Here is a 72,089-nt window from a genome sequence, read left to right as displayed (position 1 = left end):
TATAACTGTCCCAAAGTGTTACATCCGCCACCACAATGTCCGGACTTAAATTCAATTGAAAATTTATGGGAAGAACTCGATCGTAACATCCGTAGAACACCAATTTTAAATAAAAAAGAATTAAAAGAGCGATTAATAGAAAAATGGCGTACAATTAGCGTTAATTATTTACAAATAATAATTAAAAATATGCCCAAACGATTAAGAGAAGTGTTAAAACAAAAAGGCTATGCCACCAAATATTAATGTTAACTTTAGTTTATAAAAAAAAAATATTTTTTAAACTGTCCGAATACTTTTGTAAGGTACCAAATAAACTTATTTTCATTTATATTATTATTAAACATTAAATACAAAAATTTATTAGACTAGAAATGTAAAACATTGAAGAGAAATATATAATGTTTTGTAAAAAAAATGATTCAGTCAATTTCTTTTGTACGTTATCCGGATACATCACTATATAGCAAAATTTTATTAGTGTCCGAATACTTTTGGGAGTAACTGTATCTACTGGAGGATTATCGCGGTGAGGCGATATCCGGAGCGTTCTACGAGTACGAGTTGCACCGCGCGACGCATCCGGACGTGTATCTGGTGGAGAAGGTTCTGCGCAAAAAGGGTGACAAGGTTTACGTAAAATGGTTGGGATTCGACGGATCGCACAATTCGTGGATCGACAAAAACAGCATCGTTTAATAAATTTTTTTATTTCACACATGTGTATGTGTGATTCGATACAAAAAATGTATAAAAATGAGAAAAATATATAACGTACGCATTGTACAATGTTTTACTTCATTTGTATAATTACATTTATAATACATACTACATACTGCTTACTGCTTTACTGCGTACATGTGTACTGCATACTGCGTACATGTATACTGCGTACATGTATACTGCGTACATGTATACTGCGTACATGTGTACTGCATACTGCGTACATGTGTACTACGTACATGTGTACTACGTACATGTGTACTACGTACATGTGTACTACGTAAGGGCATGCTAGCGACTACTAACTTAAACCTGTACATCATCGCATAAAAATATAAAACATGACCGTTTTGTCGGTCGTTTCGAGTTTTCCGCAAAAATACTGCTTAAATTTGAAAAAAACAGGCAACCATGAACGCCTCAATCAACGCATCAAACACCCCACAAAATAAATTCAAACTAAGTTTAAAACGACATAAGCAACCAAGAACATCACATACACCGTGTTACGTCAGAGGTAGGAATTTTTAAATGGGTTCATTCACCGTTACTCAGATGCTTAGGAAAAAGGCACAAGAGTAGGTAAAGAGGAGGAAATGGCTTGGAGAGCGACGTAACAGCCGATCCTTGCGTGGCGCGTATTTAAAGGGCCACGCGTAAACGCACTAGGAATGGGTTCGAGTCGGTTGAGTGCGTAATATTTGTTCTTTTTAGGGAAAGAAATTTAATTCTTATTCCCTGGGATAGAACCAGAGGTGGTTTTCGCAACACGGGTACCAGGGTAAAAAAAATAAATAACTGATTCAGAAATTCAAATGATGAAATGCGTAATTTTAATCTTAATTAAAATACAAATTTTGAATAGAAAAATAGATTTAATGAATTTAAAGTGATTATGAGGTAAAAAGAAAGAGGAAGAGGGTTTAATAAAAGATATAATTTGAACATTTTAAAGATATATATATAAAAAATAAAGAATGAAAGAAAATGAATTATGAATTAAATAATTAAAAAAAAAACTAACAATAATAATAGCGATTGATGATCATTATTCTAAATTAATTTCTATAATTTCGGTTATCCGGGCCGTCGACCTCGGGAACACCCTGTCGATCAACCTGATCGGAGCCAGGAAGGGATATTCTACTCCGGGATAATAAATGAGGATATTATGGTCAGGAGTCGCCCTCCTGGCTTCCCTCCTGATCTCCTCGGGATCGAAGGAATCAGGGCCTATTGTATAGGCCCTCTCGGGGACGGGATCCGTCCACGGAGTGCAGGTGCTCCGGAGGAGTTCGAGGAGAGGATCTACGACCTCACTCTGTTCCTCTTGCTCCTCCACGAACTCTACGCTCGGGACGGGGGAAGGGGAACGTTCCGGGCTGTCAGGCTCATGCCAAGAGACGGTCTCATCTTCAGCAAAAGAGTCGACCTCCTCGGGTTCCCCAGGGTAAGGAGTCGGTGAGCGGACGGGAGAAGAGCATGCCTGAGGAGCAACTCCAGGAGAAGGTGCGGACGAGTTCAAAGAAACGTCCGGAGTATAGGAGGGAGTAGTGGGGCGGAACAGCTCCGGCTCAGGTTGAGGGGGCGAGGTCGATCTCGGACGCGACGGGGATGGTGTTCGCCCCGGAGTATTCTCTTCCGTTTCTAAGTCTTCATGGTTAATCGGCGAATTGGGAGGTACAGAAGGCAGAGGAGACCATGAACGCTCTGTTCTGACTCTCGGAGGTTCAGGTGTGAGCTCCCTTGGTGCTGCCGCGAATAAGAATTGGATGAAGAAGCTTCTGACCAATTCTCTTAATTCGCGGACCTTGCGATTTCTCCGGGCGCGGCTTTTCTTTATTGACCGAAGGTTCCTTGATTCCACTAAAAGGTGTCGATTTGATTTTTAATTTAACAAAATGATTTCTGTGGGAGAAATGTCAGGGCAACACGCCGCATCACTCCTTCCGGATCCCCCTTTACGTCACCTCAAAGATTCTTTCGGTTCCTCTGACAGGATGGACCCTTACTCGAGCTAAGGTTTCGATAGTCACCATTTACTGGCGGCATATCGCAACCCCTGACACGAGGAGGCCCATTAACCGAGTCGAGTTACCGGAGAATCTGAGGGACTTTTGAGAGATGCCTATTTCGGAGAACGCAAACGGCACCCTGGCAAAACCCGCGTCGTTCATTTTCAAATATATGAATTTTAAAATCTTAGTGGAACCATTTCAAACGGCCGGAAGTGAGAAGGTAGAATAAATGATGAAACTTACTTCTTGCTGTCTTCGGTTGCTTCTTGGACGAGTCCCTTGCAACTTCTTTATTAAGCTTGGTTCGGCACAAGTCACACACAGTATCAATGATATAAACGAGGTGAAATTCAGAGACTGAATGAGAGCGAGTCCCGCAGGAACACGCGGTTTAATAACCTCGGAAAAGGGGTGGGCTAGCGCCGGATTTCCATTTTTGGAAAAGTCAGTGCTCTGATTTGGCGGCCATGTCCCTCCACTTTTCCTTTTTCTTAATTATTGGTCCTTCGATCTTATCCCTTCTCTGATTTGCTTAAGCTCTAGTTTTCGTCCTTAGTTTTTTTAATTAGTGGTGTGGAGTTCCCGATATCTATTGGCTTGAGAGAAAAACTTGGTTGTACGAAACTCCGCCCGCATGGCTTCCCCTTCCAACCTTCCAGAATATTGTCATTAATAGTCGGGGAAAAATTCTTAAGGACCCCTTTTCGTTATCACCGGGTCGCGTTTGTTTATGGGATCCGGTCGCGTGTCATATTCTTATGACTGTGGAGCTTTCACCCTCTTTATTTACGTTTCGTAGTCGCGGTCTCAAGTGCTTCACTTATCGCCAGATATTTGATATCGATTCCAAATTGTTTTAGGTTCCTTCTAATATTCTTTAAAGAGTCTTCTGTTTATATTTCCTGTTGGTATCTATGCTGTGATTGTTCTAAGTTTCATTTAAGCATCCGGCGATAAGAGTTTCAGAGTGTAAATTATTTCTTCTGAAAGCTTGGAAGTTCTCTCTCGTCACCAAATAGTCACGGTTTACTCCTTTTATCTAATTTATTGAACGCGTGTCGGAAAAAAGGAGATGTGGAGTCCGAGGACGTAACACCCCCCGACTTAGACAAATGTTGGGGAGTAATTCACAACATTTGCATAAACAAGAATATCTCCGTTTTTCCGACACCTCTTAATTTTAGCATTTTGCACATTTTTTTTTTTTTTTTTTTTTTATTTCCACTAGGGATTATTTTTGTACATATATGCATGAGTGCAATATTTTTCTAATTTTAATCTTTGAATATATATATATATATATATATATATATGTGTATATATTTTTTAAAAATTATTTCCACATTCATAAATTGACTGCGGGTCACATTTAGTTTATTTTTATTTCTTGCACATGTTTAAGGAGTTGTCTATGGCTCGAAAGGTGAAACGTTTTTCCTAGCGAGCGGGCCTGCTAAACAGTCCGTTCGAAATTAAGTGGGGCCATGCGGCAATTTTATTGCCTACACAATTGAGTCCCGTTTTTTTTTTGACCTGCTCCTAATAGGCAGATATTTCGGGTTTGTTTTGCTGAGCATTTAGTGAGCATAGTTCATTCGCATCCTTCTTGTAGTACCATTCTACCACGTGCTTATTTCCACCATTCTCCTTGAATGGTGATACTGTTTATTTTTCCTGCAGTCACCTATTATGTGGTAATTCTAAGTTCTATCTATCCATTTATTTGCACTCGTGTATATATGTGCATTTTTAGTGTGTTTTTTTTTTGTTTTTTTTTTTATTTTTTTTTATTCTAATTCAACTATTTTATGCCTTATTTAGATTACTCGGTTTCGAGGTTATTTTATTCTAAAGGATGATTATTACAAAATTTTGTATGGTGTATTAAGGTATATATTTGATAATAATATATTTATAAATGGCATATGTATATATATACTTAAGATCAAGTGGTTAAATGTGTAAGTATGTTTATGATATAATGCTAATATAAAACGAAATAATTGAGAAAAGAAACATATCTCGATATATATAAAAAAAAAAAATAATTACATGTATATAATGATATGCATACATGTTTATATAATAGGAGGCTTATTTTCTAAGGATTATAATTATTTTCGCCCTGGTTGGCGCAGCTGGTCTAGGCTGACCCACTGTTCCACATTGTTGGGCCCTGCCTTATAGTTTACTACCACCCCAGTGCTCTTAAGTGCTGCTCCCGTCGATTCCAGGGCGTTCGCCAAGCTCCGCTCCTGGTCGCCTTTCCTCCGGATGGAAAAATCCACCTCGGCGAATTCCCCACAGGAGGGTCGGCGAATTGATATTTGCCCCCATTGTTTTTCAATGAGGGCTTTCGCGAGGGCAATGTCCCTTTCTTGCCATTCTGATGGCTCGATGGGCTTGATATTATAAGTCCCACACGGGATTGCCTGCCATCTTTCTTCCATGAATCGTTCCTCCAGGCGGTAACAATCAAATTTGCGGCGGTGAATTTTTCGCCCCCAGTCGCGTAGGTGAATCGTAACGTCGGTGTTCGATGTCACCTCTTCCACGATCCCCCTTTGCCACCGCCTCTTCTCCTTGACCGCCACCAATGTCCCGACTTCTACCTGGTCCGGCGCCAGGCTCAAGTTTTTCCCGATCCTGTTCATCCGGATCGTCAGAAATTGGAGCAGTTCATTAATTTCTCCCTCTCCGTTCTTAAGCTTGACCCAGAAGAGGGTCGGCGACTCTACCTCCAGAACCTGGGCCTCCAGCGGTGACCGGGTCAGCTGGTGGGTGTTGATACTTTCAATGGTGGCCATCTTCTTTTTTTTCTTCCTCTTTTTTTTTTATAAAAATTAAAAACCAAACTTCTCTTCTTAACTTCTTTCTTCTTTTCTAAAATCAAATGGTTTTTCTTATAAGAATGAAAAGGGATTTTAATTATAGTTAATAAACTTTTTAAGACACATATATGTGCATATATGCCTATATATATTCTTATAAAAATTAATGTTGCGTGTACGGAAATACACGAGGTAAATGTAGTTATAATGAAGGGAAACTGTTGCGTGTATGGAAATACACGAGGTAAATGTAGTTATAATGAAGGGAAACTGTTGCGTGTATGGAAATACACGTGGTGATATAGTTGAATTATGATTAATTTAATTATTTATTATTTCCTTTTTCCTAATGCCGCAATTGAAGAGAGTAGGATGCATTTTCCCGGTCGGGTAAAAGTGGATAGTGTCGTTCTGGTTCTGCATTGAGTTTCGTTTCGGATCCCTCGTCGGTAGGTGGTTCATTTTGCATCTGTTTTTCGTTTTCTGGTTCGGGCATTTTGGGTGCGCTGAGTTTTTCGTACCTGCGCCTCTTTTCTCCCAAATGTAATAAGAGTTGTGTTAAAGAATCCCAGATGGCTCCGATTAGGTACAATGACCATCCATATACAGTATGTAAAGCATATCCATGAACTAAAGTGTCGAGGATTAATTTGACTCCGCGAATGCATAAGAATATTCCTAACATTCCGGCGCTAATATTTCCAAAAATCAAAAATTTACTCCACATTTTATTCCATGCAGAGGTTGCTACCTTTTCTATTGATGCTTCATCCATTAAATTTGAAATCAGGCCCCCGTGGACAGTTGTAGGCTCCCCCATTACTCCCCTCGCTACCGTATTTAGTAACGCAGGTCGTTCCGCGGGGAACATTATGTGATCTCTTAGATGTTCGAGATCTTTTTCGCTGTAAATTCCGCTTGCTGCAAGCGATCCTGGATTCGTATAATGCCACGTTGGTTTAGTCATTGGTTTGATGGTGGTGGGGGGCAAAGTTCGTTCAGGTGTAGGTATCATTCGATACCATTCATCGTTTAAATAATACATAGTTGGAATTACTCGATTGCATGAAATTTGTGTTCCGGTTTTTGTTAATATGTGTGTTCGTGGAGATAAGAAATATGTTTCGTTATTTTTCAGTACCGGTAATTCAGAATAACATTCTTTAACGTGTTGAATTTTTACATCTACCGGTGTACATTTTATTATATGTACAACCTCTCCAGAGATTACAGCCATATAACCGGGCCCCTTCATAATTTGGTATGCGAATTCGTCAGGTGAATTAACTGCGATACTTAAGGCGTTTTTTAATACTTGTTGTTCCAAATTACAGCGTTGCTTTAATACGTCTCGATATAGTGAGTTCATCTGTGACCGAATATGTTTTTCAACATATACAAATTTCGAATTTACATAGGTGAATATATCTAAATTTTCGACCGATAATGGTCTTTTCTGTGCAAATGAATCGCCCTTTGTTGTTTCCAGAATAAGTAATTTTGGATGTTCGGTTTTCGTTAGAGTATATCCGCATAACGGCTCCTCCCCTGTTTTTGTCAATGCAAACGTTATATCTTTGGTGGATAGGGAGTATACTATTTGTGGCTTTTCGTACATCGTGTCAAGCATTCGGTTCGCATATCCGTCATACAGGATGTCATAATTGTTAAATTTACAATAATCGGTCGGTAGTGTCTGCCAAAAGGTATATCCTCCGTCGATATCGATACAAGTATTATCGGTATAAGTACATACAGTTCCCGATCGTAGACGGATTTGATTAGCTTCTAAATTAACGGTGGCTTGATGTGTAATTAGTGTGATTGTTATTACGGCTTGTACAACAACATTATCCCAGCTGCCGTAAGGATCCGAATAATAACTGCCGGTGCAATGTCCGTCAGTACTGGCAGATCCTGCGAGCGTAACCGGTCGCATTATGGTTTGATTTATTTTCAGTCCATAAATATGGTTGTAAGTTGAGAACGAAAATGACCCGGTTGCGTGCATCTTTTTGCATTGGTCTGCAGTGGTTTCAAAAACATATTCTGCTTGTCCGTTAGCTACGGTTGAAATATGTGAATGCATGCCGCAATGATATACGTGTCGGTTTATAGATATTTTACACTGCGTTACTTGTAATGCTTCGAATTTAGACAATTGTAACAATTGTATATAAGTTCGGTCTATTTGGGGTTGTGTTAAAGGTATATTGCAATTTTCGACGTCTAATAACGATAAAGTTGTGACATTTAAATTAGCAGATCCGCAATCGTAGCCAATTATTCCGTTCACGGTGGTTATATTCGCGAGGACGAGGACGCCCATAATCCATTTTAATCTTGAATCCATCTGAAATTATAATTTTATTTTCATTCGTTCATTTTAATATATGATACACGTAGCCTATTCGGGTGTACTACTTTTGTGTTTTTCTTAATTCTTATCCTCACATTGTTTCTATTTAAAATTTCTAAAACTTCGTGTGGTCCAGTGTATTGATTACCAAATTTTCCTGGTTTCGGCCCCTTTAGTAAGAATACATAATCTCCAGGCTTGAAGATTTTCGGGTTAATCTTTTTATCATAATGTTTTTTAGATTTTTCTTTTGCTTCGGTTACGTTTTTGAAAGCGTTTGTCTGCAGACTATGTAATTGTGTGGCGAGCCCTATTAAATAATCGTCGTAACTTGCTAGCTTTTCTTCCGGACCGAGAGGTTCGTCCGTCGGTACCCTAGCTATTTTTCCGAATACCAGCTCATACGGCGTATGTTTTGTCGCTTCGTGTACACATGTATTGTAATTAAACATGGCAAGTCCGACCCATTTATCCCATTCCTTCTGTTCGTTGGCGTATTGTTTTAAATATTCGCCAAGAGCGTGGTGAGACCTTTCTAAAGATCCGTTTGATTGCGGGTGGAATGCTGTAGTTCTGAATTTTCGAATCCTGAATATTTTTGCAACTTTTTTGATTAGTTCACTTATAAAATTCCTTCCTTGATCGGTTAAGATTGCTTTTGGAGCCCCCAATACGCAGATGAATCTGTCTACGAATGCTTCAGCTATTGTTTCGGATGTTTGGTTTGGTAACGGTATACCCATGCAGAATTTTGTTAACTGATCTTGCATGGTCAAGATATATTCATTTCCTCTGTCAGTTTTTGGCAGAGGTCCCACAATATCCATGGCAATTTTATCGAAGGACGTTCCCGGTGTGTCTGTTATTAACATAGGTTGCTTTGTTTTTACTCTTACTAATTTTTTCAGCTGACATTGTAAGCATTGTTGAATATATAATTGTACTTCCTGTTTTAGATTTTCCCAATAATATTTATGTTTAATCCTGTTATATGTTTTATTCACACCACGATGTCCTCCTGTTGGAGAACAATGCATTTCTCCGATTATTGACGATCGGAGATCTCTAGGAGGATATTTTATTGACCCATTACAGATTATTAATTTTATCGGTGATTTTAGAAAGATTATATGTAGTAGGTTTTTAATTTCATGCCATGGTACATTATTTATTAAGTCGGTTTTTGCAATACTAATAGTTTGTAAATTTAGTTCGTCGGTGATTGCTCGTAAGTTTTTTATTGCTGTGGTTATGTATTGTAAGGTTAAAGTTGGTCCTTCTCGGACTCCTTCGCTGATTGGTAAAATTACATGATAATGCTTTTTGTATTTTATCGGTTGCGCTTCTCCTAAAGTGAGTGCTTTAATTTGTGGAAGTTCATTTCTCTCAAATAATTTTTGTGAACCAGAATCTAAAGGGTTTCCTTTAGTGTCAGTGAAGTATGTGATGTTATCTTTTCGTAAGAAGAGTAAGTCACGGGTTTCAATTATGTTGTTAGGTATGTCCTGAATATCTGTAACAACAGGTAAATTTCTATTTTCCTCTGTCTCACTTTCGCTATCACTTCCCTCGTCGCTCTCTTTTTCCTTGTCGAGGTCCTCCTTTTGAATCTCAAGTTCTTCTATTTGTTCGTTTTCCTTTTTAATTATATTTTCTTTTAACTGTTCCATTCTTTCTTTCTTTGCTATTTGGCTTCGTGTTTGGCTTTGTGTTTGTATTCGATGCTCTTCTGGTGGTTCATGAATTAACGCTTTTTCCACAATTTCCTGTGACGATTCATTTAATTCTTGTTCTGTAAATGGTATTGAATCATTTTTGCTTATTCCATTTTTATTTATTTCCTTTCCTATTTCTTCCTCATCAGATAAGTATAATTTATAATCGTCGTCTTCTTCACTGTCATTATCAGATTCCTCCAGCATTTGCGCGATTAATTCTGCATCCTTAGGATCATTCGGATTTAATTTTTTCATTGGTTTAATTATGTTGCATTGCTTTTCTTCCACCGGATTTCTTGATAATGCATCTGCGTTTACATTCGTTTTTCCGGCTTTATATACTACATCGTAGTCATACTCGGCTAATTTTAATCGCCATCGTAATATGCGCATATTTGCATCTTGCGCATTTTTAAACCAAAGCAATGGTTTATGGTCCGTGACTAAAGTGAACTTTCGACCGTATAAATATGGTCGGAAATGTTTCACACAATAGACTATTGCTAATGCCTCTTTCTCGTATGTGTCATATTTTACTTCATTCTCTGTCAATGTTCGTGATGCGTATGCCACAGGTTGATCTTTGTTTACTATTCCTTGTGACAAAATTCCTCCTACGGCTATTCCTGAGGCGTCCGTGGTTAGTATAAATGGTTGTGAGAAATCTGGATATTGCAATACAGGCTCTTCACATAATTTTTGTTTTAGTGATTCAAATGCTTCTTCCTGACTTGGAGTCCATTCGAATGCTGTGTCATTTTTTAGTAATGCGGTTAGTGGTTTAGCTAATTTTGAGAAGCTTGGAATAAACCTTCGGTAGTATCCAGCCAGGCCTAAAAATTGTTTAATATTTTTAGGCGTTTTTGGTCGTGGAAATAATTTGACAGCCTCCAGTTTTTTCGGGTCCGGAGTTACGCCGTCTTTACTGATTACATGGCCGAGATAAGTTACCTTTGATTTTAAAAATTCACACTTATCTGGCTGTAATTTCAGGTTCGCTTCTCGTAACCGCTGTATTAATAAATTGAATTTCCTTTCATGTTCTTCTAATGTTTTTGTATATATGACTATGTCATCCATATACACAAATAATTCGCGCCCCTGCAATCTTGTTAGTACAAGATCCATTAACCTTTGGAAGGTTGCAGGCGCGTTTTTTAATCCGAAGGGCATTCTTTCGAATTCATAGTGCCCAAACGGAGTTGTGAAAGCCGTTTTATGGCTATCCTTCGGATCCATTTTTATCTGATGAAATCCGGAAGCTAGATCACAGACGGAGAAATATTTTGCACCGCCTAGCTGATCCAGTATATCAACGATGTTAGGTAATGGATAAGCGTCTCCAATTGTTTTTTCATTGAGGCTTCTGAAATCCAACACCATTCTCCATCGTTTATTTCCCTGTGAATCGTCTTTCTTTGGCACGATCCATATGGGTGTATTATACGGTGACTGTGAAGGTTTTACTATCCCTCCTTTCAACAGTTCGTCAACTTGTTTATTTATTTCTTCTTTATGTTTTTGTGGAAACCGATACTGCCGGGTGTTAATCGGTTGGTCATCCGTTGTGGGTATCTGATGTTGCAGTACCTGAGTGCAGGTCAGTTTTTCTCCGGGTATGTGAAATCTGTCTTGGCTCTTTTTAATGAGATCTGTTACATTTTCCTTTTCGTCAGCGCTTATATGCTCTAAACGCAATAATTCTATTATTTCAGAGAGGCGCTTATTTTCCTGCTCGTTTATTATGGCCAAGCATTGCGCACTAATTTTATCCTTTCTTTTTCTTTGGTTTGGACGATAAGTCATAGATTCTTCTATTATTTGTCGTGATTGTTTTTCCATGGAGGTTGAGATTCTTGAAGACGGTTTGTTAATTGTAGTTTTATTTTTATTATTATTAATTTTACATTTATCGTATAAATGTAACTTCTCCGTTAATTCTTCGAAGGTAATGTGAGAGGGAATAATTTCATTATTTCCGGGTTCTCTGACTCGCGGAAATTTTAATTCCTTTATCATTTTCAATGGATCCATTCTGGAATTACTGGAGGGGGTCATATCACGTAGTGAGGTTTGGAAATTTCCCTCCTCGTGATTGACAGGAATTGAATCTTTGGAAATTTTAGATTCTACTCGTGAGGCTTGGAGATTTACCTCTTTATTTATTATATTTCCCGGCGATGTCCTGGCATCCTTCTCCTGGGCAATTAAATTTATATATTTTTCTTCTTGGGACGGGGTTTGGAAATTTCCCCCATTATTGATTTCGTTAAGGTTGTTACCAGGCGATGTCTCCGCATCCTTCTCCTGTGTAATCTTTATTTTATTTTCCTCTCTCCTTTTAATTTTCTTCTGGATTTTGTCTTCAAGAAATTTTTCATCGTTGAAGTCTTGATGGCAGAGATCGTTGCTATCATGATTTCCTCCGTCATAGATTTCTTTGACCTCGGAGTCTCGCGACTTTTCAACGGTCTGCCATTCTTTATTACTCTTCTCGATGTTTCCTTCCTGCATCTCGCTTAACGGTAGCAGTTGTATTGTAGGTACCTGAACTTCGATAGGTTCGTTCAGTGTACTGATTATGTTTAGGTAAGCTTTTCCGTCTTCGTTGGTAGCGACGGTATCTCCCAGATAAATACCGTGAACGACTTTCATTCGCGGTACATATCCGACTTCAATTTCCGGATTTGAGATTCGTACAAAGAATAGAGATTCGGCCTGTGGTGGAACGGTAATTGTCTCGGGAGTGGAGAATGAAATTTTTTCCCCCGATATTTCTAAATGTCCTTCGGCATAGTCAATTCGCGAATTTGTTTGTTTGAAAAAATCATTACCTAATATTCCGGCTTGAGAAATTGGAAAATCTTTTGATACAATGTGAAAAATTACCTGTTTTTTGAATAACGGTATTATTACTCTTCCAAGAGTATACACCGGATAATCATTTATTCCGTTCAATCTCAAAATATTTCCGTAATCGATTTTTAATTTATCTGAAATTAAATTTTCTTTAATTATATTCGGGCCTGAACCTGTATCTAACATAAAAGTCGCGTTTTGATTCCGATTATTTAAATTCACCTGTATCGTGGGTACATGGCTATGCCTATCTAAATTTACGGTGACCGGCCGAATTTCTGGCTCCATTCTTTGTCTCATTTCCGGGGAGTTACCACTGGGTGTGAGATCCGTCCGGACCCCTGCTGCACACCCATCTTGGAGGGGCCACTGGCGTTTCCCGCACTCATCGCTTCACGCCTCTTATTGTTAGCAATTCTCAGCTCGCAATTGTCTAACACATGGCCATCTTTCTTGCAGTAGCGGCAGTTCTCTACTCCTTTGGAGTTACTCTGCCTCACATTACTACGGCATTCCTTTGCCGTATGACCGAACCCTTCGCATATTTGACACGCTACTCGTGTTCTAGGCTCGGCCATTCTTGATTCTTGCTGTTTTTTCCAGCAAGTGTTTGCGGTGTGTCCCGACTTTTCACACCACTGACAGATTAGTGTTGTCCTAACTTGGTTATTATTATTACCGTTACTGTTATTAAATCTGCAATTTCTTGCATTGTGACCGGGTTTATTACAGATTTGACAATTAAATTTATTTTCTTGAATTAAATTTATAAACCGACGGTTATTAGTTTCACGTAACCGACATTTTTCGGCACTATGTCCGCGTTTCTTACAAATCTGACAAATTAAAATTTCGTTTGGAGCATTAAAATGGTTCCCGGTTTGTATCGTTAACTTCCTACAGTTCGAGGCAACGTGCCCTTCTTTGAGGCATAACTGGCAAGTTTCCCGAGAACGATCCGTATTTGATGATTTAGGGACGGCTGAGATTTTACCGTGTCGTATTTCAGTAATTTCACGTAGCTCTCTCTCTATATTCAAGGCATCGTTAACAGTTTCGTGCACATCTAAATCCTTTTTTACCCTTTGCTCTATTTCCGCTTTTAATCCTCGTATAAAACATTTGCATACGTCCTTTTCTAAGGTATTTCTGATTTCAACTAATTGCTCGTAATCGTCAATCATTCTTTTGTGCACGTCCATTATTCTGTTTCCCAGAAGTCTCACTCTGTTAGCGTACGTGATTACATCTTCTTCGTTTTTTTGATATACTCTACCCAATTCCCCCTGTAGTTGATAAACATTTTTATTTTGTCCAAAAATGTTCTCTAAAAATTTGGTTAATTGGGCCACGGTATCAAATTCTCTCCCCTGGATTGTACGTCGAGCCTCGCCTGTTATCCGCGTTCGAATTACTTTCGCGAATTGTTCCTCGGCTTCGGGGGGCAACATATTCTTTGCCTCCTCACATCCTTCCACAAAATAATTTATGGAGATGTTTTTGCCATCGAAGAAGGGAACCGCCTCCACTGCGTATTTTAATGTGGCGAACGGATTTATATTCGCCATTTTCTTAGATTCTCCTACAGGTTCGGTTTTACTATAATACGCTTGTAATCGCTTTGGCACCAAGGGAACTCGTGTATCGTCTAATTTAATTGTAGATCCCTCCGTTACCTCGGATATATCAGGCAAAGGAGTAGATACGCATTCAGTGATGGTTTGTAAAGGAGTAGGTTGTTTAAGTTGTGGATTTTTGGCCACGGTAGGTGTCGAGGTGTGTATGTGAGGTTGTGTTTGTTTTGGTTTAGACGATTGTTCTACCGCAGCTTTATAGTTTTTATCTACTTCCTCCTTATCGGATTTTGCTCTGGTCTCCATTTGCGAAAAACACGCTCAGCATCCCGGACGAGCCCCCAAAAATCAGCTGTATGTTACGTCAGAGGTAGGAATTTTTAAATGGGTTCATTCACCGTTACTCAGATGCTTAGGAAAAAGGCACAAGAGTAGGTAAAGAGGAGGAAATGGCTTGGAGAGCGACGTAACAGCCGATCCTTGCGTGGCGCGTATTTAAAGGGCCACGCGTAAACGCTCTAGGAATGGGTTCGAGTCGGTTGAGTGCGTAATATTTGTTCTTTTTAGGGAAAGAAATTTAATTCTTATTCCCTGGGATAGAACCAGAGGTGGTTTTCGCAACACGGGTACCAGGGTAAAAAATAAATAACTGATTCAGAAATTTAAATGATGAAATGCGTAATTTTAATCTTAATTAAAATACAAATTTTGAATAGAAAAATAGATTTAATGAATTTAAAGTGATTATGAGGTAAAAAGAAAGAGGAAGAGGGCTTAATAAAAGATATAATTTGAACATTTTAAAGATATATACAGTGACTGAACTATTTGATCAAATGTTTGATTATTGATCAAAATCGCATCAAATTTTTTAAAATAAACAGTGAAGAAAGAAAACTGTTAATTTTTTATTAAAATTAGTTAGTTTTATACAAAATTAAACGGATGAAATTAAAAAATAATGGTTCCATTTGTACTGCATCCTAAAAGAATGAAAAATGGCATTTGATCAAATAGTTCACTTTAAATAGTTTACTTAAACTAAAGCCATTTTTCTTACATTTTAATATTTGGTGTAGCTTCCTTTTGCATTAACTGCTTTAATTCTAGGCATTGATTGTATCAAATTAATACAAGTGGACGCTGGAATTGAATTCCACGCAGCAACTACACAACGACGTTATCTTTCAACACGATAACGATCCGAAACACACTGCTCGGATCACCACCCAATGACTCCAAAGTCAACGATTCCTAGTGTTGGGTTGGCCTCCACAGTCTCCAGATCTGAACCCGATTGAACATCTCTGGGGTGAGCTCAAGAAATCTTTGACTTTGGAGCCTCGTTGTACGACGTTGGACGAACTATGGAATCGCACAAAAGCTGCGTGGAATTCAATTCCAGCGTCCACTTGTATCAATTTGATACAATCAATGCCTCGTAAATTAAAGCAGTTATTAATGCAAAAGCTACAAAATATTAAAATGTAAAAAACTTTAGTTTAAGGATTTAAAGTGAACTATTTGATCAAATGCCATTTTCATTCTTTAGGATGCAGTACAAATGGAACCATTATTTAATTTCATCCCTTTAATTTTGTATAAAACTAACTAATTTTAATAAAAAATTAACAGTTTTCTTTCTTCACTGTTTATTTTAAAAAATTTGATGCAATTTTGATCAATAATCAAACATTTGATCAAATAGTTCAGTCACTGTATATAAAAAATAAAGAATGAAAGAAAATGAATTATGAATTAAATAATTAAAAAAAAAACTAACAATAATAATAGCGATTGATGATCATTATTCTAAATTAATTTCTATAATTTCGGTTATCCGGGCCGTCGACCTCGGGAACACCCTGTCGATCAACCTGATCGGAGCCAGGAAGGGATATTCTACTCCGGGATAATAAATGAGGATATTATGGTCAGGAGTCGCCCTCCTGGCTTCCCTCCTGATCTCCTCGGGATCGAAGGAATCAGGGCCTATTGTATAGGCCCTCTCGGGGACGGGATCCGTCCACGGAGTGCAGGTGCTCCGGAGGAGTTCGAGGAGAGAATCTACGACCTCACTCTGTTCCTCTTGCTCCTCCACGAACTCTACGCTCGGGACGGGGGAAGGGGAACGTTCCGGGCTGTCAGGCTCATGCCAAGAGACGGTCTCATCTTCAGCAAAAGAGTCGACCTCCTCGGGTTCCCCAGGGTAAGGAGTCGGTGAGCGGACGGGAGAAGAGCATGCCTGAGGAGCAACTCCAGGAGAAGGTGCGGACGAGTTCAAAGAAACGTCCGGAGTATAGGAGGGAGTAGTGGGGCGGAACAGCTCCGGCTCAGGTTGAGGGGGCGAGGTCGATCTCGGACGCGACGGGGATGGTGTTCGCCCCGGAGTATTCTCTTCCGTTTCTAAGTCTTCATGGTTAATCGGCGAATTGGGAGGTACAGAAGGCAGAGGAGACCATGAACGCTCTGTTCTGACTCTCGGAGGTTCAGGTGTGAGCTCCCTTGGTGCTGCCGCGAATAAGAATTGGATGAAGAAGCTTCTGACCAATTCTCTTAATTCGCGGACCTTGCGATTTCTCCGGGCGCGGCTTTTCTTTATTGACCGAAGGTTCCTTGATTCCACTAAAAGGTGTCGATTTGATTTTTAATTTAACAAAATGATTTCTGTGGGAGAAATGTCAGGGCAACACGCCGCATCACTCCTTCCGGATCCCCCTTTACGTCACCTCAAAGATTCTTTCGGTTCCTCCGACAGGATGGACCCTTACTCGAGCTAAGGTTTCGATAGTCACCATTTACTGGCGGCATATCGCAACCCCTGACACGAGGAGGCCCATTAACCGAGTCGAGTTACCGGAGAATCTGAGGGACTTTTGAGAGATGCCTATTTCGGAGAACGCAAACGGCACCCTGGCAAAACCCGCGTCGTTCATTTTCAAATATATGAATTTTAAAATCTTAGTGGAACCATTTCAAACGGGCGGAAGTGCGAAGGTAGAATAAATGATGAAACTTACTTCTTGCTGTCTTCGGTTGCTTCTTGGACGAGTCCCTTGCAACTTCTTTATTAAGCTTGGTTCGGCACAAGTCACACACAGTATCAATGATATAAACGAGGTGAAATTCAGAGACTGAATGAGAGCGAGTCCCGCAGGGACACGCGGTTTAATAACCTCGGAAAAGGGGTGGGCTAGCGCCGGATTTCCATTTTTGGAAAAGTCAGTGCTCTGATTTGGCGGCCATGTCCCTCCACTTTTCCTTTTTCTTAATTATTGGTCCTTCGATCTTATCCCTTCTCTGATTTGCTTAAGCTCTAGTTTTCGTCCTTAGCTTTTTTAATTAGTGGTGTGGAGTTCCCGATATCTATTGGCTTGAGAGAAAAACTTGGTTGTACGAAACTCCGCCCGCATGGCTTCCCCTTCCAACCTTCCAGAATATTGTCATTAATAGTCGGGGAAAAATTCTTAAGGACCCCCTTTTCGTTATCACCGGGTCGCGTTTGTTTATGGGATCCGGTCGCGTGTCATATTCTTATGACTGTGGAGCTTTCACCCTCTTTATTTACGTTTCGTAGTCGCGGTCTCAAGTGCTTCACTTATCGCCAGATATTTGATATCGATTCCAAATTGCTTTAGGTTCCTTCTAATATTCTTTAAAGAGTCTTCTGTTTATATTTCCTGTTGGTATCTATGCTGTGATTGTTCTAAGTTTCATTTAAGCATCCGGCGATAAGAGTTTCAGAGTGTAAATTATTTCTTCTGAAAGCTTGGAAGTTCTCTCTCGTCACCAAATAGTCACGGTTTACTCCTTTTATCTAATTTATTGAACGCGTGTCGGAAAAAAGGAGATGTGGAGTCCGAGGACGTAACAACCGCATACACCGCAAAATAAAATATGCGAATGTTAACCCATACATTATATCGCAATTAACCGGTAAAAACCAAAAAGAGAAAAGAAATACCAACTATTGTACCGTCAGTAAAAAATAAAGGGGTAAAGGGGTAAAGGGTAAACAACAAAACCAGTAACAACAAAAAAAAAGAAAAAAGAAAAGAAATACCAACTATTGTACCGTCAGTAATAAAATAAAGGGGTAAAGATACGAGTATAGTTGGAGAATATGACAGCGCTAGGAATAAATTTTGAAAAAGATGCAATCAACGCATCAAACGGCACAAAGTGAAAATCAAATTAAATTTTGAAAAAAACATTAGCAAACAAGAACACCTCATACACCGCAAAATAAAAATTATTTTGTGCAATTTAGCCCATTTGCTAGCTGCAAAAATCTGACATTAGCAGAACTCTATTACAAGTAATACAATAAAATATGCGAATGTTAACCCATACATTATATCGCAATTAACCGGTAAAAACCAAAAGAAAAAAAAAAGAAATACCAACTATTGTACCATCAGTAAAAAATAAAGGAGTAAAGGGGTAAAGATATTTAAACCGGTAAAAAGAAAAAAGAAAAAAAAGAAAAGAAAGAAATACCAACTATTGTACCGTCAGTAATAAAATAAAGGGGTAAAGATACGAGTATAGTTGGAGAATATGACAGTGCTAGGAATAATACATATAATGTATGTTATTCCACGCATGCTTCATATAACGAGCTCGAGACTTTTATAAAATATTTTAAAACCAGATAAAATTGAAAAAAGAGGCAATCATGAACGCCTCAATCAACGCATCAAATACTACAAAGTGAAAATCAGACTAAATTTGATAAAAAACCAAAGCAACCAAGAACATCTCATACTCCACATGCACCACAAAATAAAAATTATTTTGTGCAATCCAAAATAAAACAATGCAATCATGAACGCCTCAATCATCACATCACTCTCCACAAAATGCTAAATATGCGAATGTTAACAATCACTCGAGAGACCTTGCGTCAATCGGAAGTATAATACATCTATAATACATACTGCATACATGTATACCGCGTACATGTGTACTGCGTTTTTATCGAGGTATGCGATAATGACCCCACGGCAAGGTCTCGGTCGAGTTCGGCACGAGATATCGCTTGTCGTCGTACGGACTCAAAGCGATCTTTGTCTCGGACACGGTGTACACCTCATGCAATTTCGACCTGATGCACGATTGGTCGCGAGTCATAGCGATCTCGTCCTCGAGACACCTCACGTAATCGTCGAACGTTATAGTTCGCGCCACGACTCCGCTCTTTACACCCTTTGCTTTTTTGGTGTCTTTTCTACCGTCTACCCTGATCGCATACATCTTAGCTCTGAGTCCGACGAACTCTGTGACGATCGCACTGTTACACTCATCCTTCATTAAGCCGGGTATTTTTTTGTTCGCGAGAGGTATACCATACGCGTTATCGGGCGGATAGTCGCTCGTGTTGAACCTCGCGATATCGCGTTTCATCATCTCGTATACGTCGTCGCACTCGACGCTGTACACAAAACTGTCCGTGTCGGTATACATGACGCTACATTTGTCTCCGAAAGTCGGTATCATATACTCGTGATGAAATTCGTACAAGCATACTTTAGATATGTCGAGTATAGGCATACCGACGTATATCGGCTTGGCGAATTTCACCTCGAGTTTACGTAATTCCACAGCTACTAAATTTTCCGCAAATACGCTTCTGCTGTGAAAATTCGGTTTGGCGATCATCGCCTCCACACCGCACCGTCCGTCCCACTGCGAGAGCAAGCGAACGTCGACGCGATTTCGTACGTTCTCCATCGTTTTACCGAACACCGCGTTGTTCATCAGTTTAAACAAATTTTTCTCAAAATTGTTGGTCGCGCGAGTTCGATGTCGCGTGTTGAGCTCGATGTAATCGCGCAACCATGCCGATTGAGTGAATCGCAGCACGCGGTAAACCTTGGTGACGCGAAGACCGTGACGCGTGCACAGCTGCAGATTGCGATAGTGGATGACGTATCGCTTCTTATCACACAGCGTAGCCAAAAGTTTTACATCGTGTTTCGCCCCCGGTGGTTTCTCTCGCGTGGGACAGAACGGCAGATCGGAGTGCGCGTCGTGCACGCTCGCGGGATACTCGAGATCCACCTCGAGAATATAACCCGTGGGCGAGTCCGCGGCGATCGCGTCTACGTCGAGGTTCGCGAGGTCGTTGTCGTCGACCCATTCGAAGTCCGCGTACGGTAACGGCTGACACATGGCCCATCCGTACAAGTTATTTACATCGTAATACACAATGTACGACGAAGGTTTCGACGAGTCGTAACCCGATCGCATGTATCTGTTATTGGCTCGCGCGTATCTGTTGGAGCATTGACTTAGACCGCCGCGTATACCGCGTTCGACGAACATCACCATGTCGATGTCGGTCAACAATTCGAAATTTATGCGCGTATGCTTGAGCATCGCATCCCACGTGAAACCGGGTAAGGTGTAGTAATGCGCGGGATCGAGTCCGTAACTCTCGACGCATCTGTCGCGAAAATTTTCAAATACGTCAGCCAATAACAGTACATCGGTCTTGAGGTACAGATCGCTGTACTCGCCCAGAGTTCGAACGGAGAACCGCTGCCATACGGTCTCGGCGTGCGCGTAATCTGTCTCGGTCACCGTGTCACCGGTCAGCGAACTGAAGAATGAGTCGCGCGACGGTAAGCTTGACTCATTCAATTTTTCGACGCTGTTGACGTACTCGTACGGAAATACACCTTTTCGCGTCAGAAGATTGAAATTTTCTTCTGAAAGTGTCGCAAATTCAGCGCGCAAGATTCGCAATTTGTCTTTGGCGAGTAGAGACGATAATTTGTCGAGGCTAGCGTTCAAAAATTTGTACGAGTCTATAAAGCGCAACTTTATCGCAGTTCGCGAGTCCTGTCCCTCAGCCGTATCGTTAACGTGTTTCGTAAAGGAGATATATTTCTCCTTCGTTATCGGTAATAGATTAATTTTACCCTCGTACGCTGTGGCGATCTCCTTTATAACAAAGTGTGCATCGTAACCCGACAGATTGTGAAATACGACGGGGATGTAACGCGTGTCGCGGTATTGCAGGTTACATTTTGAGTGCGCGGGACCTCTATACCGACCGGTCAAATGACAATGATCGCGCACACGCTTCTCGTCCGCCGCAAACGGATTTTCGCATACGTGGCACAGCTTCGCGTTCTCGTGCACCTCGAGCTGCGCATTCGACAACGTCTTCATCGGGACAACGTTTGAGATTATGGTTTTTACGCGATGAGCTAATCTCACTAGCCGCTCGACAAACCACTGGACGCAATCAGGTTTGCGACGATATTCGTATCTCGAGAGCGACTCGTCGTACGAGCATCGGACGTAGTATCCCACGCTGAATACTTCGTGATGTTGATAATTAAACGTCGTTTGTTTGGGCGATGATGGTGGATTGATATTTCGCAGCACGCACTCCAAATCGGCGTAAACGATGAATGGCACGCGCTCCTTGTTGTCGTGATTGGAAAAGCTGAGCCATTTGTCGTCCTCGCTGGGTAGTCGTATAGCGCAGTCGTTTAATATTCCGCAATCCACGACGTGAGCCTCGAGCTTCTCGCTCGAACTAAAGTAATGAAGACACCTAAAAATAAAATATTTAAAAAAATAATAATTTAAAAATAATATTTTAAAAATCAATTATATATTTAAAACCATACGTACCGATCACAAATGTGTTTCCGATGCTCGCGTCCGCTTAGTTGTGAACTGACGAGGCGTGATAGATTACTGATACACGCAAAGTGTCCCACTTTCTGGTTATCGTTGTCATCGTTGTTATCGCGTTGCACGTACAATAAATTTACGTGTCTCTTTTTCTTCTCATTGCTGAGGCGTATAGGTAGAACGTTTATTTGTTTTCCACGTGTCTTTGTGACGTACACGTTGATCGAGATATCATTCAATCGTTCGAGTTTCGCAACGTCTTTAAGAGTCGCGGGAAACTCCACACCCTCGACGTTCAGCACCGTTGCGTAATGCGGGTACGACGATTCCCGATCCACGTGCTGCTTTACAGGATACAGAGCTGCCACCACCGACCACGCGAGACACTTGTCATCCATCGATTTTACGCATATCACTGCTTTTTTAGCGACTATTTTCCGCGACAATGTAACGTGACATCCCGCACGCATCGGATTGTACTTGTTTACGTTGATCAACAAGTTCAAAATTCGCGACAACGCCCATCCGCTGTCGCGCTCCTGAAACTCCTCGAGAGAAGCCAGCGTGGGTTCGATAACATGTAATCGGTACCACTCGCGTACATCAGTATCTTGAAAGATCTCACAGTTTTTCGTGGTTATACTTTTGTTGGCGCGTTTGTCCCCGGCCGTGAATTCACCGTTGAACGCGGTGTTCACTTTCACGCAATTAGTTTTACGCACGATGTTCTGTACGCGCTCGCACACCGCGTTACCGGCGTCCTCCAGGAATCGCAGCGGCTCGATGTAGTTTGTGTTTATTACCACACCCGTTGCGATACGACTTTTGAACGCGGTCTCGATCTCGCGCCACTCGAGTTCACCAGCTGCGTTGTCACCATCACCGTCGGCAGCACTGGTGCTCGCATACTCGCCACCCTGGTGCACGTAACGTCCGTACAAATGTTTCCTGACACCCAAAAGTCGCGCGATACTCGCCACCGTGGATTGCACGCATCCGACGGATACGCGCGTTCGCTTGGCGCGACTGCGTTCCTCGAGTCGATTCACTAGGTCGTCACATCTCTCAAGCCACACGAAAAATTCTCCCAGGGTGGTCACGGCGTCAGCTTGCACCAGGAGTTCACGCTCTTCCTCGAGAAAACTTTGATCCATTTTTTAATGATTCTCACACCGATGCTTGCACGTTAATGTTTAAAAAAAAACGACATTAGCAATAAATACAACAAAACAACGACATTGGCAATAAATACAACATTAGCGATAAATACAACAAAACAACAACATTAGCGATAAAAACGACATTAGCAACGTGAGTATGGAAATCGAAGTACATTGCTCACGCATTTGTGCATACCGGGCACATATCGCACGAAATTACAACGAATGTTGCGGCTCTACAGTTCAAACACCACGTACCGCTCAGACTATCGTACGATCCTACGACGTGTTTACGAATCTTGAAGACGGAATCGTTGAAATCGTTTCGCATCAATACCAAACAAGAAGCGCACACGTTGTATCCTCGCCCGTCACAATAATAAAAATATATGGCACAAAATTTCGTACGCAGATTAATCGCGTTTAAATTCCGTAAATTGATCGTTTTGCGCGTAGTACTTTCAACCGTTTCATCGTTGTCATCGTCGGTTTCGCAAGCACTATCCTCCGACAGGGGATGAACCTCTTCGATTTCCTCACCGATTTCTATTTCTATTTCTTCACCGATTTCTTCACCGATTTCTATTCTCACGTCAACGTTCATTATCGTCGATCGCTCGTCCACTAATGAGATTCGCGCGTGGTTACAAAAGAGGCCTAAGGAATGCTTTATATTCTACCCCTACTCCTGATTAATCATGTGACACATTTTTTACCCTCTCTCAAATTATAATGAGTCATTTCATAAGTTTCACTTTGCAGTATTTAAAAATTGCTATCTTATCTCTGCCCGATAAAAGAAATGTACACCCGCTAAATAGCAACTACCCCGTTTGCAGAGTCTTTGAGTTTAGCCGCATAGTTTTTGTTATCTGAGCAGTCTATTTTTCAAAGATGTGGGGGAATTAAAATCGTTACCTTATCTCTTTCCGAGAAAAGAAATGCACACCTGCTAAATAACAACTACCTCCGTTTGCAGCCTTTGAATTTAGCCGCATAGTCTTTTGTTCTCTTAGCAGTCTATTTTTCAATGATGTGGGGGAATTAAAATCTTTACCTTATCTCTTTCCGAGAAAAGAAATGCATACCTGCTAAATAGCAACTACCTCCGTTTGCAGTCTTTGAATTTAGCCGCATAGTCTTTTGTTCTCTTAGCAGTCTATTTTTCATTGATGCGGGGTAATGTGAGTGGCAACGTGAGTGGCAACGTGAGTGACAACGCGAGTGAGAACGATAATTTTTTTATCAGTATAAAACAATTTGGATTGAGATGAGTTCTTCAACCGTCGAGCGATCAGTTCCTTGCAACCAAGCATCGGTAACTGATCGTCGCCAATTAACAAGTAACAAAAAAAATGTAAGTATCTTTTCTGATATTATTTTTAATATCTTTTTTTAAAAATTTCCGCTTAATATAAAATATTTTTTCAGATGATTTCCGACATCAATATAAGACAACTTACCCGCTGGCCGTACGAAGTACGCGTGATACGCGTACAATCACCCACGCTATTTTGGGTAAAGTTAATAAATGCTGAGAAGGCTCATTTGGAGATGCTTGAACAATTGACTTCATTTATGAGGATTGCAGCAGCCAACCTCATGCTGTTACCACATGAAGTTACAGTGGGAACCCTTGTTGCTATCCGAGAAGGTTTAAAGTGGCAAAGAGGAATCGTCGATGATGTTAGTGCTACATTGATTACGGTACATCTTCGCGACTGGGCTCGCGAAACCTGTAGACTACCTTATGAGTGTTTCCGACTGGACGAACGATTCTGTGAATTAAAGTGGCAAGCGATACCGTGTCTTCTAGACGGAATCTTGCCTCGGCGAGGCCAGATGTGGACGGAGCAAGACATAACGCTTGCTAGAATTATCATGGAAAAAGCGCGGGGGTGGATTACCATAAATGATATTCTCTCTGGCGATGCGGCTCTTGTTTCGTTAATCAGAGTCGGGCAAACAGAAAATGTGCACCCGGTAGATATGTCAACCTTATTTATACACATCGGTATTGCAAAAAGTTTCATCATGTGGATCGATACACCGGCTTAATGAATTACACCGAAAGGGCCTTAAGTCCGTTCGTATATCCGCTTCTTTAAGCATCATTCATTGTGCATTTACGAACACACATATGGAAGCGGATAAAAACGCAGCACGCGATTTTCAGTCAGTCGCTCGCCAGTCGAGGAGTGCACATGTCAAAATTGCTTCTATTGTTTTTTATTGCTTCTGTTGTTTTTATTGCTTGTGTTGTTTTTTTATTATTGCTGTTGTCGTTTTTTGCTGTTGTCGTTTTTTGGCTATTGTTGTTTTTTTGGCAAGATTGGATCAAAATTAAAACAGAAAAAATTTTCGGCAAAATCTCATTTTAAATTAATCAGAAAAAAATCACCATGAGTTGCAGAGACTATCTAATGAAAGTGTGTGCCAGATCCGATTGTAAGATGTTCCACGAGGTCCGGCGGTGTACGAAGTCGGTGTGCCTTTCAGGAACTACATGCAAATTCGTCCACCTCAACCAGGATGAGGTGGATGAAATTAACCATCATGTGCGGCCGATATCAGAAACGGCGTTTGGCGAATTAAAACGCCTAGCGTACCTGCTACGCGAAACGTACCCGCCGGATCAGAGGCCTCACACATGCACGAAAAATTTACTGGGAGAGTGCATGTGGGAGTGCCTCTCTTGCGAGAATGGGACATTTCCCAGTAAGTTTTTTTTTTTTTTTTTATTTATTTAATTTAATTTAATTTAATTTTTTTTTTTTTATATTTAATTAATTAATATTAATTTTTAAATTACAGAAGATAACACACCGAGATGCAATTTTTGTCGGGTGCACCATTTTAAGGGGGTTCAGGCCTTAATTTGCGGTCACTCCTATTGCACACCGTGCATGAAAGTGATACCTTTCGCAATGCACGGTCAAGTACCGAAATATCTCTGCACGGTGTGCAAACAGTGGAAGGTGCAAATAAATCTATGTAAGTATATTTTAAATAAATTTCATTTATTATTTTTAATACATTTTATTTTATACCCTGTTAATAATTTCTTTTTTCGTTTCAGACAATGACTAAGGACTCCAGAAAAAGAAAAAATACACGGAGGACAAAAAAAAATTTAGTTTATAAGTTTAAGTTAAGTTAAGTTTAAATTTTATTTTTATTATTTTTATTTTTATTATTTTTGTATTATTTTCTTTAGATATTCATTTTTATATTATAGTCACTTTTATATATTCATTTTTGTATTATATTTTCATTTTTGTATTATATTTTCATTTTTTTAGTATTATATTTTCATTTTTATTATTTTCATTTTTATTATTTTCATTTTTTATTATTTTCATTTTTATTACTACACTTTTTTAGTTTATAAGTTTAGGTTAAGTTTTATTTTAATTTAATATTTTATTTTTATTTTCTTCATATATTTATTTTATATTATATAGTCACTTTTATGTATTCATTTTTTTTTTATTATATTTTAAAGTAATTGTACAGTCACCGGCAATAATGGCCTGTCGCGCTGCGGCGACGGCGGTTCTCGTGCGTGAGGTGGGGTAGTGTGCGTGAGGCCTCACCGCGGATCGCGTACGTGAGGCATGGAACGCCGAAAGGAGCGAGAGGACAGGGGAAAATTTGGTGGGGGGCGTTCTCATGCTCTCTCTCGCTCGCGACCCGTGAGTGTGAGAGAGATAGAATGAGTGAACGCTAAGGAATTATTATAGGCGCACCTTCGCTCTCTCTCTTGCACGCGTTCGTGTTTATACGGTTAGACAAGGATAGAAGTATATCGCTAGAGTACGCTATTAATTCTAGCGTATACTTTCAGACATTTCGCGACTTTTAACAATCAAAATTAAATTCTCATGCTACTTAGATTTTAAATATATATTTTTACATTACGTATAAATTAATTTTGAGATAATTTTCGTTTTCTGTCTACATATAAAATTGTCTTTCTCAAGACAGAAAACGGCATTTAAAATTGTCTTTCTCAAGACAGAAAACGAAAATTATCTCAAAATTAATTTATACGTAATGTAAAAATATATATTTAAAATCTAAGTATTTAGAATTAAATTTGATGTTAAAAGTCGCGAAATGTCGAGTATACGCTTCAAATTAATAGCGTTTTTCTCTATCCTTGGCTCTAACCGATAAACACGAACGCGTGCAAGAAGGCAGGTGCGCCTATATCTTTAGCGTTGCTCATTCTCTCACACTCACGGGTCGCAACGAAAGAAAGCATAATTTCGCCTCCGCCAAATTTTCCCAATCTCTCGCTGCTCGGCGTTCCACCACACGTCCGCGGTGGCACCACCTCACACACAGCTTTAGAGTCGTCTGCAGCAAATATTGCCATTGACTATACACAAGTTGTTAGTTTGTAAGTTTTTTAATAATTAAAATATATTTTATACATAAGAAATAAAATATGTTTTTAATATAATATTTTTAAATCTTATTTAATACCATATACCAAAAACTTATCATACTACATAAAATTCAATTAAATGCATTAAAAATTAAATTAAAAATAATACAAGTATAAAAAAAAAAAAACATAAATGAAATACATAAAATTCCATTACAAAATGACATTAAAAAAATGACATTAAAAATACCTTTAAAATTATATTAAATACAATAAACGCAAAACAACATTAGCAAAAAAAAAAAAAACGACACAAGCAAATACAATAAACGCAAAACAACATAAGCAAATACAATAAACGCAAAACGACATAAGCAAAAATACAACAAGCTACAGCAATTGCTCATAGCTGGCGACAGATCGGCATACCGGGCACACAACCGTAAGCATTGTGTACGGACGCGGGGGCCCTTGGCACTTCAGGGCACACGTGTAGCAATACAATATTTTTTTTCGTTTTTTTGTTATATCTCGGCTTCTGATGAAAATAAAAGGCTCCGAATAAGCCCAAATGCATCTATTTTGAATGCCGCACAATGCTATGTTGTTAAATTTCAAAAACATTCTTTTTGTTTTTTGGCCATATCTCGGCTGCTGGTGACAATAGAAGGCTCGGAATAGGCCCGTATGCATCTTTTTTAATTGCTGCACAATGCTATGTTTAAAATTTAAAAATATTTTTTTCGTTTTTGGCCATATTTCGGTTGTTGGTTAAAATAGAAGGCTCGGAATAGGCCCGTATGCATCTTTTTTAATTGCCGCACAATGCTACGTTGTAAAATTTCAAAAATATTTTTTTTTTGTTTTTTGGCCATATCTCGGCTTCTGATGAAAATAAAAGGCTCCGAATAGGCCCGAATGCATCTATTTTGAATGTTGCACAATGCTATGTTGTAAAATTTTAAAAATATTTTTTTTTGTTTTTTGGCCATATTTCGGCTGCTGGTAAAAATAGAAGGCTCGGAATAGGTCCAAATGCATTTATTTTGAATGCCGCACAATGCTATGTTGTTAAATTTAAAATATTTTTTTCGTTTTTGTATCTCGGCTGATGAAAATAAAAGGCTCGAATAGGCCCGAATGCATCTATTTTGAATGCCGCACAATGCTATGTTGTTAAATTTCAAAAATATTTTTTTTGGTTTTTGGCCATATCTCGGCTGCTGGTGAAAATAGAAGGCTCGGAATAGGCCCGTATGCATTTTTTAATTGCCGCACAATGCTACGTTGTAAATTTCAAAAATATTTTTTTCGTTTTTTGGCCATATCTCGGCTTCTGATGAAAATAAAAACTCGGAATAGGCCCGAATGCATCTATTTTGAATGCCGCACAATGCTACGTTGTAAAATTTCAAAAATATTTTTTTTCGTTTTTTGGCCATATCTCGGCTTCTGATGAAAATAAAAGGCTTCGAATAGGCCCGAATGCATCTATTTTGAATGCCGCACAATGCTATGTTGTTAAATTTCAAAATATTTTTTTTTGTTTTTTGGCCATATCTCGGCTGCTGGTGAAAATAGAAGGCTCGGAATAGGCCCGTATGCATTTTTAATTGCCGCACAATGCTACGTTGTAAAATTTCAAAAATATTTTTTTCGTTTTTGGCCACATCTCGGCTTCTGATGAAAATAAAAGGCTCCGAATAGGCCCGAATGCATCTATTTTGAATGCCGCACAATGCTATGTTGTTAAATTTCAAAAATTTTTTTTTTCGTTTTTTGGCCACATCTCGGCTTCTGATGAAAATAAAAGGCTTCGAATAGGCCCGAATGCATCTATTTTGAAAGCCGCACAATGCTACGATGTAAAATTTCAAAATTATTTTTTTTTTTTTGGCCATATCTCGGCTGCTGGTGAAAATAGAAGGCTCGGAATAGGCCCGTATGCAATTTTTTTAAATGCCGCACAATGCTACGTTGTAAAATTTCAAAAATATTTTCTTTCGTTTTTTGGCCATATCTCGGCTTCTGATAAAAATAAAAGGCTCCGAATAGGCTCGAATGCATTTATTTTAAATGCCGCACAATGCTATTTTGTTAAATTTCAAAAATATTTTTTTTTGTTTTTTGGCCATATCTCGGTTGCTGGTGAAAATAGAAGGCTCGGATCAGACCCGTATGCATCTATTTTTAGTTGCGCACAATGCTACGTTGTAAAATTTCAAAAATATTTTTTTTTTTTGGCCATATCTCGGCTTCTGATGAAAATAAGAGGTTTGAATAGGCCAATTCATCTATTTTGAATGCCGCACAATGCTACGTTGTAAAATTTCAAAAATATTTTTTTTTGTTTTTTGGCCATATCTCGGCTGCTGGTGAAAATAGAAGGCTCGGAATAGGCCCGTATGCATTTTTTTAATTGCCGCACAATGCTACGTTGTAAAATTTCAAAAATATTTTTTTTTGTTTTTTGGCCATATCTCGGCTGCTGGTGAAAATAGAAGGCTCGGAATAGGCCCGTATGCATCTTTTTTAATTGCCGCACAATGCTACGTTGTAAAATTTCAAAATATTTTTTTCGTTTTTGGCCATATCGGCTTCTGATGAAAATAAAGGCTCCGAATAGGCCCGAATGCATCTATTTTGAATGCCGCACAATGCTATGTTGTTAAATTTCAAAATATTTTTTCGTTTTTTGGCCATATCTCGGCTTCTGATGAAAATAAAGGCTCAATAGGCCCGAATGCATCTATTTTGAATGCCGCACAATGCTATGTTGTTAAATTTCAAAAATATTTTTTTTTGTTTTTTTGTTATATCTCGGCTTCTGATGAAAATAAAAGGCTCCGAATAGGCCCAAATGCATTTATTTTGAATGCCGCACAATGCTATGTTGTTAAATTTCAAAAATATTTTTTTTGTTTTTTGGCCATATCTTGGCTGCTGATGACAATAGAAGGCTCGGAATAGGCCCGTATGCAATTTTTTTAATTGCCGCACAATGCTACGTTGTAAAATTTCAAAAATATTTTTTTCGTTTTTTGGCCATATCTCGGCTTCTGATGAAAATAAAAGACTCCGAATAGGCCCGAATGCATCTATTTTGAATGCCGCACAATGCTATGTTGTTAAATTTCAAAAATATTTTTTCGTTTTTTGGCCATATCTCGGCTTCTGATGAAAATAAAAGGCTCGAATAGCCCGAATGCATCTATTTTGAATGCCGCACAATGCTATGTTGTTAAATTTCAAAAATATTTTTTTTTGTTTTTTGGCCATATCTCGGCTTCTGATGAAAATAAAAGGCTCGAATAGGCCAAATGCATTTATTTTGAATGCCGCACAATGCTATGTTGTTAAATTTCAAAAATATTTTTTCGTTTTTGGCCATATCTCGGCTGCTGATGAAAATAGAAGGCTCGGAATAGGCCCGTATGCAATTTTTAATTGCCGCACAATGCTACGTTGTAAAATTTCAAAAATATTTTCTTTCGTTTTTGGCCATATCTCGGCTTCTGATGAAAATAAAAGGCTCGAATAGGCCCAAATGCATCTATTTTGAATGCCGCACAATGCTATGTTGTTAAATTTCAAAAATATTTTTTTGTTTTTTGGCCATATCTCGGCTGCTGGTGAAAATAGAAAGCTCGGAATAGGCCCGTATGCATTTTTTAATTGCCGCACAATGCTACGTTGTAAAATTTCAAAAATATTTTTTGTTCGTTTGGCCATATCTCGGCTTCTGATGAAAATAAAAGGCTTCGAATAGGCCCGAATGCATCTATTTTGAATGCCGCACAATGCTATGTTGTTAAATTTTAAAAATATTTTTTTTTGTTTTTGGCCATATCTCGGCTGCTGGTGAAAATAAAAGGCTCGGAATAGGCCCGAATGCATCTATTTTGAATGCCGCACAATGCTATGTTGTTAAATTTCAAAAATATTTTTTTTGTTTTTTGGCCATATCTCGGCTTCTGATGAAAATAAAGGCTCTGAATAGGCCCGATGCATCTATTTTGAATGCCGCACAATGCTATGTTGTTAAATTTCAAAAATATTTTTTTTTGTTTTTTGGCCATATCTCGGCTGCTGGTGAAAATAGAAAGCTCGGAATAGGCCCGTATGCATTTTTTTTAATTGCCGCACAATGCTACGTTGTAAAATTTCAAAAATATTTTTTTGTTTTTGGCCATATCTCGGCTGCTGATGAAAATAAAGAAGGCTCGAATAGGCCCGTATGCATCTTTTTTAAATGCCGCACAATGCTATGTTTCCAAATTTAAAAATATTTTTTTCGTTTTTTGGCCATATCTCGGTTGTTGGTGAAAATAGAAGGCTCGGATTAGACCCGTATGCATCTATTTTTAGTTGCGCACAATGCTACGTTGTAAAATTTCGAAATTTTTTTTTTTCGTTTTTTGGCCATATCTCGGCTAATGATGAAAATAAAAGGCTCCGAATAAGCCCGAATGCATCTATTTTGAATGTTGCACAATGCTATGTTGTAAAATTTTAAAAATATTTTTTCTTGTTTTTTGGCCATATTACGGCTGCTGGTAAAAATAGAAGGCTCGGAATAGGTCCAAATGCATTTATTTTGAATGCCGCACAATGCTATGTTGTTAAATTTAAAAAATATTTTCTTTCGTTTCTTGGCCACATCTCGGCTTCTGATGAAAATAAAAGGCTCCGAATAGGCCCGAATGCATCTATTTTGAATGCCGCACAATGCTATGTTGTTAAATTTCAAAAATATTTTTTTTTGTTTTTTGGCCATATCTCGGCTGCTGGTGAAAATAGAAGGCTCGGAATAGGCCCGTATGCATTTTTTTAATTGCCGCACAATGCTACGTTGTAAAATTTCAAAAATATTTTTTTTGTTTTTTGGCCATATCTCGGCTGCTGGTGAAAATAGAAAGCTCGGAATAGGCCCGTATGCATTTTTTTAATTGCCGCACAATGCTACGTTGTAAAATTTCAAAATTATTTTTTTTTGTTTTTTGGCCATATCTCGGCTGCTGGTGAAAATAGAAGGCTCGGAATAGGCCCAAATGCATTTATTTTGAATGCCGCACAATGCTATGTTGTTAAATTTAAAAATATTTTTTTGTTTTTGGCCATCTCGGCTTCTGATGAAAATAAAAGGCTCCGAATAGGCCCGAATGCATCTATTTTGAATGCCGCACAATGCTATGTTGTTAAATTTCAAAAATATTTTTTTTTTTTTGGCCATATCTCGGCTGCTGGTGAAAATAGAAGGCTCCGAATAGGCTTGAATGCATCTATTTTGAATGCCGCACAATGCTACGTTGTAAAATTAAAAAATTTTTTTTTCGTTTTTGGCCATATCTCGGCTTCTGATGAAAATAAAAGGCTCCGAATAGGCCCGAATGCATCTATTTTGAATGCCGCACAATGCTATGTTGTTAAATTTAAAAATATTTTTGTTTTTGGCCATATCTCGGCTTCTGAAAATAAAACTCGGAATAGGCCCGTATGCATCTTTTTAATTGCCGCACAATGCTACGTTGTAAAATTTCAAAAATATTTTTTTGTTTTTGGCCATATCTCGGCTTCTGATGAAAATAAAAGGCTCCGAATAGGCCCGAATGCATCTATTTTGAATGCCGCACAATGCTATGTTGCAAAATATAAAAAATATTTTTTGTTTTTGGCCATATCTCGGCTGCTGGTGAAAATAGATGGCTCGAAATAGGCCCGTATGCATTTTTTTTAATTGCCGCACAATGATACGTTGTAAAATTTCAAAAATATTTTTTTCGTTTTTGGCCACATCTCGGCTTCTGATGAAAATAAAAGGCTCCGAATAGGCCCGAATGCATCTATTTTGAATGCCGCACAATGCTATGTTGTTAAATTTATAAAATATTTTTTTTTGTTTTTTGGCCACATCTCGGCTTCTGATGAAAATAAAAGGCTCCGAATAGGCCCGAATGCATCTATTTTGAATGCCGCACAATGCTATGTTGTTAAATTTCAAAAATATTTTTTTTTGTTTTTTGGCCATATCTCGGCTGCTGGTGAAAATAGAAGGCTCGGAATAGGCCCGAATGCATCTATTTTGAATGCCGCACAATGCTACGTTGTAAAATTAAAAAATTTTTTTCTTTTTTGGCCACATCTCGGCTTCTGATGAAAATAAAGGCTCGAATAGGCCCGAATGCATCTATTTTGAATGCCGCACAATGCTATGTTGTTAAATTTCAAAAATATTTTTTTTGTTTTTTGGCCATTTCTCGGCTGCTGGTGAAAATAGAAGGCTCGGAATAGGCCCGTATGCATCTTTTTTAATTGCCGCACAATGCTACGTTGTAAAATTTCAAAAATATTTTTTTGTTTTTGGCCATATCTCGGCTGCTGGTGAAAATAAAGCTCGGAATAGGCCCGTATGCATTTTTTAATTGCCGCACAATGCTACGTTGTAAAATTTCAAAAATATTTTTGTTTTTGGCCATATCTCGGCTGCTGGTGAAAATAGAAGGCTCGAATAGGCCCGATGCATCTATTTTGAATGCCGCACAATGCTATGTTGTTAAATTTCAAAAATATTTTTTTCGTTTTTGGCCATATCTCGGCTGATGAAAATAAAAGGCTCGAATAGGCCCAATGCATCTATTTTGAATGCCGCACAATGCTATGTTGTTAAATTTAAAAATATTTTTTTGTTTTTGGCCATATCTCGGCTTCTGGTGAAAATAAAAAGCTCGGAATAGGCCCGTATGCATCTTTTTAATTGCCGCACAATGCTACGTTGTAAAATTTCAAAAATATTTTTTGTTTTTTGGCCATATCTCGGCTTCTGATGAAAATAAAAGGCTCGAATAGGCCCGAATGCATCTATTTTGAATGCCGCACAATGCTATGTTGTAAAATTTAAAAAATATTTTTTGTTTTTGGCCATATCTCGGCTGCTGGTGAAAATAGAAGGCTCGAAATAGGCCCGAATGCATTTTTTAATTGCCGCACAATGCTACGTTGTAAAATTTCAAAATATTTTTTTCGTTTTTGGCCATATCTCGGCTTCTGATGAAAATAAAAGGCTCCGAATAGGCCCGAATGCATCTATTTTGAATGCCGCACAATGCTATGTTGTTAAATTTCAAAAATATTTTTTTTTGTTTTTGGCCATATCTCGGCTGCTGGTGAAAATAGAAGGCTCGGAATAGGCCCGTATGCATTTTTTTAATTGCCGCACAATGCTACGTTGTAAAATTTCAAAATATTTTTTTCGTTTTTGGCCATATCTCGGCTTCTGATGAAAATAAAAGGCTCCGAATAGGCCCGATGCATCTATTTTGATGCCGCACAATGCTATGTTGTTAAATTTCAAAAATATTTTTTTCGTTTTTTGGCCATATCTCGGCTTCTGATGAAAATAAAGGCTCGAATAGGCCCGAATGCATCTATTTTGAATGCCGCACAATGCTATGTTGTTAAATTTCAAAAATATTTTTTGTTTTTGGCCATATCTCGGCTTCTGATGAAAATAAAAGGCTCCGAATAGGCCCAAATGCATCTATTTTGAATGCCGCACAATGCTATGTTGTTAAATTTCAAAAATATTTTTGTTTTTGGCCATATCTCGGCTGCTGATGAAAATAGAAGGCTCGGAATAGGCCCGTATGCATTTTTTTTAATTGCCGCACAATGCTACGTTGTAAAATTTCAAAAATATTTTTTTCGTTTTTTGGCCATATCTCGGCTTCTGATGAAAATAAAAGGCTTCGAATAGGCCCGAATGCATCTATTTTGAATGCCGCACAATGCTATGTTGTTAAATTTCAAAAATATTTTTTTTTTTTTTGGCCATATCTCGGCTGCTGGTGAAAATAGAAGGCTCGGAATAGGCCCGTATGCATCTTTTTAATTGCCGCACAATGCTACGTTGTAAAATTTCAAAATATTTTTTTCGTTTTTGGCCATATCTCGGCTTCTGATGAAAATAAGAGGTTTTGAATAGGCCCGAATGCATCTATTTTGAATGCCGCACAATGCTATGTTGTTAAATTTCAAAAATATTTTTTTATGTTTTTTGGCCATATCTCGGCTGCTGGTGAAAATAAAAGGCTCGGAATAGGCCCGAATGCATCTATTTTGAATGCCGCACAATGCTATGTTGTTAAATTAAAAAAATTTTTTTTTTCGTCTTTTGGCCACATCTCGGCTTCTGATGAAAATAAAAGGCTCCGAATAGGCCCGAATGCATCTATTTTGAATGCCGCACAATGCTATGTTGTTAAATTTCAAAAATATTTTTTTTGTTTTTTGGCCATATCTCGGCTGCTGGTGAAAATAGAAGGCTCGGAATAGGCCCGTATGCATCTTTTAAATGCCGCACAATGCTATGTTGTAAAATTTCAAAAATATTTTTTTGTTTTTGGCCATATCTCGGCTGCTGGTGAAAATAGAAGGCTCGGATAGGCCCGTATGCATCTATTTTTAATTGCCGCACAATGCTACGTTGTAAAATTTCAAAATTTTTTTTGTTTTTTGTTATATCTCGGCTTCTGATGAAAATAAAAGGCTCCGAATAGGCCCAAATGCATCTATTTTGAATGCCGCACAATGCTATGTTGTTAAATTTCAAAAATATTTTTTTTTTTTTTGGCCATATCTCGGCTGCTGGTGAAAATAGAAGGCTCGGAATAGGCCCGTATGCATCTTTTTAAATGCCGCACAATGCTATGTTGTAAAATTTAAAAATATTTTTTTCGTTTTTGGCCATATCTCGGTTGCTGGTGAAAATAGAAGGCTCGGAATAGGCCCGTATGCATCTATTTTTAATTGCCGCACAATGCTACGTTGTAAAATTTCAAAATTTTTTTTGTTTTTTTGCCATATCTCGGCTTCTGATGAAAATAAAGGCTCCGAATAGGCCCGAATGCATCTATTTTGAATGCCGCACAATGCTATGTTGTAAAATTTCAAAAATATTTTTTTTTTTTTTGTTTTTGGCCATATTCGGCTGCTGGTGAAAATAGAAGGCTCGGAATAGGCCCAAATGCATCTATTTTGAATGCCGCACAATGCTATGTTGTTAAATTTCAAAATATTTTTTTCGTTTTTTGGCCATATCTCGGCTGATGAAAATAAAAGGCTCCGAATAGGCCCGAATGCATCTATTTTGAATGCCGCACAATGCTATGTTGTTAAATTTCAAAAATATTTTTTTTGTTTTTTGGCCATATCTCGGCTGCTGGTGAAAATAGAAGGCTCGGAATAGGCCCGTATGCATCTTTTTAATTGCCGCACAATGCTACGTTGTAAATTTCAAAAATATTTTTTCGTTTTTGGCCATATCGGCTGATGAAAATAAAAGGCTCGGAATAGGCCCGAATGCATCTATTTTGAATGCCGCACAATGCTACGTTGTAAAATTTCAAAAATATTTTTTTGTTTTTTGGCCATATCTCGGCTTCTGATGAAAATAAAAGGCTCGGAATAGGCCCGAATGCATCTATTTTGAATGCCGCACAATGCTATGTTGTTAAATTTCAAAATATTTTTTTTTTGTTTTTGGCCATATCTCGGCTGCTGGTGAAAATAGAAGGCTCGGAATAGGCCCGTATGCATCTTTTTAATGCCGCACAATGCTACGTTGTAAAATTTCAAAAATATTTTTTTCGTTTTTGGCCATATCTCGGCTTCTGATGAAAATAAAAGGCTCCGAATAGGCCCGATGGCATCTATTTTGAATGCCGCACAATGCTATGTTGTTAAATTTCAAAAATATTTTTTTTTGTTTTTTGGCCATATCTCGGCTTCTGATGAAAATAAAAGGCTCCGAATAGGCCCGAATGCATCTATTTTGAATGCCGCACAATGCTATGTTGTTAAATTTCAAAAATATTTTTTTTGTTTTTTGGCCATATCTCGGCTGCTGGTGAAAATAGAAGGCTCGGAATAGGCCCGTATGCATTTTTTAAATGCCGCACAATGCTACGTTGTAAAATTTCAAAAATATTTTTTTTCGTTTTTGGCCATATCTCGGCTTCTGATGAAAATAAAAGGCTCCGAATAGGCCCGAATGCATCTATTTTAAATGCCGCACAATGCTATGTTGTTAAATTTCAAAAATATTTTTTTGTTTTTTGGCCATATCTCGGTTGCTGAAAATAGAAGGCTCGGAATAGGCCCGTATGCATCTATTTTTAATTGCCGCACAATGCTACGTTGTAAAATTTCAAAATATTTTTTTTTTTTGGCCATATCTCGGCTTCTGATGAAAATAAAAGGCTGAATAGGCCCGAATGCATCTATTTTGAATGCCGCACAATGCTATGTTGTTAAATTTCAAAAATATTTTTTTTTTTTTTGGCCATATCTCGGCTGCTGGTGAAAATAGAAGGCTCGGAATAGGCCCGTATGCATCTTTTTAATGTTGCACAATGCTACGTTGTAAAATTTCAAAAATATTTTTTTTCGTTTTTTGGCCATATCTCGGCAGCTGGTGAAAATAGAAAGCTCGGAATAGGCCCGTATGCATCTATTTTAATTGCCGCACAATGCTACGTTGTAAAATTTCAAAAATATTTTTTTTCGTTTTTTGGCCATATCTCGGCTTCTGATGAAAATAAAAGGCTTCGAATAGGCCCGAATGCATCTATTTTGAATGCCGCACAATGCTATGTTGTTAAATTTCAAAAATATTTTTCGTTTTTGGCCATATCTCGGCTTCTGATGAAAATAAAGGCTCGAATAGGCCCGAATGCATCTATTGAATGCCGCACAATGCTATGTTGTTAAATTTCAAAAATATTTTTTTGTTTTTTGCCATATCTCGGCTGATGAAAATTCTTGACAAAAACAATTGTACGTAGATTTTTTGATTTTTTTATCTACGTGTAAATTTTTCCGATCAAAAAATCTACGTACAACAATTTTTGTCAAGAATTGTGATAACAAAATTTTTTAAAGCAGTCACTAGTCATCTAGTATTCGTGGTGTGACAATCTGTTAAAATGGGAAGTTATAATCCACAAGAATATAATACGGATAATAGCCTGGGCTAGCCGGTGAAAACGCCACTCGTGCTGCCGAATTGTACATCGAACGGTTTCGGGCGAGCACATTATCCGGCAAACCGACAATTTTCCGCGTAGTGCAGAGATTACGCGAGACGGGATGTCTTGTGCATAATCGAAATAATGCACCTGCGCGACATCAAGTGCAAGATGAAGAACGAGTGCTCGACTTATTCTCTGATCAGCCGAGAATGAGTGTACGTCGTGCGGCACATCATCTTCATTTATCAACATACACACGTGCACAATACTCTTCGAGAAAATATGTTACACCCGTACCACGATCAACGAGTACAGCAGCTTACCGAGGGATTTTGGATCACGGCTCCGGTTTTGCGAAGGTATTTTATTAATAATTTATTTTGTTTTAATTTTAAAGAGAATAATAATTGTTAAAAAAATCATTTATTTTACAGAGTTCCTTGCAAAATGTCGGCGAAACGCATCGTTTCCCGATATTATTTTATGGACCGACGAGTCTACATTTACACCGAACGGTGTTTTTAATTCAAGAAACCACTTGTATTGGTCGGACGAAAATCCGCATATGATACGACAAGGAGCATTCCAGTATCGATGGACCGTGAATGTATGGGCGGGAGTCGTCGGTAATCAAGTGGTAAGTATAAACAGATAACAGATTATTTTATTAAACATTTTGTAACGCATATTTTCTTTTATTCAATTCAGATCGGTCCACATTTCCTTCCTCCGCGATTAACCGGAGAAAGTTACCAGCATTTTTTAGAAAATGTGTTACCGGGACTATTAGAAGACGTGCCTCTGGAAACAAGAAGGCGAATAATCTATCAGCACGACGGAGCACCGGCTCATTCGTGCCTGGCAGTGCGCGAAGTTTTGGATGCGCATTTCGGCGACAGATGGATGGGTCGTGGTGGCCCAATGTCCTGGCCGGCACGGTCACCAGATTTGACCGTATTAGATTTTTTTTATGGGGTCATATTAAAAATCTAGTAGAACCCCAACGAAACAGAACTGTTAATGACGTACGCGAAGCTATTGTTGCGGCGTTTGCGACTATTTCACCGGAAATGGTGCACCGTGCGACGCGCGATGTTGTTCGAAGGGCCGAACTCTGCTTACAGCAGAGGGGAGGGCACTTCGAACAACTTTTACATTAAGCGCTAAAAGTGGAATAGTCCTATCGGGGATACCACTATAAAAAAACGCACCATGCTATCACCGCAAGGTGGTGAGGAAATGATAGCATTATTTCCTTCATTTTACGTTCAATTACTAAAAATGTTGTGAACAATAAATAAGATGCGACCTTAAAGTATCGGTGAATGATATCGATCGTGCGAACGCGTTTGTTTGTCTTCCTCGCGAAGACTCGCCGCGACTCTCTTATCGCCGCTCGGTTTACTATCATTCTTAAAAATACTAGCCGTCGTCTGTCGCGCTCAGTCCGCGTGTCCTCTTTGTCACTCTTACGCTAACATATTTTAATTTTTTTCTCAAAAACGGTAAAAATTTTAAAAATTGTAAAGGACTTTTCTTAAAATTTAATTCTCTATTTAAATTTTTCGGGCGTGACACCTCGAATCAAACACCCTGTATAAGCCGAGTTCGCGCCACAGCGAGTACCTCGTCCGGTCCCGATCCTCGAACCGAACACATCCTCCAGCTCCTAAGGCTTCGGGCGCTTCCGAAGCTTCTCGCATACTCTCCGACTCGGGCGCTCCCGAATCGTCCCCGGGCGCTCCCGATGAGAGTCTTCCGCTGCCTTGGGCGCTTCCAAGGCAGAATACAAACTCAGGTTCCTGGAGACTTTGGGCGCTCCCGAGGCTCCACCACCGAGGCGACCGGATACCGCCGGCGCCCCCCGGATATTCCGGGCCACCGAGATTTTCTAGACGGGCGCTCCCGTCTAGGCTTTTGGATTTATTGTACAGCACTCAGCCGCTGACATCGCCGCAGTCGGGCGCTCCCGACCGCTGCTCCTCGGGCCAGCCCGAGCAACCTGGGTCTCTCCGACGGGCGCTCCCGTCGGCCCAGGCCGTGACTAGAATCTAACCTATCGCGCTCCACCGAGTCCGCGCACCTGGATCCGGCGAGCCTTAATCCGGCAAAAGCGACACGGGAAAGTCGCTACCGTTACACGTTTTCCGTCATTTCTGCATCTAAATAATTACCAAGATCGTTTAAAATGTTTTCGGTTTTTATTGACAATTGCGTTTGATCTGAAAAATCAGCTATTGGACTTGTTGAAATAGGTTTTAATAACATCTTATTGTTTATGTTTTCTTGCTGCAGCAAGTTTGGAGAATCAATTTGCTGGCTGTCTTTAAAGCAGCAGAAGCTTCAGGTGTAAAAATGAAGTTAATTTTGGCAAATTGTTAATAATTTCTTTTTGCAGAGCAGCTTTTTTTCTTTTTTCTGCACCGCTAGGATATGACCGTTTTGACATAATTAAAAACGATTGAAATTATTGCGTAATTGCGATTGTTAGCAATTAAGGAAGAATCCTACGGTTTGTAAAATTGTCCAAATTATCAATATCACGATTATCATGTACGGGTCTGCAATAGCGAGTAAGCATCAAAATATTTCGATTTATTCAGTATCAAAAGACATTGCAATTGTTGCAAAAACACGCCGGATTTGAAACAGTGCAGACGGTGCCCGGTTTGTATCAGTATCAGTAATCAGTAAAGGCGACTTATCTCCACCTTACCCCCATCAACTCGGCGAGCCGCAATTGTCAAATAACTCTGTGTGGCAGCCGAGCGTGGCGTGAAACTCTAATAAGAACAATCTCGAAACAATTGCAAAGTTCAAAATGATGATCAGTGGACCTGTATACCTTTCTTTGTTATACAATCACAAAGCAGTGGGATGTTTTAAGAAAATAACATAGATAAAAATTGACAATTGCTCGTGATTGCAATTCGAATTCGAATCGGGACCGACAATTTAACACAAATGGTCAAGAGACATTCAGAAAATATCCAAAGCATATTATATAATATGGACATTTATCTATAAATGCTCTAAACGTCTCTCGAACATTGTTAAATTAAAAAAGAAGAGCTCATTTAGAACTTTAGACCCAGAAAGAAGTAAAGCTATGAATATTCTAGTAAATATTATATTTTTTATTTGGTAGATAAATTGTTATTGAATTTGTAAGTTTTCATTATTTAACTATAACCAATTGTTTTTCAATCGGGGGCCCCCTGGAAACCGGGGCCCTTGGTCCGGGCTCAGGAAGCCCATGCGTAAAAAGGGCCCAGTTAGCCGCACATTCAGCGGAAGCCTATAACTGTGCTATAAAAGTGGGTTCAGAATAGCTTTTTCGAGATAAAAGCGCACATTTAGGTTAAAAGTGACTGTCACTTTTAAGGGTGCCTCTAAATGTGAGCTCAGAATACGACCATTTTTATAAAACCACTTTTTTAGCGCGCTTTTAACGAAAGGCGCCTCTAAAAGTGAGCTCAGAATGTGGGCCATTATGTACTTCGCGCCAATTCATCAAAATTCAGTAAAATCTTACTCGGTAACGGTTACGAATTTTACTAAATAGTATCGACTTTTCGATTTCACCCGATATCTATCTACAGTTACCGGGAAAGAAATCTTAAATCAAACACCCTGTATATACAGGGTGTTCCAACATACGTAAACAAACTTTTAGGGTAGATAGAACGTCTAAAGAAACAAAAAGTCCTATACAGTTTTTAAAATTTTTACTTGTTTTCAAAAAAATTAATTTAATAGATACACGCGAGAGCGACAAGAAAGTGGGCTGAGTGAGCGCGCGATAGACAGCGGCGAGTATATCTTAAAGAGATGGGCGGAGTCACGCTGCTGAGACGAGGCGACAACGCGCGTTGTCGCTTCATTTCGCTCGTGTGTCGTCGCATCGCCTCGCTCGCGCGTTGTCTCCTTGTCTAGCTCGCTACGCGCTAGTTTCGCCCATTCTCTTTAAGCGATACTCGCCGCTGTCTATCGCGTGCTCACTTAGTCCACGCTTCCTTGTCGCTCTCGCGCGTATATAATTTAATTTTTTTATCGAAAACGAGTAAGAGTTTTAGAAAACGGCATAGGACTTTTCGTCTTCTTGTCAAACGTTCTATCTACCCTAAAAGTTTGTTTATGTATGTTTGGGACACTCGGGTGTGTTCATTGTGTAAAATCCTATACAGATAGGTAGGTCTTAGAGATAAATAAAAGATTATTTAACATTTTGTAAAATTCTCAATTGTTATTGAGAAAAATTGTCTAGCGCAAGAGTGACAAGGAAGCTGGGCAAAGCGCGACAGGCGATTGGCGCCGTCGCCTATCGCGCTCACTCACCTATAGCTTCCTTGTCCTCTTGCGCTAGACAAATTAATTTCTTTTTCAATAAGTATTGAAAATTTTTCAAAACGTTAAAGAACTTTTTTATTTATCTCCCTAAGACCTACCTATCTGTATAGGATTTTACACATGGGCTGAGACACCCTGTATACAGGATGTCCCAGACATAACAAAGGAAACTGGGAGGATAAATAGAACTAATTGAGACAAGTAAAAAAGTTGTACCATTTTGCAAAATTCTCAACTGTGTGAAAATGCAATAAATTCACGGGAAACAGAATATATATTTTGTCAAGAATACAAGTATCGAAAAAGATGTATACAGGTGTCCCACCAGTGTGACACAACGTAGGGTAGATCTCGTCGCTGAGCATAAACCTTATCCACTTTGTTTTTTTCAACATATTCGAGATTATTTTAAATTTGTAATACAGCGTATGAGTTTCACGTTTATATATAGGCATAATATGGACCGAGCTGGTTGTAGTGCCGGCTCGGCTCGCCGCTCATAATAATATTACAATTTTGGTTGCTAAGCAATCACCCAATTGTAATATTAATTAGCGGCAAGACAGCCGAGCCGGCACTTTTACAACCGAGCGTCGGCCCATGCGTGATTGAGTAGGCCGTGCTATTTTCTTATAGAACGTAAAACTCATACGCTGTATTATACAAATTTTTAAAAATTCATATCTCGAATATGATTTAAAAAAACGCAAAGTGGATAAGGACTTTTATGCTCAGCTTGACGAGATCTACCCCCCTAAGAGCGTTGTCACACTAACGGTGGGACACCCTGTATATACACCGACGGCGAGTACAGAAAAACTGTCGCGTGTCGCACGAGACTAGATTTAAAGAGCTGAGTGAACGCGATCGGGAATCCGCACGATATCTTACGTTACACTGGCTCTTCGCGAAAAATACCGCGGCTTTTATACTAACAATTATTCTCGAACATACCAGAACTTGCGGGAACAGGAAATACGTCGTCGAAGAACGTTCTGGATCGTTCTCTGATGCGCAAAATTCAATTGTTATTATCAGAGAAGATTCGGCCTGTCTATATCACGCGTTATGAACATTGTCGGAGCGTGCCTCGCAGAGCGGCTGTTTTGCCACGCGTTTACAGAGTGATCGCACGATATTCGATATACACAGTTAGGCGCTGCGTTCTAGATCTACTTTTCTTTCGATCACCGTTATTGAGAAAAAATTAAAATGTATAATTTGTATAGGCGTAAGAGCTACAAAGAAGCTACGCGTGAGTGAGCGCGACAGGCAAATGGCTAGGAATGGCGCCGTCGCTTGTCACGATCACTCACGCGTAGCTCCTTTTTTGTCGCTCTTACGCCTATACAAATTATACATTTTAATTATTTTCTCAATAACGGTTGAAAATTTTGCAAAATGGTACAGGACTTTTCTACTTGTCTCAATCAATTCTATCTATCCTCTCAGTATTCTTCGTTATGTCTGGAACACACTGTATATATACAGGTTGTCCCGCATCATGTGTCAATGCTTCTAGGTAGATATCGGGAATACAAATTAAAACCAGTGCCATTTGCAAAATTAGCTAATAACCGAGATATAAATTTATAAAATTTAAGTACGAGGCGAATACGAATATCGCCGCGTTGGTGACGCCTGAAGCAAAAGCTCAATTACCGATTGAAAAACGAGCGACAAGATGTGACAAAGCGCGAGCGACACGATGCGACAATACGTTATAGCGAAAGACATACGCGCGAGACACTGTTAGAAATTTCTTATTGATTTTAATAAACATGTAAAGAAAGCATGTGTTCATTTCCGTAAATGAGATGTAATGAACACTGTATATTAACATTCATTTACTGTTGTTTTGAAATTTCATTAAAAAATGTAATGAACACTGTATATGAATATTTATTAATTGATGTATTAAATCTTATTAATGTTTATTAATGCACATTAATGCACATTAATGCACATTAATGTGCATTAATAAACATTAATAAGATTTAATGCATCAGTAAATGAATATTGCACATTAATGTGCATTAATAAACATTAATAAGATTTAATGCATCAGTAAATGAATATTCATGTAGTGTTCATTATTTTTTGAAATGACATTTAATACATCAATTAATAAATATTCATATACAGTGTTCATTACATTTTTTAATGAAATTTCAAAACAACAGTAAATGAATGTTAATATACAGTGTTCATTACATTTCATTTACGGAAATGAACACATGCTTTCTTTACATGTTTATTAAAATCAATAAGAAATTTCTAACAGTGTCGCTCGCGCGTAGTAACTCGCCTCGCCTAACGTATTGTCGCATCGTGTCGCTCGCGCTTTGTCACATCTTGTCGCTCGCGTGTTTTCCAATCCGTAATTGAGTGGCTTGGACCTTTACTTCTCAGGCGTCACCCGGTTCTAGCGGCGCGGTCGTATTCGCTCTCGTACTTAAATTTTTATAAATTTATATCTCGGTTATTAGTGCTAATTTTGCAAAATGGCACTGGATTTTTTAATTTGTATTCCCGATATCTACTTATCCCTAGAAGCATTGACACATGGTGCGAGACACCCTGTATATATATCTTTCTTGCCTGTTAGAACGAACAAGTGTGAGTGGACGCCTATAACGAAGGTTGTCTTCTGCGTTCTTTCACTCATAAGTTTCGCTAAAGGACGAAAATAAGCCTATTTCCCCTCTTTCTCCCGCTTCTCAAAACACGTACTCCTTATGTTTGTGTATGTTGACATACTACACTCTCTAGTTCACGTATGTTTGCAGCCACCCCTGGGTAAGGGTTCCCGGCAATGTAATAGGACACCATTATAGCCGGTGATGTAAAAAAATAACCCTAAGATGAACAAAATAAACTGTATCTATTTAGAAAAACAATATGTACATAAAAATGTTTTAATGCAATCTGAGCATACTAAGTTTCTGTTAATAATTAATTAAATTTGTATTTATTTTATTTATAGTATTTATACAAATTTGATGTTAATTTCTTTATCAAATATTTTATAGAAAATAGGCGTATGTATTTAGAGCTTTTTTACTTTTTGTAAAAAATTCTACACACATATTGTTTAAAAAATTGTATACGTGTTATGAAGATATTACTTAAATATGAGCTACAACAAAAAAAGTTATAAAAAGCAATTGAAATGTAATTGCTAAATTATTAGCATCAAAACAGAAATTTGTTAAAAAAAACTGAAATATACATTTTCAAGTATAAAGTTTTTATTTTTCTACTTTTCTACATAACGGCCATTGATATTGAAATACAGTCGGTGTAAAAAGTCGGTTAAAAATTTGAACCAATTTAGATTATAATATACAAATGATACACAGACATAACGAATAGATACTGGGAGATAGATAGAATTGATTGAGACAAGTGAAAAACCCGTACCATTTTGCAAAATTCTCAACCGTTATTGAGAAATTAAAATGTATAAATTGTATAGGCGTAAGAGCGACAAGGATGCTGCGCGAGTGAGCGCGAGCGCACAAAATCGCGAAATGCGCCTGTCGCGCTCACTCACAGCATCCTTGTCGCTCTTACGCCTATACAATTTATACATTTTAATTTTGTTTCAATAACAATTGAGAATTTGCAAAATGGTACAGGACTTTTCACTTGTCTCAATCAATCTATCTATTCTCCCAGTATCCTTCGTTATGTCTGAGACACCTGTATAACTCATAAAAATTATGGAAAAAAATAATGATATGGGCGTGTTCTTAAATATTTAAAACAAGGTTCAGTTTACAAAAAATTAATTTATTTTTATGTTCAAAGATATAAAAAAATAAATTTAAATAAGCGAAAAACATAATAATAAAAGAAATAAAAAAAAATTTTTTTAAGATTTTAATATTTAGTCGGATTCTCTTTAGCTTCTATAATAGCTTTGGCTTTTGGCATTAAATTAATTAAATTACATGTTATGTCCGGAGTTATTTTGTTCCATCCTTTTGAACGTGCAGCTTTCAGCCCTGCTTTCGATGTTATTTTATGATTGTACATTTTCTTTCTAAATAATCTCACAAATGCTCTGTTGGATTAATATCTGTAGATGTAGAGTAACTAAATATTTTGGCGTATTGAATAATATCCATTGCCTTATATTATAGGCAGTATGCTTCGGATCATTATCTTGCATGAAAACAAAATTGTTCTCAAGTCCTATTTCAATAGCACTATATAATAAAGATGCATTTTTTAATGTTATATATAAATTTTGTGATTTATTACTTTGTCCACAAAATGTAATGATTCTACTCCAGTAGCACCCGGACTTTCGTTTCCGATGGCAGAGCGAGTGGTTGTATGTATGAGCGTGTGAGTGCAGAGAAGGTTTTTGGGAGTTAAAAAGAATTGAGAAGTAAAGGGTGGTGCTGTGGAGATAAAGGGGAAGGTTTTTAAGGAGGGCAAGTGAAGGGAAAGGGTGGAGGTGAGAATAAAGGAGAAATCTGGGAAAGTACAAGGCGGAGTTTTTGGAGGCTAGGTTGGTGGTGACAGGAAAACCGAGAGTAAGACAAAAAAAGAAGAAGGTAAGGGGTGAAGGAAAAAGGGAATAAAGACAAAGGCCCACATTCTGAGCTCACTTTTAGAGGCGCTTTTAGTTAAAAGCGTCTCTAAAAGAGGTTTTATAAAAGTGGTTGTATTCTGAGCTCATATTTAGAGGCACCTTTAAAAGTGACAGTTACTTTTAGCCTAAATGTGCGCTTTTATCTCGAAAACCTATTCTGAACCCACTTTTATAGCACATTTATAGGCTTTGAAAAGTGCCGCTAAATGTGGTCTGTAGAACATTTATCGGCACTTTTAGCGAAAATCAATATGGCGGCACCCATGCGATTTGACAGGTGGACCCATATCGCGACTTAACTAATTAATGGCAACGTTAATCAATTAAATTTGTTCAAAAAAACTATATACGCAATGTTTTTAGGAGTAAACGAAACTCCATGTAGTAAAATTAATCGTATTGGAATAATTTTATTTTAATTTAAAAAATGCGCGTAAATATAAAGGTGATTAAAGTGCTGTGCGAGTGTAATAAGAACTCGGTATTTAGCACGTGCATTATGATACATTACTAAATTAATCATGGAGTTTGCCGAGGCGATTTCTGACGCTGCAGAAGTTCGGGAAGTAAATGAATTACGTGCTTGCGAACCAAGAGTTTTTCGGGATAGAATAAATCCATTTGAACTGTATAATGAACGAGAATTTCGACAAAGATACCGGCTGTCCAAGGAATGTGTGCGTTATGTGCTTACATTAGTGGAAGCTAGGTTAACTCCTAGCGCGATTAGAAGAAATGTGATACCACCAACTCTGCAAGTCCTCATCACTCTACGTTATTATGCAAAAAGATGTTATCAAATTGAACTAGGTAAGTTATTTAAATGCATTTTTATTATTTATTACTTTAAATATATTTTTTAATTAAAGTTTTTAACTATTGTATTTTAATTACAGGAGATCTGCATGGAGTATCACAACAACAGTGTCTAAAATCGTCGCATCAGTTTCACGAGTTCTGGCAAGATTATTGCCAGAATTCGTGAAATTTTACCTCGAATAGAAACCCTTCAGGAAAAATTTTATAACGTAGCTCGTTTTCCTTCGGTTGTGGGCTGTATTGATTGCACACATGTGCCAATAAAATGCCCCAACCAGGGACAAGCTGCGTTATATATGAACCGGAAGGGTTTCTATTCGTTACAACATGCGAGGAGAAACGAATTTTAGATATTGTTGTTGGAGAGGCAGTGCTCACGATGCACGTATATGAGATTTATGTTCCCTCAAGGAAGAGTTTAAGGTAATCTTATTAACAGTTAATATTATATTAAATTAAATTATAATTTAATGTATATTTTTTATTTTTCAGTCAGGCAGAAGGAAAGGTACCTTGCTTGGGGATTCCGGGTACCCATTCAAGCCATACCTTCTGACACCAATACTACAACCACGAGATCTTCCTGAGGAGCGATACAATTCATCCAATATACGGACCCAGATCATCGTTGAGCGCTGTTTTGGAGAGTGGAAGGGCATGTTTCGTGCCCTTCGAAATGGAATGCAGATCTCCCTGGATACTGCTAAAGCAGCCATCATAGCGATGGCTGTTTTATATAATATCCGAAAGAAATTTCGTGATAACAACGCATATGGTAAAAATAAAATTTTTTAATAAGTAATTATTAATATAAAAATGAATATATTAAAACAAATTATTTGTTACAGACGCAGATTCAGATAAGGACAATGACGAAGAAGATGAAGATGACCATGATGTGGAATTACAGAAGCACCATGGTCATAATCATTTCCATCATGAATTTGTGCAGAGGCATTTCTTCTAATCGCTAGCAGTGTTAACATATCTTCCAATAATGTCAGCACATAACGCACATATTTATTGTACAACCAGTATCTATGTCGAAATTTTCGTTTATTGTAAAGTTCAAACGGATTTATTCTATCCCGAAAAACTCTGTGTTCGCAATCATGTATTTCATTTACTTCCCGAATAAAAATTTTTAATAAAAAACATTGTTAAATTTTTAATTAATAATGAAATTTATTTTATTTGCAGTTTGCGGCATTGAACGCAAAATAATTAAGATAGATAACATGGTACACATAAATGTACTTCTATCTTAAAGGCGCCTCTAAAAGTGTCCTTAGAATACGGACGATTTTAGCAGCGCGCCTCTAAATTGGTCAAATTTTAGAGGCGCTTTTATAAAAGCGCCTCTAAAAGTGAGCTCAGAATGTGGGCCAGAGAAAAGAAGGTCAGAACAGTTTTGGAAAATAAGTAAACAAAAGAAGGAAAATGTTGAGATGGGAAAAGAGGAAAAAGGAAGAAAAAACGAAGAAGAAAATGGGAAGGTCGGCAAAAGTGGAAATGTTGATGAGAAAAGATCCAATAGCTTACCAATAGAAGCATGGAAACAAGGGGAAAAAGAAAGGAAAGGCAAGAGGAGAAAGGTGAAGTTGAAGGACTGGAAGGATTTAGAAAAAGCGTGAAAGTATATAGGTCACCGGTGAAAACAACGGAGGAGGGTAGTAAAGGAGGAGTAAGTAAGAAAGGCTTTGAAGAAGTTATAAAGGAGATGAGAAGTGGATTCGCAAGGATCCAAGCTCAGATGGAAGAGGTAAGAGAAATCAAGGTGCAGATCAGGAAGGAAATAGAAGATTTAAAGGCAATATGGAGAAGAAAAAAGATAAAATTAGAGAAAAGAATAGATGGAATGAAAAGAGAATCGGGGAAAAAAATATGAGGTAAAGTGGAAATGTCAACAGAAATATGTGGAAAAGTCTTAAGTTTGGAAGAAAGAACGAGAATGTTAAAAATGGAAAAAGAAAAAAGAAAGAATAGAGAAAGAATAATTTAATAATAAAAGGAATAAATACAAAGTGAAGATAAAAAGCGTTGAAGAAACAAGTGGGAGAAATATTTGAAGCAATAGATGTGAAAGCAAAGATGGAAGACGTAAATAAAATAGGAGGAGTGAACAAAGGAGGTCTTGGAATGGTAAGGTAAAGATGGAAAATTTTAATGAAAAACTGGAAATATTAAGAGGTAAAGGAAAACTGAAGGATAGGACGGAATGGATAGAAGACGATTTGACGGAATATGAAAGAAAAGTGGAATGGCTTATTAAGAGATAAGCGGATAAACTAAAAAGAGAAGGAAAACAGGTAAAGATAGGCTACAAAAAGATATGTGTAAATAAGAAAAAGTGGTTATGGGACGATTTGAAGAAAGAATTGAGAAAATGGGATGGAGCAAAAGCTTTTGAAACAGAAGGAAATAAAAGGAAGCGGGTGATAATGGAAAGAATGAATGCAAGTTTTTAAAAAGAGGCGGAGGAAGAGAAGAAAAGAGTTGAAAAAGAGAGGATAAAAGGTGGGGAAGGAAAGAAAAGAAAAGATAAGGAAAAAATGGAAAAGTGAAAGATAAAGGGGTTAAAGAAAAAGAGGGGGAGAAAAAGAAGGAAGGAAGAAAAAAGGCAGAGACGAAAAACAGAAAAATGAGAATAGTTTTTTGGAATGTGGCAGGAATAGAAAACAAAGATGAAGATTTCGGAAGGGTATGGAGAAGGAACGTGAATATGTGTAAAACATGGTTGGAGGAAAAAAGATGGAAGGGAATAAGAAGCAGATTGCCAAAGAGTTACAAATGGATAAATAAAGGGGAAGAAAAGAAAAATAAGAAAGGAAGGGCAATGGGGGGAATGTTGATGGGATGGAAAGAGGATCTGGAAGGAGAAAGAGAAATAGAATATGAAGATAAGAAAGGAATGATAGGAATAAAGATAAAATGTGGAAGAGTGTGGTGGAAAATAGCAGGGGTATATGTAAATGAGGATTTAGAAGACATAATAGAGAATATGAGAAATTAGATGGATTAAAAAGAGGAAGGAACGAGATATTTGATAGGGGGACTTTAATGTGAGAACGGAGAGAAGGGCGGACTATGGGATGATAAAAAAGGAGAAGAAGATAAGGAAGAAAGGAAAAGGAAAACAAAGGATTAAAAAATTACAGGAAAAGGAAAAAAATTCTGTAAAGTTCTGGAAGAAACGGGATGGGGAATAGTCAATGGACATACAGGAGGAGATGAAGAGGGTGAGTGGACATATGTAGGAGGGAGAGGAAAAACAGTGATAGACTATGTGATTAGTAACGTGGAATCAAAAGGAGAAATAGTTGAAATAAAGGTGGGGGAGGAAGTGGACTCAGATCACTTCACGTTAATAGTGACGATAAAAAGGAAAAGAGGAAAGAAGAGAAGTTGTAAGTATGGAAAAAAAAAGAGTACGAGACTAGACTGGAGTGACGAGGAGAGGAAAATATTCAGGGAAAAGTATAAAGAACGAAGGGAAAAAAATAAAATAAAGGAAAATTGGAAAAGTTTTAGTAAGGAATTGGAAAACAAAGAAATTAGTAAAAAAATAAATGAAAAAAGAGGTGGGGAAAAAACCCAAAGAAAAATGGTGGGATAAAGAATGTAGAAGAAAGAAATATAAAGTTAAGGAAGAATTGAAAAAATTAAGGAAGGGGGAAGGGAGCGGGGAAAACTATAAATAGGTGAAAAAAGGCTATGTGAAAAGAAAAAATTGCAAGAAAGGGTGAGATGGGAGAAAGAGATAGAAAAGATTAGAACAGAGAAAGAAATGTGGAAAATTGTAAACAAGAGAAGAAAGAAAAGGAAGAAAATAAAAGAAAAAATAAAGATTAAAGAATGAGATGAATACTTTAAAGAGATTCTAGGTGGAGTGGAATGGAGAGTTGGAGAAGAATTGGGTAGAGAGAGGGAAGAGGATGTGGAAGAAGACATAGATAGAGAAGAATTTGAGAAAGTAATAAGAAAATTAAAAAAAAAAAAAGCAGCAGAAAGTGATGGAATTGAAAACGAGATCTGGAAATGGGGAGGGGGAAAAGTAAAAGAGAAGTTATGGGAAATATGTAAGAAGGTATGGAGGGAGGAGGGGATGCCGGGGGAATGGAGAGAAGGAGTGGTGGTTCCGGTGTTAAAAAAAGGGAAAGGGGAAAAGGTAGAAGAGTATAGAGGGATAACACTGACGCAGACAGCGTACAAAGTGTACGCATCTGTACTAGCAGAAAGATTAAGGAAGGATATAGAAGAGAAAGGAATATTACCACGGAGTCAGGCCAATTTTAGAAAAGACATGGGGACAGTGGACCAGATATATGTGTTAAACTATTTGATAAACAAGAAAATAGAAGAAAAGGAAGAAAAAATGGTAATAACATTCATTGATATGAGAGCGGCTTTTGACTCAGTGAATAGAAAAAAATTGGTGGAAGCAATGAAGAAAAGAGGAGTAAGGGAAGGATTGATAAGAAGGTGTGAAGAAGTTTTGGAGGAAACAGTGAATAAAGTCAAGGTAAAGGAAAAAGAAGGAAAAAAGTTTTGGACAACAAAGGGAGTAAGACAGGTTTGTCCGCTTAGCCCTAGCTTGTTTACTCTTTTACTGGCAGATATAAATGAAGAATTAGAAAAAGGAGAATGGGGGTATAAAATAAAAGACAGGAGAGTTTACTCGCTGGCATACGCGGATGACATTGCTCTGTTGGCAGAAAATGAAACAGGAATGAAAGGAATGATTAAAAACATGGAAGAATATGTAAGAGGAAATTGGAAGAATGTAAAGAAAACAAAGATAATGAGGTGTAGAAAGGGAGGGAGATGGAAACTAAATGGGTATGGAAAGGGAAGAAATAGAGGAAGTAAAAAGTTTCAAGTATTTGGGATACATAATCATGAGAAATGGAGAGCAGAAAAAGCATGTAAAGGACAGAGTAAAAAGAGCGGCAAGAATTATGGGGCAGGTCTGGAGTATAGGTAAAAGAAAATTCGGAAAAGATTGGGGTAAAAGAATATGGCTATTTGATAAACTGGTATGGTCGGTTATTAATTATGGTGTGGAAATTTGTTGGAAAAAAAAAAGCAGAGGTAGAGATATTACAGGAAAAATACTTGAGATGGGTACTGGGAGTAAGAAGATATGTACCAGGATATACGGTGAGAGAAGAGCTACAGAGGGATAAACTGAAAGGAAGAGCAGAATTGAGAGCTTGGAAATATGAAAAACGATTAGAAGAAGGGAAAGGAGAAGTTTTAGCTAAATGGTGCTGGGAAGAAATGAGGGGAAGAGCAAGGGAGGAAAAAGCAAAGGAAAATGGGAAAAAGAGAGGAATTTTTGAAAATTTGGGTGGTCTGGAAAAGATGTGAAAGATCTAAGAGAAAGAGGGAAATAAGGGGGAATATTTGGGAAAAAAGATGAAGAATGGCAATGAGAGGAAAGATGGGAGAAGATAAGAGGATCAAGGTTCAATAAATATTATAAAAAGGTGAAAGAGGAAGGGATACCAGGGTATTTGAAGATGGGATGGAAAGAAGAAAAATGGCAAAGGATCGCAAAGTTTAGATTAGGGGAGGAAATGAAGGGAAACAAATATTGGGAGGGGGAAGAAAAAAGAAAATGTAGAATATGTTTCGAAAAGAACAAGACATGGGAACATATATGGCAAGAATGTATAGACTGGGGAAATGAGAAAAACTGGGAGGAGATGGTAGAGGAAATTTTGGGAGAGGAAGGAAGAGGGGCGGTATGGTTAGAAGCACTGGAACGGACAAGGGAAAAATTAGGAGTGAATGGAAGTATGAAAGAGATTGAAAAAAAAGAAAAGTAAAATAAAAAGCGTCGGAAGCGGGGGTCCAAAGTAGGATTTAAGGTAAATAAGGCGGATTAGGTTAAGGTATGAATGAAAGTGTGATCTCTCTCTCTCGGCGCGTAAGGAATAAGGTACAGGTATAAAAAGGCGTAGGATAAAACTTTTACTTTCAGGAATTGATATAAGAAAACAGAAGATTGTAGAAGTAGAAATAAGTTAAAGATAAGGTATGATGTAAAACAAAGGAGTAGAAAGGTTCAAAGGTGGCGAGCAGAAAAATGTAAAAGTAAAGGAGGAAATGTTAAAGAGAAGGAAAAGGAAATAGAAAGGAAAGAAAAAGCGGCGAAAGTGTTATGTAATGTCATGTTTCTATATGTTTTTATATGTTAAGTATTAAGTTTGTAAATATTGTTTATAAAAAAGAATGTAAAGAAAAGCTATGGGATACGAAAGTCCCGGTGTACCTCTAAAGAGACAAATAAACACCTTACACATTAAATATTAAACAAAACATTTTTTACATTTTAACAATTTTAACCAATTTTTTGTAACATAATTTTTAAATAAAAATAACAACTATAATTAAAAAGGCACAACATAAGAAAATATTTTAAATTAACTTGAAAAATGAACGAAAATGAAAACTAATCATGAAACTAAAAATTAACAATAAAATTTTATTTACAAATATAACTATAATAAGTGCAGCGGATGGCTTTTCTTACATAAACCTTTCATGCAACATTTATACAGCATTCAGTCATTCTCTCATCCGTATGGGAAAGCCATCCGCTACTCTTTAAAGGATATAGAAAGGGATATAGAAAGGAAAGAAAAAGTGGCAAAAAGTGTCTTGTTATATCATGTATTAAATTTGAAGATATTGTGTATAAAAAAAGATTGTAACGTAAATCTATGGGATGCGAAAGTCCCGGTGTTCCTCAAAGGAGTCAAATAAACACCTTATATACTCCACTAGCACCCATACAGCCCCATACTAACACTGACCCACCACCATGTTTGATTGTAGGACGCAAATTTTCTTTTTGGAACATATTTTTCTTCTCCACATTGTAAAACGCCTACTAGTACCAAATACTTCAAATTTGTTCTCATCAGTAAAAATAACCCGATTTCAAAACTAGTGGAGTATTAATGTGCTGCTGTGCAAACTCTAATCTTTTATTTCTATTTGTCTCATTTATATAATATTTCTTACGTGCCACTTTGCCATGATATTCATTGTGATGAAGAAAATTATGCATTGTACTAGCACATATATTTAGCACATTATATTGTTCAAGTTCTGTAGAAATTTTTTCTGTACTTATTCGAAGATTCACTTAAATTTTTCGAATAATTATTTGCCCAACGTGTTATACACATTTGTAATCTGAATTAATGTGTGTCTGAATACTTTTTACACCGATTGTATTTGTCTCAATGTGACGTCAAGTTAACGATATCCACATAATAAATTTCGTAAGGTTGGGCGCAGAACCAATGATGCACGACTGTGATAATTTTACTGTCGCTATCGGAGCGATAATTGATTAATTGAACGAACTTACTTAGTGAAGTTCGATTGCAATTATGCTAGTCTCGTCCGGATGGATACTGGTAGTAGCGTTCCGCTGCTCGGTTCTCAACAGAATTAGTTTAACAAATAATTTAAAAGGTGTCGCCACTACTGTGGCACTACGCCTCGTGTGGCGCCATATTCTTCATAAGTTTAACCCAAAGCAAATCCAAAATTTTGAGTGGGTAGAGGCGGGTCTCCATCCGGACGAGACTTGCATAATTGCAATCGAACTTCACTAAGTAAGTTCGTTCAATTAATCAATTATGCGACGTCTCATCCGGATGGATACTGGTAGTTGTTTAACAGGAATTTGCTTAAGTCTAAGAAACAGAGAGGCCAGTAAAAGCAAAAAAAAATAAAATTATATTTATCCTTAGTACAGCCTGGATATAAAACAAAAGATTATTAATCATGTTTATGCTTAGTACAGCCTGAATATAAAACAAAAGATTATTAGTTATATTTATGCTTAGTGCAGCCTGGATATCAAACAAAAAGATTATTAATTAGATTTGTGGGTGCGGATTTGCCCGCACCTCGGCAGATGACGGTACCGGTATCACCTGCGGCCGGCCGTCGGCGCAAGCAATTGATAGTGCCGCGCACTATCTTCTCCCTTGCCTAGCAACAGCCCGGCTTGGCAACGGGACCCTGGACCTTATACCTTCTAGAAGCCTTTTCGTCAGCTTCCGCTGACGCAGCATTGCATCAGCTCGGATGATGCACCGGGAAGTCCCGTCTTTAACAAAGGGCTGATAAGCCACAAAGAGACTTCCTCTCGCGCTTCCTTGCTGGCGACGCGTCGGAGCGTCAGTCCAGCACTCGAAGTCGTTCCGGGCGCACGCGACGGTTTTCAACTAGTTTTGTATCGAGTCTTCGTATTCCTTTTTACTTTGTCATCTTCTTGTTCCCTTTTGTATTTGTTTTGAATTATATTTTATTAACTTTATTTTCTCTTGGGTTATTTCGCTATACATCCTGCGCGTTTCCTATCCCGCGAATTAGTGAATAGCCTAAAGATTTATTTAAGATGGCTGCCTGAAAAGTCGCCTTTATTATCAGTCTATTATAAAACCTGGCAAATACGTCCGAAGACTTGGTCCAACCGGCTGTTCTTCTGATCTCCTCCAGGTTGACACCTTTGCTGGCTGCAAGTGAAGTTGCAGCATGGCGAGTAGAGTGTGCTGAAAAAACAGAAATCTCTATACCCGCTGTTTCGAGTTCGGTCTTGATCCAGCGTCCTAGAGTCTGTGAGGATACGGGTTTATAAGGGCGACGCCAGGAAATAAAAAGAGGATCACATCCGTTCTTCCGAAACTCGTTGGATAAAGCTACATAGCATTTAACTAAGGAGAAAATGCAGAGCTCGAGTCTGTCAGTGAACGGTTTGAAGTTGAGGAAGGGTTGTGATCTTTCTATTCCGGAGGTTTTTAGTCTATCCGGCACTCTGATGATTAACGAGTCTGCAAAAGTAATGTTAGAAATACGAATCGCTGCCAGCGTTTGTAGTCTCTGTGCCGTCGTAAGAGCCAAGAGTGTGACTAGTTTTCTGGAGATTTTCTCGAAAGAGAAGTTTTTGTGCGGATAAATTCCGGCTAAATATTCAATGACTGGAGAAGGGTCCCAAATATAATTGTAACGTGGACTCTGTGGCTTCAGAGAAGCAACACCTTTAAAGAACCGTCTGACTAGAGCCAATATCGTTGGACGAAATTAAAGACACTGCGGATCTATACGTGTTCAGCGTGGAATATGAGAAAACCTCTGTAAGATATTTCGTTAAAAACTCCAAAAAGAGTGAGACCGGTGGCCGAAAACAGTCAATATTCTTCTCTCTACAGAATAACCACCATAACTTGAGTGGTTTTTTGTATTGCGCCATTGTTGACGCTGTGATAGATTTCAATATCGTATCGAGAGCTATTGCTGGGATCCCTTTCTTTAAAAACGCTTGGCGGACAATTTCGCTGCCACCAGGGAAATCTTTCGCCATGCCGGGTGGAAATTCCTAAAAGGAGAAGACAGCATATTAATGTCTGGATCGAAGCTAACAGGAGTGTCTATGATTAACTTATTAAGCAGAGGGAACCAGGGCTGAGCTGGCCACCAAGAGACCACTAGAACTCCCTCTGCTTTGTTCGAGATTATTTTTCTTACAACATTTAAAATTAAAATAAATGGGGAGAAGGCGTAAAAATATATAGAGCTCCAGTTTTAATAGAAGGCATCTACTGCTGTGGCTTCCGAGTCCGGTAACCTAGAGACAAATTGTGTGCATTTTTTATTAATGTATGAGGCAAACAAATCAATTTCAAAAGGTCCGAAGTGTGAATTGATTTCGTTGAAAAAAGGAAAACCCAGGGACCACTCAGTTTCCTCCGATCTTACTCTGGATTCTGCGTCTACTTCCAGGTTCTTAGAGTTAGGTGTATAGGAAAAAAAGAAAAATATTGCGATTCGCGCACCAGAGCCAGATCTTTCTGGCGAGATCCGATAGAAAACTTTATGGACCCCATGCGATTGACGTATGCTATCGCCGTAGCATTATCTACTCTTAACAAGACATTGACATTCCTAAGACGCAAAGCAAAGCACCTTAGACTGTGGAAAATCGCTAACAGTTCTAAGTAATTAATGTGAAAAACCTTTTCCTCCAAGGACCAAAACCCATGAGTTCAACCCTTGTCACAAACCGCGCCCCAGCCTGAGGTAGAAGCGTCAGTAAATATTACAATGTCGAAGTTTCCAGATCTAATTTCGTTAATTTGAGATACATCTGTAAAAATAGATCTCCACCATAGAAGGTCCTCTTTAATGGAAATCGGAAGATTCATTCGGGCCTCAAAGTTGTCTTCTGAGTTAAGAAGGGCTAGAAATTTTTCTCTCTCTAGAATTTTGGTATGTAAAATGCCATATAGTACTGCCGGACAAACTGAGACTAGAGAGCCAATAAAACTGGCGAAATCGCAAATTTTACAAGATCTTTTATTTTGAAAGGAAGTTGTTAGCTGTAGTAAAAGAGTCCTTCTGTCCGGAGAAATGGCAATTGAGAGAGATCTTGTATCAAATATAAAGCCGAGGAATCTGCAAAATCTAGAGGGCACAAGCACGCTCTTTTCATTATTCACTAGGAAGCCTAATTCTGTCAACAGGTCCAGAGTTTTGGATACGTTAGCAGTGCATTGTTCGAAATCTGGAGCTATGAGTAAGAAATTATCTAGATATGCTACAGATAACAAGCCTTCCTTCCTAAGAGAAAACAGTACGGGTTTAAAAATTCTTTAAAATATGTAAGGTGCCGACGCCAGGCCAAACGGAAGAGCTCTGAATTGAAATAAGCGACCTCGGAAGCGGAAGCGTAGATATTTTCTATCACACTCATTAATTAAGATGGAGTAGGCATCTTTTAGATCTAGCAAAGCTAGGTAGTCTCCCGGGGAGATAAGCCGCATGGCCGTCTTCCAATCCTCGAGCTTGAAGTGCGGGGCTACAATAAACTTGTTTAAGTGTTTTAAATTTAGAATGAATTTCCAGCTTCCCGATGATTTCCTACAAAGAAAGTAAGAGGATATAAATTGGCCCTCGCTAGCCACTGTGGGTTCGATAGCGCATATCTTGATAAGCCTAGAAATCTCTTGAACACAAATGTTGTTTTCTGACGGTGACAGACGAACGGATGGCTTTATAGATTAAGGTGAAAGATAGGAAATAAATGGCAGCCTGTAACCGTTGACAGCTTCTAAAATTACGCGATCTGACGTAATTAGTTTCCAGCGAAGAAAAAAGCTGGATAGTCTGCCTCCTACGCTTACTTGTGAAGGATTTATCTCATTCTCGAATATGACCTGGAGCGATAAGTCTGTCGGCGAGTGTTCTGTGCCCCCGTACCCTTTCGACTCACTGGCCGTGAATTGCGTACAGGGGCCTGCTGGTTTCCCGCCTTCGACGTAGAAGCTTGTGGTTGTACATTTAGCGGTTGTAGGGCTCTTCTGTTTAGAGTAGGAGCTGCCTTCACGAGGCTCTTGCTCGATTTTTCGATTGTTGTTGCATTTTTTATTTCCTCCCCGAAAGCTGCGCTAAATAGGAACTCATCTGCTGGCAATTAGTCCGCAGTGCCCTTAGCGATGAGGTTTAGGCTGGGTAAAATTTGGGCTCTACGTGCCACAGAAAGGCGGTAGAAAAGATCCGCCAAGATTTTGGCACTTTCATTAACTTTGGCCACGGCTGTACGTGCCTCAGTGCTCAAAGAGATCTGTACATTGGGCGTGAGGAACTCTGACAGAGCCTCACCTAGTGCGCACAGGGCTGTACCTACTTGATCCTGATTTAAGCCGTTGTAGTAATCTCTTTTGACTACGACGCTGTTCTTTAAGCCGGCTTTGCATTCCGGGTTCAATTGTGGTGCTTTTAGGAAAGCAGCGAAGGACGGAGGGGCGTATCTCTTCAGCAGAGTCTGACGCAAATCGTCTGGAAGGCCTTGGCGAGATAAATTCTTCCAACTATTTGTCACTAGCTCATTCCAGGGAGGTAATTCTTCTTTATGAAGATCGGGCCCGAAGAGTTTCCTGGTCAGGGCCCCGACCTCTTCCTCGACTTCACCTGGAAGAGGTGAAGGAGAAACTTTCCCATCGTCCGATAAACTTACTGCACCTAGAAGAGGGGAAAGAGGAAGTGAATCAACGACTTGTTGAGGAAAAGTTGTATTTCACGAATGCAGATCCAGCATCTCCGTACACACCTGGGGACTGTGGCGTCGGTAGGCCTGCACTCGAGTGCGGATTCGGGGAGACCGAACGCCCAGCAGACATCACCTGCCTCTGCTTGTCGGGCGCATCTTGTTCCTCCGACGGCGTTGAGTCCCTGCCTCTTTGTCGAGAGGGGGAAGGCGAGGGTGTGTCGCGTCGAGAACGACGAGGCTCCCTAACCTCACCAAGGGAAACCGCCAGAATTTTTAGCACTCTGTTCATTTTGGCCTCCAACGACAAAATTCGCTCGTCCAAGGACGAGCTTTTCCTCTCCGCGACTTATGAGACGATTTTCCCATGCTGAATAAAATTACTCTCTGTTAACGCAAACTTGCCTGTTGATTGCACGTGCAACAGGAAACGAATGAAGAATATGGCGCCTGACGAGGCGTAGTGCCACAGTAGTGGCGACACCTTTTAAATTATTTGTTAAACTAATCCTGTTGAGAACCGAGCAGCGGAACGATACTACCAGTATCCATCCGGACGAAACGTCGCATAATTGGTCGGTGAAATAATCCTTTAGTGATTCGAAACGGAAACTTGATATTACTTCATGTATCCGAACATTCTTACCACTCTACTGTTTAATGCTCATTTGAACAAATTTTGTTACATAGGCATATCAAACTTGGCATCTTGTTGGGATATTTGACTCAATCAATGGTTTTTATATATAAAACTTGAGAAATGTTTACACTTGAAAATTTGTATTTCAATCATTCTGAATACATTTCTGTTTTGTTGCAAAAAATTTAATTAATTGCATCTTAATTGTCTCTTGTAGAATTAATTTTAATTGTTTTTTGCAATTATTGTAAAGTAACAAAGTTTAAAATTATTAAAAGCATTAATACTATTTATTTAAATAAACATATCTTACCAGGAGCAGTAAGTAATCCCATACCAAACAATGGTAAAAATATTTTGTATATTATACTTTTATCTTTACAATTTTCAGAGTGTAAAATGGTCTGAAAAATACAAAAATGATTAATGTTTTTCATTGTTTTGAAATATGTAAGTATACGTATTAATTGCGTAATTAACTTTTTCAGAGTAAAAATTTAAAACGCAAAATAAACTTAATATATACAACATTTTTTCACTAATTGATTTTTGTTATAATTGGTGTGTTAGTTTTCAAAGCCAGTAAATATGAGTTTAATGTCAGAATTTCAAAATGATTGTTGCGCGGCAACATTTGAAGCTCTCCACATCTGGAGTTAACTGCCTGTGCAACATGAATTTTTACAAGACGAATTACTCGTTCTTTGTAACTAGGAAACGGGATTATTGTTTAACTGACCGATGACAGTCCGTCTCAGACTTTTTTTGGAAACTTATGCTAACCTGCTTGTATCACGTTTTGAATAAAGCTTTCAGTTTTTTCTTACGGAAGTGTGTTTTTTCCCAGCGCGGAAAATAAATGTTGTAAAAGAAAGTAAAAGCATGCGCGTCCGTTAACCGGATAGTAACAATATGAAGAAACTACGCCAAAACAATGTTGCTGTGCACGGATACAAAAAAAAATCAAGAAATAAAGTGTTACGTCAACTTCTTATTATTTATATTTTATTGATACCGCTTGAGAAAAGCCAAGAAAATGGGCTATAAGCAAATATACGAAAGGGAAGGATTAAAGCTGACGTGGTCACTGATTTTGCATTGGACGTAAGAAAGGAATGCCACGCGTAAGGCGCGCTAGGAATAGGTATAAAGAAAGCGGTTTCGAACAAAAACGCAAGATTAATTCCTTTTAGGGAAAAATTAATCTTTATTTCCTGGAACAAAACCAGCGGAGTATTTTGCAGCTGTACGTCAGAAATTAGTAATAAAAAAAATCATTTATTTTTAAAAAAATAAAACTATTTTATAATTAATTAATTTACAACTTAGGCTCTCATTTAAAAATAATAATAAAAGTTGTTTAAATGTATTCGATCAAATAATATGATAAAGAAAGAAAATGGATAGATTCTTATTAATATATAACATTTTATTTTATAGTTACAAACAAAAACCCACTCTGGGAGCCACGAGACCTTGCCGTTGGTGAGTGGGCTTAGCCAGGTGGACGGAGGGGATCGCGCACGTGACCAACTTGTTTGGTGGCAAACGGGATCCCGTCGCCTACCTCACGGCGAGTAAAAGAGCTAACGGGGCGTACTCTGCTGTATCGGTTTAGTCCGCCCCGAGTGTGACTGAAGAGGATCCCTATAAACGGGCTCTCCTCGGTGCATGGGACTCTCCGCGAGGAGAGTATGAATGAATGTGAAGACGTGAGGCGGGTTGTGCTACCGGTGACCAAGAGGTGGCTCACCCAAGCCAAGGTGTTCGGACCGTGCCGAGGGCTGCGTGGCGCAGGGGAAGCTGCGTCTTAAACGGTCACTCCTGAACACCGGGCGAAATCCAGGAGTAAGAAGCCAAGCCCCGGGCAACGCGGTTCTGCCCGGGTGATACCGCGCTTCCGCGTCACTCGTGGGAACTATATGGAACCAGGAAATATTAAAAATTTAAATTTAGATAGCACCCTCCAGGGCGGGGCCTCGGAAGAGAACCTTCGACCGGAGGATAATCTTGGGGATGGGGGGGCCTGCGGGGGACCGTCCCAAAACCAAAAATAAGAGAAGCGGGGCTGCGAGGCGCTGCTTAAAGAAGCAGCTGCAGGGGGAGAAGGGGGGGTCAGTAAGTGACTCCCCTGGATCAACCACAGCTGCTCAGGAAGGGGGTGGTGAGGCCCGGCCTGGGACGTGCAAACGGACCACGTCGGACCACACGACTCCCAGTCCTAATGACTGCCGGGGCAAGAGACTTAAGGTCGCAGACCAGGGATCATATGCCCAAGCAGCCAGGGGATTAGCCTTCGTATTAGAGGCCTACCCTGACAAGAAGTTGGGGGCTGAGGAGGTCGCCCGGATCAGGAAAGTGATCCGGGAGAGCATCCTCCAGCTCCCGGAGGGCACGAGGGCCCCGACCTTTTCCGGGTCGTGGGAGAGGGACGAGGCCCTCGTGTTTGCCTGCACCGACGAAGAGACTGGGAACTGGCTGAAAAGCCAGGCCCCGGACTTCAAGTTGGAGGCGGGACCTCTGCGTGTGCTGTCGGCGGGAGAGCTTCCAAAGCGACACCGCCTGGTGGTACACGTAGAAGAATCGGGGATGTCTGCCCAGGAAGCCTTGAGGCTCCTGGACAGGCAGAACAAGGATCTCGGGGCCGGGGTGGCTCGTCACCCGGGGAGCAAGAGGGGAGACGAAACAGGCTCCCATTTTGCTTGCCTGGTGGGTGGGACATCCCTCAAGGCACTGAGAGCCTGCGGATTCAGGTCCTTCTGCGGGACGGGTCGGGCGGCTGTAAAGCTGCTTGACAAGGACCGCAAGGAGGGTCCTGACGAGGGGGGAAAGACGGTTGAGGAGGCTGGACCGGCTTAGAAATGGCCGGGTTCGGCTTCCCAATAACCCAAATAAACTTGCACCATAGCAAGGGCGCCTCGGCGATCTTAGCCAAGAGCATGGCTATGGTGCAAACAAGTATAGCATTAATACAAGAGCCTTGGCTCTTAAATAATGTTGTAAAAGGCTTGGGAGGATGTGGCAAACTATATTATGCCCGCACAAGCACCAAGCCTAGAACTTGTATTTTGGTTAAAGGACTTAATGCAGTTTTAGTTCCACAGGGCAGCGACGGAGACCAGACGGTGATACGGATCGGACCTTGCAACATCGACGGGAGGACCAGGAATTTGTACATTGGGTCAGTTTACATGTCCTACAACTCTCCGGAACCACCGCCGCAGAAAAGCGTGAGTAAACTGGTCGAAATGGCCAGGACCGAAAAATGTAAAATACTCTTGGGGTGTGACGCAAACTCCCATCACTTAAGTTGGGGGAGCACGGATATCAACCCAAGGGGAGAAAATGTACATGATTTCATTGTTAGGTCAGAAATGATTATCCTCAACCGAGGCAATGACTTTACCTTCATGAACTCAAGAAGACAGGAAGTTATTGATATTACGCTTTGCACGGGTAATCTGGCGAGCTTGGTGAGAGACTGAAGGGTCTTAAATAAACCTTCGGGATCGGACCACCGAAGCCTACGCTACACCCTGCAAGCGGAAACGAATATAACATAAGGAAGGAACCCAAGGCAGACTAGGTGGGAGGACTACAGGGCGGAATTAACTGCCCAAGTAACAAGGATCCCAACCAGATTCCACACTAAAAATAATTTAGACGAAGCAGCACAGAGACTTGGGGAGGTAATAACCAAGGCTTATGAGAACAACTGCCCGGAGAGACAAAGAAGTGGTAAGACCAGGGTCCCATTGTGGAACCAAGAGCTGGGAAAGCTCAGGTCGACCACAAGATGTCTCTTCAATAAGGCAAAAAGCACTAGACGAGCTGCCCACTGGGAGAGCTTTAGGCAAGCCCAAAGGGAATACAGCAAAGCCATCATCAAAGCTAAACGCAAAAGCTGGAAGGAATATTGCGAAAGTATCGAAGAAACAGCAGAGGCCTCGAGACTGAGCAAAATCCTCAGCACAAATAAAAAATCGCAGTTGGGCTGTATAAAGCTACCAAACGGCGAATTCACGGATAATATGCAAAACACACTAACACACCTAATAGAAGTCCACTTTCCGGGCTTCCAGACGAGTCAAAATAAGGCAGGCTGCACAGGAGAGAAGCCTAGGGATATCCACAAGCCCAAGGAATGGACACTGGCAGCCAAGGTCGTATACCCTAAGGGAATAGAATGGGCAGTAAACTCATTTGGCCCTTATAAAGCAGCGGGACCAGACGGCATATTTTCGACCCTACTACAAAAGGGTCTGGGGGTGCTGATGGGACCACTAACAAAAATACTCAGGGTTAGTATTGCCCTGAGATATGTTCCAAAGGCTTGGGGAGGAACTAGAGTAGTTTTCATACCCAAGCCGGGGAGAAACGGGCATATAATAGCCAAAGATTACAGACCCATCAGCTTGACTTCTTTTGTTTTAAAGACACTGGAAAGGCTGGTTGATGGATACCTGAAAAGAGAGCCATTGATCCAATATCCGCTGGCCTCCTGTCAATACGCCTACAGGGAAAGCAGGTCGACAGAAAAGGCTGTAACGACCCTGCTTTCGCGTATACCGAATCGTCGGCTCGATGCGGGACGCGCCCGTGCGCTCGTCGGTATTCCGGGATTCGAATAGATAGGGTCCGTAAATGCAGCGAGACGTATTTTAAATGTACAAACAAAGGTTTATTAACTGAATAAGAACATAACGCGTATTTACAATATGTACACGAAGCGTGAAACGGCCGCGCGAGCGGCTATCGAGGTTCGACAATAGCGAGCGAAGCACGCGGTGTCGGCGTGTCCGCGACGCGCGAAGGTTCCTACGGCCACGTGCCGTTCGGCGGCACGTGCGAATGCGGTATGCCGGCGCAGGAATAGATCGCAGGTGTTCGCGTGTTTCGCCGAAATCTCTTGCTATTTCGCGGTATCGCTGACGCGGGAATAGATCGCGGATGTATGCGTATTTTCGCCGAAACCCTTAGGTCTTTCGCGGTATCGCTTGGCGGTTTTCGCGGAGACAGGAGGTGAAGCACCGGCTTGGTGTCGCGTACTCGAGAGCACTCGAGCGAGACAGAGATCTCTCTACCCCGTGGTCGGCGACGGTGCGATAGGAACTGTTAATTCGTGTTCGGCGATTCCACGCGCCCGGTGGTCGAGGTCCGAGATGACTCGGAGGAGGCAGAGTTCGCTCTACCCCTCGAGCTGACCGTGCCGGTGCGTTGGAAGTCGTGAGCACAAGGTTAGGAACGAACCCCATGATCACCTGGTGGAGACAGAGAGCGCTCTACCCCCGGATCGGCTCTAGGATGTCGGAGATGCTGCTCGCAAGCGAGCGGATCGAAGACGGTCCCGCTGAGCTCCGGCATCGCGGTTTTATACAAAAAAACGAGGGCGCCGGGCTTGCGGGGCTCAGCGGGGTTACGGATGATCCTGCCGTGGCGCCGAGGATCTTGTTACGGCGTAATCACGAAACGGTGGTCCTCGCCGTCGTTGGCGCGTTCGGTGGCGTTCGGCGGAATTCGGCTAAGCCCGTGCGGGGACTTAGCCGCGAGACGATAGCTTAGCGCGTGCTATCGCCTATTCAACGTATAGATTATATAAGTTTGGGGCGCACCGCGTCCCGGGTCCCCGCCAGCAGAGTTTTGCCGACGGCCGGCCGTTGTTCTGGCCGGGACGGTGCATTTCCTGGGTGCACCGTTACAAGGCACCGCGTCGACTAGTGGGGCGGATAAAGGGACAGCTGGAGGACAAGGGCTACGCATTGGGAGTCTTCTTGGACATTGAGGGAGCTTTTGACAACACCTCATATAAAGTGATACAAGAAGCACTGACCAAACATGGAATATCAGAGGCACTGATTGACTGGACCCAGAGTATGCTTGCGAACAGGAGACTGAACGTCGAGCATGGCGGAGTATCAGTCCAAGGAACACCCACAAAAGGATGCCCACAGGAAGGAGTGCTTTCTCCACTGCTGTGGAGCATTGTGGTAAATGAACTGCTGAGCAAACTAGAAGCAGCGGGAGTCCTCACCTATGGCTATGCAGACGACATAGCCATAATAGCAAGAGGAAAATTTTTACTGATCCTTGGGAAGCTCATAGAAAGAGCACTCAAAATCACACAAAACTGGTGTCTAAGGGACTGATGGTTAATCCCAAGAAGACCTCAGCAATAATATTCACCAGGAAATACAAACCGGAACTCATCAGGCCTTTAAAACTGTAGAGAGAGGAACTAAACTTCGTAACCTCAGTGAAATACCTGGGAGTTTTACTAGATACAAAACTGAGCTGGAAACTCCATCTAGAGGACAAAGAGAAAAAATTCTACACGGCTTTTTGGGCCTGTAGAAGGGCACTAGGAAAATCCTGGGGCCTTAAGCCGAAGGTGGCATTATGGCTGTACCAAGCCGTGCTATTACCCAGGCTTACATACGCAGCAGTGGTATGGTGGCCCAGAGCGGGAAAAGTGGAGACGAAGAACCTACTGAAGAGCCTACAGGGAAGTTACCTAAGGACTGCAGTAGGAACTCAAAAAACGACACCCACGGCAGCGCTACAAGTGGCGCTAAGTATATCCCCTCTGGACCAGCTAATCATTCACAACGCCAGACAAACGGCATATAGACTGCACTGTCAGAGGGAGTAGAGGGATGCTGGGATCGGCCATACGGCGCTCGGCTTTCTGAACAGCCCTTCTTTCACGTATAAACAGGACAGAATCCCCAGAAAACACTAGGAAGGGAGAACCGTAGAGGAAATTATACCTTCCAGGGAACAGTGGTGGAAAGCAGACTTTCTGAACGGACTGGGACCTGACGTATGGTTTACAGACGGCTCGAGAAAAGACAACCGCCATGGGGCAGGAATTTATGGACCCACGAGGAAACATAGATCCAGCCTGCCCCTAGGAGAATACGCCACAGTCTTTCAAGCCGAGGTAAAAGCAATCGCCGAGTGCGCGCGAATACAGATTGCTGATTAAACCAACAGCAAAAAAATATACATCTGCTCAGATAGCAGAGCAGCAATTAAAGCCCTAATAACGCAAAGCACAGATTCGATGACGGTCTGGAGCTGCATAAGGGCATTAAGCAAGCTGAGGGAGACTAATAAAGTCACCCTAGTATGGATTCTTGGATATCAGGGCATACATGGCAATGAGATGGCTGACGAGTTCGCCAAGCAGGGAACTTTAATGGAACTTGCAGGGCGGGACGTGTACGTCCCTTTTGTCATGGGAAAAAGGATAATCAGAGAGCTGCTTGAAAAAAGGCACCGAGAGTCGTGGAAAAACAAACCGGGATGCCGGCAGGCAAAGCTCCTGATGGAACAACCCAAACTAGAGAGGACGAAAGAACTTTTGGCAATGAGCAGACAAAAACAAAAAATAGGGATCGGCCTATTAACAGGACACGGAACCCTCAGGGCGCATGCATAACCTAAGCATAGCGGAGCATTATAAGTGCAGGCTATGCAAGGAAGAAAACGAGAACAGTATACACATTCTGTGTCACTGTCCAGTACTGGCGATTAAACGATACCTGTCTTGGGGAAAAATGTCTATAGACCCGAAACAGCTCAGAGAAGCGAGGGTGAACAGTCTGATTAGTCTGGCAAATCATGCTGGGCTGAAGACAATACACCCTCGATGAAACAGTAGGGAGTCACAGAGGATCCAAAGGATCTAGGTGACCAAAAGGGACTCATGCAGTCACACCCACTAAATTTATTACTACTACTACTACGAACAAAAACTTATAGATTTAACAATAGAATAAGAACAATAGAAATTTCACACACATAGGAATATGTATGTGAAATTTACTCCGCACTTTTTCAATTTTATATTTCTCTTTGTTGTGCTACTTTGTGTTATGCTTGTGCTATATTGTGCCGTAAACTACAATTGTGTCTCAAAACATATTTTTTAAATATTGATAAAAACGAAATTTTGCCCCGCAGTAGAAATGTATAGGCCGGTTCTGGACCACTCTGTGTTAGTGTGTCCATGTGACCTAGAGCAAGGGATAATGACGTCATGCGGAGAGGGAGTTTTTCCTGGAATCATCTTGTTATCGGAGGTTCTCGGAATTTATTGTTTATAAAAATTAATATAAACAAAATTTGCGATAAAAATTGTGGTGTGGGGTGAAATTTGGTATTTGTCGACAATATTATTCTTTGTCGGCAATTATACAGGGTGTCCCAAACATACGTATGAAGCCGGTAAGAGAAAGTAGAACTCGCCAAGACAAAGCAAAAAGTCCTATACTATTTTGCAAAATTCTCAATAGTTATTGAGAAAAAAATTAATTTGTCTAGCGCAAGAGCGACAAGGAAACTACGCGTGAGTGAGCGCGACAGGCGACGGCACCACTCGCTTGAATCTCCTTCCAAATCGCACTACTTTTTTTAATGTTTCGAGACAAAATTTGTTACTCGCTTTTGACGTTGTTCTTGAAATCGTTCGATTTGCGACTTCTTATCTGTTTGCGTGGATATATCAACCACTGTATTTCCCGAGGGTGTCACACGAAACGTCATACCTCTGTTTAACAAGTGATCCGTCGATCTAGGATCTGTTTGCGTGCTTTTATCCTTTTTTATGCGACTCGCGATCTCGCACCAACAAAACGGTTGATATTTTGACGGTTTTATGACGATGAGAATTTTTTCTTTTTTTCTATCAATGTAATGCATATGATAAAAAGAAAGCGACTATGCACTGTTCATCGATTCGTCATTTTACATACATCAAAGATCGCTTTTACGTGATCTTACGTACAACGTTAGTTAATGGACTGTACTGGACCAAACGATCGTGTATGATAAGACAGTACGCCGTGGTATTTGCCGTTACGTTGTTCTTGCACCCAAACTCCAATCTCAGGTCCACGGTAGCGATTTTTGTCGACTCGTTTTGACGCGAGCAGTCGATGATAACGAACGGACCGTTAAGTAGAAACGACGTAACGTGAGATTCGGTTTGAGATATTCGTAACCGTAGTATTCTTTGCAAAAACGTGCATATGTGTCGTAGAGAATCGCGTATCTACAGTACTGGACAAAATAAATTATACATCTTTCTAGAAACTTACTTTGTCAATCTAATTATTTTTTTATCAACCAAATAGAGCAAGAGGCACAGCAGTGCCTCGCGCCAAGTATAGGCGCAGCGTACTACCTGCCTATATTTACGCGAAACCCATTTTAAGAAATTCGTACATATTTGATCTCGACAATGGCTGAACCAATCGCTTTCTACATAGGTTCATTGTGTAGATTAGGGTCGATTTATATAATAAAAATATTTTTATTTTTTCGCTACGTTTTCTACAAACAAAGATATCGCGATGTAAAATTTGCTTGCAAGAGTAAAATCTTATTCTATCTTTAACGTCGTCAACGACGAAAATGTCCTTTTCGTTTTTGCGCCGCTAGATGGTGTGGATTGATTTATCGACTCTGCTTCATTTATCGACTGTCTTTATTGATGTGTCAGTTTAGTGGTAATGAGTGATGAGTGATGATCTCGTAATAAATAAAAAACTAATAAAGTAAACGTAAGTTGTCATACGATCGGTATTAAGATCAAAAGTTTGAGTAATGGCAATCAAGTATTAAAACGAGGTATTTACTAATAATTCAGGAGATGGATTAAAGTTATTCCTGGAAGATGCGATAATTGATAAACATGATGTGTGAACATACTTATTAACGATTTGATTTATTGTAAATTAAGTCGAGGAAATTCTTTGGAAGACCAACCATTAACTAGTGACAAAAATAAACGAGGAATTCTATTAGATAAGTTAAGTATATCTATTTCTATTCTGTAATAGTACTCTATTAAATATTCATAGTTTACTTTTCAGATTTATAAAGAAGATCCAATAATTGATAAACATGATGTGTGAACATATTAACGATTTGATTTATTGTAAATTAAGTCAAGGAAATTCTTTGGAAGACCAACCATTAACTAGTGACAAAAATAAACGAGGAATTCTATTAGATAAGTTAAGTATATCTATTCTGTAATAGTACTTTATTAAATATTCATAGTTTACTTTTCAGATTTATAAATGAAAATGTAGTTGTCACAGCACAGAGTAAAGATAAAGTTGGAATGGAACTTCAATTAATATCAGTGGCTGTTCTTGTTAGTAAAGCTTTAGTCAAGCATTCTTTTGCAAATACTTCAGGTTATTGTGCAAATAAGAAAAGCTGTGAATTTAGCAAACACCAAAATTAAATATCTCAAGGTTTAACAATTTGATTTAATGTGAATGAAGTTGAGCAAATTCCTTAAAAGACCAACCATTGACTAGTGACAAAAATAAACGAAAATTCTATTAGTTAAGTATATCTATTTTGTAATAGTACTCCATTAAATATTCATAAGCCATATTTATTAAAATAAAGTTTTCTTTTCAGATTTACAAATGAAAATGTAGTTGTCACAGCACAGAGTAAAGTTAAAGCCGGAATGGAACTTCAATTGTCATAAAATGTCATAAAATGAAATCTTACACGGATTAAAAGTATAAAAATAAATGATTTTATTTTATTTACATTTGATTACATTACATTTTACTTAAAATTAACATGTAATTAACGTAGTATAGTATACAAAAAGATATTTAATATAAAAAATATATATAATATAAATAATGTATTTAATTAACATGTTAATAAACATATACATATTTATTTTTGATAAGAATCGATTAATCTTTTTTTTATAAATACTATGTAATTAATTATCAAAAATTTAAACAACGTATTCTGATATATTTAATCAATGTATTCAATTATTTACTTTCAAAAATTTAATCAATGTATTTAATGTAATTTACTTTCAAAAATTTATTCAATGTATATATATAAGGTGTTTATTTCTCCTCAGAGGTACACCGGGACTTTCGCTTCCCCAATTTTCTGTTTACAGCTTCATAAAATATATTTTCAAACTTCATTCTTATCTCTAAACTATTTCTACTTTTATAATCTTCTTTCTTCTTACAGCCGTTTCCTGAAAGTAAAAACTTATATCTACGCCTTTTTCCTATTCTATTACCTACGCGTCGAGAGAGAGAGAGATCACACTTCCATTCATACTTTACATTGTTTTGCCTTAATTCTACCTTAAATTCTATCTTTGGACCCCCGCTTCCGACGCTTTTTCTTTCATACTTTCAATCACTCCTATTTTTCTCCCTTGTTCTTTCCAAATTTTCCAACCAATCTATCCCCCTTCCTTCCCCTCCCAGAATTTCCTCCACC

The 72,089-nt window shown here is 39.3% G+C and overlaps 3 pseudogenes; 2 read left to right on the top strand and 1 right to left on the bottom strand.

Annotated features, from left to right (window-relative positions):
* The first annotated feature begins 24,067 nt into the window (after positions 1-24,067).
* LOC139108219 (uncharacterized) lies at positions 24,068-39,475 on the top strand (annotated as a pseudogene).
* Positions 39,476-47,792: 8,317 nt separating this feature from the next.
* On the top strand, positions 47,793-49,057 carry LOC139108217 (putative nuclease HARBI1; annotated as a pseudogene).
* A 10,251-nt stretch (positions 49,058-59,308) lies between these two features.
* Positions 59,309-60,452, bottom strand: LOC139108216 (uncharacterized; annotated as a pseudogene).
* Positions 60,453-72,089: the final 11,637 nt, after the last annotated feature.

This window comes from Cardiocondyla obscurior, linkage group LG14 (genome assembly GCF_019399895.1).
Source record: "Cardiocondyla obscurior isolate alpha-2009 linkage group LG14, Cobs3.1, whole genome shotgun sequence".
NCBI lineage: Eukaryota > Metazoa > Arthropoda > Insecta > Hymenoptera > Formicidae > Cardiocondyla > Cardiocondyla obscurior.
This window is presented reverse-complemented; position numbering and strand designations above follow the sequence as displayed.